General features: G+C 34.8%; 1 protein-coding gene across 1 annotated transcript; it reads left to right on the top strand.

Moving 5' to 3' along the window:
• Positions 1-52,572: 52,572 nt before the first annotated feature.
• LOC111917440 (serine carboxypeptidase-like 51) lies at positions 52,573-58,452 on the top strand. The gene is made up of 13 exons (XM_052768305.1): positions 52,573-52,845; positions 52,922-53,016; positions 53,971-54,078; positions 54,173-54,413; positions 54,786-54,829; positions 54,917-54,984; positions 55,069-55,174; positions 55,245-55,423; positions 55,515-55,584; positions 55,708-55,758; positions 55,837-55,889; positions 55,965-56,100; positions 58,110-58,452. The coding sequence occupies exons 1-13, from the start codon at positions 52,704-52,706 to the stop codon at positions 58,176-58,178; spliced, it is 1,362 nt and encodes a 453-aa protein (XP_052624265.1). The 5' UTR covers positions 52,573-52,703; the 3' UTR covers positions 58,179-58,452.
• The last annotated feature ends 13,637 nt before the right edge of the window (positions 58,453-72,089 follow it).

The raw sequence follows: 72,089 nt of genomic DNA, 5'->3' as shown, positions 1-72,089 counted from the left end.
AGAACCACTGAACCCTGACTTTACAGGAGAACTATCCCACTAATTCCTGACCAAAGGTCCTCCAAGCAATACTCCTGAACATATTGCGAAAAAGACCTGGTACAATAACGGTACACGCGGGACCCAACCCACAAGATACATCCAGCCGAAGATTCATCAAAGACTGCTCGGCATGTAGAATGGCATATGACAATCCTTGATAACTCAGACAGTAGTAGAGAACTGACCCGATATCTAACTTCTTCAAACTCAATCAAAATTCCAAAGCGATACAAATTCCCGATATCTACTTGAAGTGGCAAAAGATAACATACCCACAAACATCTGAAGGAATCCTGACCACCACCTCCTGAGTTACCTCGACCATCTTGAGGACATGGTGCAGCACTCCCTCCCAATCCCAATGATAGGAACTAACAGTAGGATCCTCCTTCCTGAAGTATTCTAGGGATCCACATGCTATGGGCTCCAGAGGAGCCCCTAACTGCCCCACGACAATTCTGGCTCGAAAGGCCGCGAGATGACTAACGAGAGCTCCCCAAATCCCTTCCTTGGATAAACGAAATACCGTCGAGGTCCATTCCAAAACTTTGCGTGTACTCTACGATGAGATGAACTCCCGAGATCGCACATCGATTGGCCCAAGTCCTACTCCTGAGCCGGAGCCAGAATTTGGATCCCATTCTTGAGTGCTCCAAATTAGTCTCCCACTCTCGGGCTCTAGAAATTGTATCATTCAGGGTCTCGCACCCTGACACACTCACTAGCTCAATCGTCCACGGCTGAATTGCAGTAGTTAAAGCAACCTTTGCCCTAAACTAGACTACACACTACTCCCAAGACATAGTCTCCAATCCCAAAAGTGTAATAGATCGCACAATCAATCCTTGTCGCCGGATACAAGAAATCCAAGGTGAACCGAACCCTAGCTCCTAAGGGGTAGGAACTAGTGCGGAAAACACTTTCCATCTCCTTAGTCCAACGCGAACTCAAATCCCCAGGCATTCCTTCCACTAACTGGCTCACCACTAGAGCTGGGACCAAACCCTGGTCCTTCCCCATGCGTGCTCATCCTCATCCTGCAAAGCAGCTATTCCCATGGTCCAAGCATAACCAAGAATTCTCCTTCCCATAAGCTTCTTAGATTCTCCAAGACTCTCACCAATTCGAGTATGGATCCCATGGCCCAATACTACCTTCCACACTTATCCATACTTTCCTCAACAATCCTCCTTTAAGTCACTTCCTCCACTGATGCACCAAATATCCGCTAAACAACAACATGATACCCACCGAAGCAACTCCTAAAGGCATCTCTCCTAATTAACGCAAGCATGCAATTCTACCAACTCATACAACATATAAATGCATCTCGCATAGCCCTAACTAGCATGCGATTCTCAGATTCATAAATCAAGTCATAACAGATAACATATATGGGTATTCTAGGAAAACATACTTAAGCTCGGCTGATTGCATGCACCACACCCTTTCTTGTTTTAGAAAACTCTTTCCATAAAAAAAAATTCTTTTGAAAACTTTATAGATCCTTAGTTTGAGTTCAGACACACCCGAAAGTATGTCCGAATCCCTCAAACCAAGGCTCTGATACCAACTTGTAACAACCCAAAAAACCAGAGAAAAAATTTCATTTTTCATTATAGTCAAACACAAATGTTATTTAATCCAACCATTCAAACACATTGCATGATTAAAACATTTATTCAGAGTTACATCCAAAAATCACATAATATGGAAAAAACGGGTGTGTGCACTGCGATCAAGCCTGACCCTTCCTTTCCAAACCAATGATACCTGAAACCATAAACAAAACTTTAAGCACGAAGCTTAGTGAGTTCGTCATAACATATCACACACAATCCATATAATCACATAAACCATATCAACCATACAAGCCATACATACTAACATATACGGATGTCGTGGACTCCCTCCAGGGTCTTACTCCATGATGTCGTGGGCTCCCTCATGGTCTTACACCTATGAGCCCAGGGCTCCCCCATGGTCTTGCTTGGAATGCCATGGGCTCAACCACATGGTCTGATAACCAAGTGACATGGGCACCCCCATGATCTTTACCTGGAATGCCAGGGACTCCCCCACATGGTCTGACATCCAAATGTCACGGGCTCCCCCACGGTCTTTCATGCAAGTATCACAAAGACAACTAGCATATCATATACCACATAATCAACTAGCATAGCACATGACACATAATCAACTAGCATACCACATAACACATAATGGGCCGGCCTTGGTGCCTTCGACCCATTAGTATGGTGAGGAGACTCACCTCGATTGCTGAAGCTCACTGCATGAAATCCCTAGCTGCGGCCCCGGACGATTTCCTAGACTAACAATTACCAAATCAACATTCAATTAGCATCAGAATTCCAAATCATAATCCTTAAACCAAATTTGGGGTAAAATAACCATTTTACCCCTAGTCCATCAAGACTCATAACTAGGGTCCAAGCCCAAACCAACCAGGCCCAAAACTATTAGATCCATAAAAGCCCATCAATGGCGCAATTTTCCAAATTGGGCCTTACCTAAAAGCCCAACAACTCCTGGTCTAATAATAATTTTTCGATGGCCCCAAAGGTCCAAGCCCATTAGGCCCCCTATAGTCCAAAACCATTGGGCCCACCAAGGCCTAATACAAAATCTTCGCCCAACAAGACATGACCAAACAAAAGTCCAAAATTCTAAGAACCCTTTGACCAAAAAGCCCAACACACAAAAACTCCATTCCAAGTCTGAAGCCCAATATGAACCAGCCCAAAAAGCCCACTGTTGGTCCGAACGCTAGGCGTTCCCCCCGTAGAATGATGGGCGTTTGTTGCCTGACCACTGATCGTGACTCTACATCGGAACGCACGACGTTCCCAAGATGAACGCGCTGCGTTCCTGACCAGGGACCAAAAATTACATTTATGTCTTAACACCTTAAGTCTAAAGTTCAAATCTTCAAAATAGCTTCGTATCAGTGTCTTGGGCCATAAAGTCATCAACTTGGCAACTTTGCATGGCCCAAAAGGGACCTACACATACATTAAAGCTTGCAATCCATAAATCAAGACCCAAAACCTTTGCATGGCTGGTCATCAACCATCAAGTTACCATTATTATGACTCAAAAAACTCTGAAATGTGTGGATCTGCAATCCTAGGCTTTTGGAGTGGCTCAAAATCCCAAAGAGCTTCCACATGATCATAAGAAGCACAAAACAAGCCCTAATCTAGATCTTAAGCAATAAGATGGAAAGATAGAAACTTTATACCTTCTGAGACTTGCAAATGAGCTGGAAAACTTGAATCCAAAAGCTCTATCTTGATCAATGAGACTCCAAGGTGATCACTCTCCTTCAAGAACACCAAAATACACTCAAAGTTGGTCTTCCAAGCTCACACACTCATAATTAGGGTTAGGATTTTGATATGAGGCTTAAGGTACAGTGGAGGCTGAAAGAATGAATAGCCTTGGGTCTTAAGTTGTTTAAATAGTGCACCCTTAGGGTTTTTGAGTGCAGATGATGAACGCCCTGCGTTCCTCCCTGGAACGCCCCGCGTTCGTCTTGGCGTCCGCATCCAAATTCATGCACTGAACCCTGAGCGTTCAAGATATGAACGCCCCATGGTCGAGCATTGCCTCCAACACCAAGCTAGCATTTAAAAGTTCTAGTCTTGAAAAACCTCTATACTTAATTACATCAAGCCCATGCATGCAATATGAACCTTATAATTCCCGAGATGTTACAAATTGGTGAAGGTGGGCTGCACCTGATCCCACATCGACTGGGAAGGAGAACTAAACATTCCTTATAGGGGTGAGGATACCTTGCCTATCACAATGCGTTTTAAAGCCGCGAGGACAACAGATCCCATAAGAACTCTGTAGTTAATTCAGGGATGGGTGTGTTGGATTAATGTCTAAGTCCATAACTATAATTGGTAAGACTTGACCCGACCCGACATGGTCCATTTGGGTTGCATACCATCATGCACTTGGATGAGAGAAATAAGACACTTATGGTTATTAATATATTATAAGTTCTAGTATATTAATAATAAGAATAATGAGATTATTTAATTAGTATTGATCAAGAATTAATCTAGGATTAATTAAGTGATCAAAAGAAGACTAATTAAATATATGGGTTGATTGTGTAAATCATCCATACTTGTATAGTGGGCTAATGCTCCATGGATAATCAAGTTGGGCTAAAACCCATAGGATGGTCCATGGATGCTCCATGGTGTATTTGTACCCATGGATCCAAGGAAATGGAAAGTCATGACAATTAGGGTTTACCCTAATTGTAACACTATATAAAGATCTTATTCTTGACAAAATTGGCAACTAGAATCACACTAGTGTGTGAAGTGAGAGGGCTAGCCGATTTTGATGAGTGTAGAATTCTCTCAAGTCATTCCAAGTGTTTTGATGATTGTGATTCCATTTGAGGTGTCACACTTGGGGCACTAGGCACTCAAGCTTCATGAAGACTTTCTACATCAAAGAGGTATGTATTCTATCTTGCTATAGTTATTGTTTTGTATGCTAGATTAGGATAATACCTTGGAAGTTCTTATTTGCATGTATAATAGGGAAAACATAGATCCAAGGTATTTAGGGTTGCATGTACACTTAGGAGTGTTAGAATGCTCAAAACCCAACAGTGGTATCAGAGCCTAGGCTTGCTTTCTCTTATACTTGTAATTAAAAGTTGGAAAAAGTCGAAAACTTGCTGTCTGACGAATGGACTCGGCGACTCCATGGGGGGGACTCGGCGAGTTCATGTGTGTCTTCAACCTACTCGGGGAGTAGGTTCATGCAACTCGGCGAGTAGGGTCGACAGAGTGCAGATTTTCGACTTTAGTTGCTGGAAATGGATTGGAAACATTACCCTAAACTGTTTTGGTACTTGAAAACTTGTTTTAGCTGGTGTAATGTTTTTGCTAATTCATTTACAACAACTAGTTATCAAAATTACAAAGTTTAATGTGATTTTGATTCTTGAAAGTGTTCATATTCATGTTCTTGTTCATATGAAGTTTAGATGATCATAGGAATTATTTGTAACCTATATGGTAGTTTAATTCTTGATCATAATGTGTTTTAATGGAGTCCATAACTTGTCCTCAAGTTATGGAAAACCAAAAGTCTCTTGGATTAAAAAAACCATTAAAAGAACACAAGAGTTAGAAAAATGAAAAGTCCTCATTTTATTACTCTATTAAACTCATAAGTTACAAGAAATGAAAAGTTTTGAATAGTTTCAAAACTTGCCCTCAAGTTTTGGAATTTGAAAAGTTTTCACTTATGAATACTTTAATTCCAAGTTAGCCCTTAGAATTTTAAAAGTTAAAATTCAACACTTATACTTTATAATATTATAAGTTAATAATATATATATGTATAAGAGTAAAGTCAGTCTTACCGCTAGTACGCCTCATTCACGAAGCCGGTCTATAAGGTGGGTATAAGGTTGTTGCCTATAAAATGGCAACTTAATGGGTGTCCACTCTCACCCACCTCTTGCTTGACTGGTGGAGGGTCGTTAGCCGAACGGGTTTGACAGGACTAGAATTCTCCCTTCATTAAAAGTATTAATGATAATACTAAGTAACTAAACTCTTAATAATACCCAATCTTAGTTACTTAGGAAAAATGTGAATAAGGTGCTAATCCATGAAATTACACTTTGCACTTTGTTTAAGTCGTTAGTGGAGCGTGTGTGGTTAACCGGCACACTAACTTGGACTTAACAAGGTAGGTAAAGGGTGACTTAATATTTATCATAGTATCGATGGAGCGTGTGTGGTTAACCGGCACATCGATTGAGGGGTAATTTATTAAGGGTACCAAGTGATTTGCATGGTTACTTCACACCTCGTTTTGTGATCCTCGGCATCCCAGTCACAAAACTTGGAGGGCACACTCGAGATTGAAACATGCCTTTGAAAAGTTCAATGAATCTCAAAGATCTAGGAGTTTCAAAACCAATTAAAACCTAATAATTCATTTCGTTTATCTTGGTGGAAATTGGTGAATCGTCATTCACCTACCTTCAAATATTTTATAGCTTGGATTACGGCATACCTCTTCTAAGTTATAAAATAGTTTGTTGGGTCCTAGCCTTAATATTTCATATTGGGTGTCATATTAAGGACTTTAAAAATCAACTTTCGTGAATATCTCCCAAAAGATGTTTGGTTTAGACATATATGATCTTCCCAAATCTCTTAAAACAAGCTTTCCTAAATGAAGATGATGTCCCATGGAAATCATACTTCTTTCACCTCCTCCAATTATTCTCCCTAACCCACAAGTTCAAGGTCACTCAAGCCCTATTGGCAAGGCAAGGTCTAGGTGTGATCACATCTTGGAGATGTAGTCACATATTGACAAGCCGGGAGAGTTGGGTGTCAAAGTCTTGAGAAAGTTGGTGGTTCAATCACTTTCTAAGTCACATAGTGAGTTCCTTTGGGACACCTATGAAACAGACTATGACAAGACCCTTAATGATCTTATCTATTTGTTAAGATCAACTTCCTTAAACATGATGGACATTGACAATAGTGACACAGGAAATCCAGAAAAGCTCTCTCTTCCCAATGGAAAGGGATCGGCCATAGTCAACTCGGTTGACCAAATGGTAAAGAGAAAAGCTAAGTCTATGATAGTCTCGTGTACCATTATCAAAGGGTCCATATGTTTATATTGCCAAAGAAAGGGGCATTGGTTGCGAAGCTGCCAAAATTTACCTAAGGATGTTAAAGTCAATAAGTTTGACTCTACTTCAGGTAAATTCCACTATCTAACTCTATTAAGTTTCTATTCTGAGATTCTTGATACATGATGTGACTGGGTCACATGGTGATGTTTTAAGAATGAAAGAAAGGTGAAGAAACTTAAAGAAAGAATATGCTGAATCTGATCACATAGATGGATTTCTATCGCGTAGTTTGAAGATCGGATTCTTGAGCTACTTCTCAGGAGTTATGAGATATTGCTTAGGAATAGATAACAACAAGTTTTCATATGGATTGTAAGGATAAGTTTTTCCGCAAAGTTTTAAAATAAAAGAAAAGTTTTTTTTGATTTTATTTATTTTAAAATATCCTTACAATGACTTTTGAGGAAAAATTGTTGCTTATATGATTCCATTAAAAGCAAGAGTGGAAATATGAAATTGATTCTTTCATTTGTGGTAATGTCTAGATTTACCAAATAAGGAAAGATTCTCATCACCCAAGTTTCAATTGGACCGGAACTTGGAATCATGCAAGTTGTATAGCATGATGAATGAGAACTTTCAAGTTTTGGAAAATTAAGACTAATTACTCGGCCACATGGATGTGTGAGTCAAGTAAAGGACTAAGGGATCGAGTACACATTCTTGTGCACTGATTAAGTCCACCACAAAAGATTGATAAGACTATTCGTCATAGTTTACTAAAGCTCAGTAAATATGATTGTACTTAAAAGCTTAAGTGTAACTCTGAGACATTGGAAAAGGTTCCAATGTATGGCAGGGCGAATAAGAAGAATCAAATTAGGCAGAAGGATAAAAGTTTCTCATATCTGAAAAGATGGGAGAGTACTTTAGTATCAGTTTTGTGATCATCTTAATGATTAAGAAACCATATCAAAATTAGTTCTCTAAGGAAATCTTAGTGCATTCTTATGACTAAGAAGAGGAACTTGAATTGTTGAAATGGTTAAATCAAGAAGATGAGTCATACTTCGTTCCAATACAAGTCTTAGAGTCATACTCCAAGATTGTCATTTGAGTGACATGTCTTAAAGAAGGTTTAAAACACTTGTCAAATGTAAGAGTAAAAGTTTTCTACTCTTGTACATTTGAAATTGGTAAGTTGTGATGTTTTGGATAAAACAAAGACCAACTTAGGCCAATTGGGTAAAGTGTTTTTTTCTTGATTAGAATCCACACTATCTCTTGGATGTTTGACAAGGGAGTCTTATATGTCAAGAGGACAGTAGGAGTCTTAAAGGTCTTGAAAGTCTCAAGAACTAATCAAGAATAAAACCTGAAGTTCTTCACTAGCACACGACTTGAGGTTTATAACCTATCGTGTTGACTTATTCTGTGCCCATTCCAGTTAAAGTTGGCTTTGCATATGAGTTCTTAGAGTTCTCAATGTGTTGCATAACAACTTGGAAGCAATGGCAGGCCCTTGAGCTGCCAAGTGGCAAGAAGTTAAGATTGAGTTCAATCCATATGGTTTTGGAGTTGTCATTATCTTTGTCTTATGATTATGGTTTTGACGAATTCATATGGGTAGGAACTCATACACCATTAAATCTAAGTGTCATAAGGTTTCTCTCCGATTCATGAAAATGATGGTGAGGAAACACTTTCACTAAGTAGATTTTATCTAGATAGCAATTGTGACATTTGCATTCTCAAAGTCGTTAGTGAAGCGCGTGTGGTTAACCGACACACTAATATGGACTTGTGAGAAGTGGCAAAAAGGTCTAACCATTATGATTACGGCATACCTCTTCATAACTGTTTAGACACACAAGTGTGCTATCTAAGGGAAGGTGTATGATTTTGATAAAGTCTTATCAAAACAATCTAGTATCAGAAATCTGAACTTTGGTAAGAAAGTCAATGGAGTATTGATTTCTAGAAGTCCAGGTGATTTCTGAGAACATGTCAAAGCTAATGGGAGCATAAGTGTTATGCTAATGATCATCATGTTAGTGGGAGCATGATAATTATGATAAGTATTGCAAGTTAGCAATGTTAATTATAGAAAACAAAAGGTTTCAATTGGGAAAAAGTTGTTTTGCTATAATTAAGGGAGAGGAAATTATACTTCATCTCAAATCTACAAGCTTAGATTGTGAGGTTTTAATCATTTAGTCAAAGATATGTATATGAATTTCATGTTGGAATGGCTCAACATAAGGAAATTCTGTATATGGGTCCATTATTTGCGTTCTAAAATTCGATTATGATTACGGCATCCCTTTTCATAATCTGAATTATGAGAACTTGGCAAATTGAAATGGAAATGTTATAGCAAAAGACTGGTTTAGTCTTTATGTGAGACATCATGAATCGTGTCCCATATGCTTCGGATATAGGATCGATTACATGTGCTATATTCATCCTTTCTAAAATTTTCCAAATGCCTTGGGCATTAAGAAGGGAAAAGGTTTAGAACTGGATATGACTAAAAGGATTAAACAATTGTCGAGGACAATCTAAGGTTTACCAAAGATTGGTTGTTCAAGGACAGTTGGAAGTATAGTGATAATTCTGGAAGGACCATATTGACATATTCTGTAAGGAGGCAACTCTTGGTCAGAAGTGATAGTCAAAATGGAATCTGGAAATGTTTCAAAGTTAGGATTTTCAATCTGTGTAAGATTAAGGAAACTTAATGCAAGAAGGATGTTTCCAAGGAACTGATCTCCTTTGGAATGCTCTGTAATGTTTGTTGTCAAGTCTTTATGACTTTGTGCATAATCATTACAAGAGTATCAATGCATATAAGTTTAGAATCTAACAGATTTCAGTAAATGGCATGAATTTGGAATTCTTGCATTTGCAGTAAGGATTTGGGAGTGTGAAAAGAGAATCATTGAAGTTATGTTCAATTGATCTAGTTCACAAAGTAAAGATCATAGACAAACATAGTATTCATACTTGGTGTATGGCATGACTAGTGTTTAGAAAGCATAGTGTACATGCTTGGAGCATGGGACAACTATTGTTTTAAATTCAAGAATAAAGTTGATAGCTGAAACAGTATACAATGAATAATGTGTAATCATATGGTGATAGGTTTTGATACCATATTGGATTCTATTATTATTGTGTTTCACTTTGCATGTTTTGACTTCCCGAATAAACTGGGTTATTCATCTGGAATGACTAAGTTATTCAAACTATCCACAGTCGGTCATATGTTGGAAGTAGATATGAATTAAGACTGTCATGATGGGTTGTAGAGGTCTAAGGTGTTGGACAAGGCTACAACAATCATGAGTGCTCATAAGTTCTGAGTATTGGATTTAACCCGCGCTCATTGGAATCACTTCATGGATTTTATCACGAGTGATCATGAGACGATAATATCTTATATTCTTCAAACCTAGAGATATGAGTTGTTACTATGAGTTGATAGTACATTGATTGCACGAAACCGCATTTGGTAACTCTGTGCTATAAAACGTGCCTTTGTGTATGATTCAACAAGTAGTAGAACAAGCCATATGAGTCGAAGTTTATCCATTCCTTTTACCTTCGGGATAAAAGCGATATCTGTGGGCCCCTCGATGATTTGATGATGACAAATGGAAGTGCTCGGCCGGGCCAGGACTAATTTGATTTGTTCAATTAGTCAGTCGTCATAAATCGGAAATCAGGAAACAACAAATGGACAGAGAGAATGATTATAATCCATGTCTCAGTCCATATGATATCTAGAATGGAGGAATATATGATCCCTTATCTAATGGACAAGTCACTGACAAAGGTCAGAGTTCATCGACAAGGTCAGAGTTCGACAGAAGCTTTTGAGAGCTACGATTGCCAGTTGGTTCCTGAAGTCATACGCAATAATAGTTTTAGACTTATCCAAGTGGGAGACTGTTGGATTAATGTCTAAGTCCATAACTATAATTGGTAAGACTTGACCCGACCCGGCATGGTCCATTTGGGTTGCATACCATCATGCACTTGGATGAGAGAAATAAGACACTTATGGTTATTAATATATTATAAGTTCTAGTATATTAATAATAAGAATAATGAGATTATTTAATTAGTATTGATCAAGAATTAATCTAGGATTAATTAAGTGATCAAAAGAAGACTAATTAAATATATGGGTTGATTGTGTAAATCATCCATACTTGTATAGTGGGCTAATGCTCCATGGATAATCAAGTTGGGCTAAAACCCATAGGATGGTCCATGGATGCTCCATGGTGTATTTGTACCCATGGATCCAAGGAAATGGAAAGTCATGACAATTAGGGTTTACCCTAATTGTAACACTATATAAAGATCTTATTCTTGACAAAATTGGCAACTAGAATCACACTAGTGTGTGAAGTGAGAGGGCTAGCCGATTTTGATGAGTGTAGAATTCTCTCAAGTCATTCCAAGTGTTTTGATGATTGTGATTCCATTTGAGGTGTCACACTTGGGGCACTAGGCACTCAAGCTTCATGAAGACTTTCTACATCAAAGAGGTATGTATTCTATCTTGCTATAGTTATTGTTTTGTATGCTAGATTAGGATAATACCTTGGAAGTTCTTATTTGCATGTATAATAGAGAAAACATAGATCCAAGGTATTTAGGGTTGCATGTACACTTAGGAGTGTTAGAATGCTCAAAACCCAACAGGGTGACCCCTAGGAAGTTTTAGTGTCGGGAGCCCAAAGTGAACAATATTGTGATACGTGCCAGAGGGGGTTGTTACATTATATTACTAGAAATAGTAATGTTCATTCCTATATCCTACACATATTAGAAATGACACAAAAATGTAATTTAATTCTTGCAAAATTTAAATATGGATGACTATTAAAAACTCATAAAGTTTAAGTGAAAATAAAACGATTTAACCTTTTCACCGTTAGATTTGAAAGTGCTTTAACTTAGGACGAGAATGAACTTTATGATAAGCTACCCGACATAAAACCACTTTTTACGTCATGGATCATTCAGTCTAACGACTTGTTCATTGGAACCCCGATATGGGAACGAAATTAGCATTTGCTCTTGGGAAATTTATGTAAATGGGTAGACAGTGGAAGATGTAGAAACTTTTCATAGTAATGGCATCGAAAAATTTTCCAACCAATATAAAATAATAGTGAAATTATTTTTTAAAGATGTTGCACCTTAAAAGAAAAAACCATTTTTCTTACATTAACGGGTTGAATCGGAGTAGAGGTCAGGGGCCCATCCGGAACCACTTAGCAAATTTTTGCAAAAGAAAACATTTAATAGTGTGTGAAATACTAATTAGTTGATTACCAAATTCCAACAACAAGAAAATAGATGAACAACTCATATTGCTCATCAATCAGTTCATTCTAGACAAACATTAGCAATTTTATGCAAAAATCTATTTAAATGTGTGTGAAATCATAATTATTTGTATACGAAATCCCAATAACAAGAAATATAGAAAGTATAACAAACAAATTCAATACCCAAGTCTCAATAATCAATTGATTGGCTGCTAATTTCTAGCAGAATTAGAAAAGAGAGAAGACAAAATAGTCGAACAGGAGCATACCTGATTTTCTTCAGTTCTGTGAACAAGAAAGAACATCAGAAGTAGCGATGCAGAGCAAAACCGGATTAACGAAATGGATCCGATCCGACCTGGAAACCGGTTTTGACCGAACCGATTACAGATTGAATCTGGTAACAGGATTGGTTTTTCGGACTGCATAGCAGATTAACCCTCAGATCTGGATCCGGATTTGCTAGAAACTACTTGAAAAACGAGAATATTTAATTTCTTATTTTTGTATCCATTAGAAAACAATAATAAATGGCTATAATGGCTTTTTTTTTTTGTCTTTTTTGACCCCCTTAACACATATAAATAGATGGTATTTGCTAGATTTCAACCCACACAATTTACATATTATCAATTCTTCTAGCAAACTAACACTCTACAAAAATGAGCTCAAGAAACTCTACCACCACCGGTGGTCAAGACTTGGATGTAACGGTGGTGAAAATTTTACCAACCGACCGGAATAAAGAAATATGGGAACATTTTGATATGGTGCTATTGTTGAACGAGAAGGAAAAGCATGATGCAAGAAATGCGAGTTGCTAATACGTGATAGAAATAGTACTTTGAAGAGCCATTCAACTAAAACTTGTCCGGTTGTAAAAAGTCAAAGCGATTTGATCAACCGAATATTAGTCCTGACGGAGCGATCTTTATTTACAACAAGGATGACATTCATGAGGCTTTTGCAAGTTCGTGATTCAAGAGGGATTGCCTTTTAACCACTCCTACAACCCACGATTGACAAGGATTTCAAGGGAAAAAATGAAACCGCAATACCGACAAATAAGTCACACTTCTCTTAGACATGATGCTATAAAGTATTGGGGTATAGCCAAGAAAGATATGTAATTGGGAGTTTTAAATATAAAAACTGGTGTTTCTTTAACTTGTAATGTTTGGTCCTCCACTGGAAGTTGGCCCAAAAGTTATCTTGTCGTCATAGAACATCGGATAAACCCCTCTACTTGGGTAATGAACAAACATGTTATTGTTTTTGAACTTTTTGTGCATCCTCACATGGGGGCGCGATTATTTACAATTTAATAAGCGTTATAGAGAGTTATATATTAAGCGACAAAATCTTCTTTATTTCACTTGACAATGCAAGTAACAATACAACTGCCACATAAAGATTAATTATGAAATATAAACCAATTTTGGATGGCTCGTTTTTTCATACTCGATGTATTTGTCACATAATTAATCAAGCGGTACAAGATGGTTTAAAAATGATAGATTCTACTATTGAAAAATTCAAAAATGTGTAAAGAAAGTTTTTGAAAAAAAAAACAACAATGGAAAAATATCGACGTTTTTCACTTTCTATCAACATAACACATGGAGAACTTTGCTAAAAGTCTATCCCTCCTCAAAGTCTCCAAAACCTCTCTCAAGTATTCGTCTTGCAACTCCTGGGTCTTGGAATAGACCAAGATATCATCAATAAATACAATCACAAACCGATCCAACATCGGTCTGCATACGTGGTTCATGAGGTCCATGAACGGGGCTGGAGCATTGGTGAGCCCGAATGGAATCACCACGAACTCCTAATGACCATAGCGACTCCGAAAGAGCGTCTTATGCACATCCTCCTCTCTAACCATCATCTAGTGGTAACCTGATAACAGATTAATCTTGGAAAACCAAGATGCACCTTGGAGCTAGTCAAACAAATCATCAATCCTTGAGAGTGGGTAACGGTTCTTCACCATTATCTTATTCAGCTTCCGGTAGTCAATGCACATCCAATCAGACCCATCCTTCTCTTTCACGAATAGGATCGATGCTCCCCATGGTGAAATGCTCAGTCGAATGAACCGCTTGTCTAGTACTCCTGCAGCTATGTAGACAACTCTTGCATCTCTGGAGGCATCAACCGCTACGGTGCTTTGGCTATTGGAGCCACACCCGAAACCAGGTCAATCTTGAACTCTACCTGACTCTCCGGAGGTAACCCAAGCAAATCTTCCGGAAACACATCCAGGTACTCCCACACCATCGAAACATCATCCATGGTTGTCGTACCCTTATCCCGGGTATCCATAACATAGGCGACATATCCAGAACAACCCTGATGAAGATAACGTATGGCCCTCGCTACTGAAAAAAAAATTTGGCCCGCACCGAGCTCTCTCTCCTTGAACCACGAACTCACCGTCACTTAGGGTTCAAATTCAAACTAAATGGTGCTCACAATCGATCGTCACCACATTGGGGCTCAACCAATCGATACCCACTATAACCTTATTCACACGCAAATGAATACGAATCAAATCAATTGGATACTACTCGCTAAACATCTGAAGAATACAACAACGATGAACCCTCCCTACCCGGGCAGATCAATCATGTGGAATTTAATGTCTAAAGGAAAATATAGCTCCCACGGAGCTCTGACAAACCTCTTGCTAAGCACAAGCGATAAAAAGGATCGGGTAGCCCCTGAATCAAACAATACCAATGCAGAAATATCGTTCACGAGGAACGATCCTAAAATAAAACACATAAATATAAGCAGACAATTTAATATAAATAAAGAGATAAGGAGAAGGTACATACCCGTCACCACATCAGGTATTGCCCTAGCCTCCTCGCCTGTCAATGGAAAATTCATGCTCCTTACCACATGCACATCTGCCTTGCACTGGTTGCCATTAGTGATCCATAGAGTCGCAAGAGCGGGTGCTGTCACCAGTCCTGTTGCAGCAAAACTCGAACAATGGGCCTTCATGTCGCCCCTCTGATTATAATGGAAGCAAATCAGGTCAGATACTGGGTTGGTGGTGGTAGTAGTAGTACAACCCCTGCTAATAAGACACGTCCGACCGTACTTGAAGTAGCTAGAACCACCCACCCTGCATGCCCCATCGTGCGTCTTGCCACACTTGCCACAGCGACTCCGGTCCCACTCGCCTCTCGATCTGGAATCAAATACCATTGTCCTCTTGCCCGAACCCTTTTAAAACCTAAGCCTGGTCTGGCTTCCTCCTTCTCTCCATCTCAAGATCAATCTTTCTCTTCCTAGCTCTCTCAATCATATCCTCTAGTGTCCTATAACTGGATCGGCTTAGAAACTGCCAAATGTCACTCCTCAGCATCTCATGGTACCTCGCCTTTTCTGCATCTCCTTATCTGCCGCATATTGCGCAACCAATAGCACCCTCTCACGGAACATCACGATAATTTCCACCACTGTCTCAGCGTAGAGATTAAGGTAGATAAACGGGCAATTTCAGAGCTACGCTAAGCGTATAGAAAGCTACTCTTAGCGTAGCCACTCGATGCCCAATCTTTTCATTAAGTTTGTAGAACAGAAGGTTAGCTACTCAAAATTTCAGATCTACACTAAATATACGTCTTAGTGGATAAGGTCTTTGACTTTATCCATTTGCTTGGTTACAAACAACACAAAACCAAACCCTAAGTCCACAAAGCTATATATTGCTCAACAACTCATGCGTGGGTGGATGAGAGTGACCAATCTCCTATTTTTATGATTTCACAACCTGAAAAATGTCTCGAAATGATAATTAAGTTGTATGGAGTAGCTCATACTCACATAGTCCAAGGTTATGGGGAAAAAAGTAAGGATGAGCATAGGCGGGTACTGTCACAATTAGCATTTTAGCTAGGAAATTATGTTTTCATGTAAATATCAACTATTGTAAGACTTGTACTCTAAGTAGATATCATACTCTTTGCTAAATTGAAATCATCCATTTGAATCAAAACTTCTGAGTGAAGTTGAAAACCTAATACAATACATCTCATATATTCAACTATGGGTCTGAAACACTAAAAATCTCGGTTCGTATTTATTATGGACTAGGATCCTTATATTGGGCCTAATGGGCCAATAAACTTTCAAATTGGGTAAGTTGGGCCAAGGAACCCTATTTGGGCTCTAATTGGACCTTCATTCATCAAGTTAAAGTATTTTGGGCCATGCTGGGCCTAAATGACTCACTTCATTTTTATGGGCCTTAATGGTCCATAGATGTTTTCTTGAACCTAAATGGGCCTAAAATGTATTATGTTCACTCTTTTGGGCCATAAACCCCTAAGAGGGCCGAATGGGCCGAAAACTTCCACCTTGGAGCTTGTAGGTTCAAGTATATTCAATTCTACCACTATATTACTCCTCACACTATCACATTCTCGGCCCAATTAAAAAAAAGAAATGAAATATGGAGACATATTAAGATCATGACACCTCATTGATATCCTTCATGCAATTAAGCTTAATACACTTCATGTAATTACCCAATCCCATACTTCCATGCAAGGTTTTCCTTCTCCTTTTCTCTTCTTCTTAACTCTCGGCCAAAGAGTCTCTCACCACTCTTATTTTCTTTCATTTCAACTCCACCAAAAAGCTCTCTAGAACATCAATAATTCACTCATCATATCTCCAAAATTTCAAATGTGTCTTGTGAAAGATCAAGAACTCTTCATCAAAGCTCATCACTTTTGGTAAGTTCTTGTTTGACTCTATGGTTAAACTTCAAATTTACACCAAAAATCTCTTCCTAACCCACATCATTTCATGATCCATGCTCTTGGGACTTCGTAGATCTCGAAAATCTTCTCAACAACACATCTAGGGCCGAGATCTTCTCATTTCCTCACCAAAAAACGAAAACTTCAAAGCAATGTGAGTTCATACCACCTATTTTCGATTTTTACTTTGTTTTGGGGGAGAATAAAAGTTGTTTTGTGTAGATCTATGTGTGTGTGCATGATTTTGTGTGTTTTTCTAGTTATATATGTGTTTATGTGTTGTCAACTTCATGAACTTAAAGATCTACTAAAAAATGATGATATTGGTATAACATAACAATTATTTCCACTTATCTTACAAGAAAAAGGTTTAAAATACATATAAGTTACTTAAAGCTAAGAAAAACTTCATAAAAGGCGCTGAAAGTGACAAAATGACAAAAGAATGGGTTATTTGTGTAACTCACGGCTAGTAAGGGGTTCAAAAGGTTTTTTTTTTCTAAACACGGCTAATTTTGACATTTAAGACCTTACAAGGACTAAAAATGTAAACATTTTCATAAATGTGCCTTATTTGGGCTTCTCACGGTTTTCGGCCCAAAAATTGTAATATTTGATCTTTTGTGAGCTTAAATGCCATTTTCAAGAAAGTTGTGCCAAAAATTCAAATTTTTGATAAAAAGGGTTAAAGATGTGAAATTATAAAAATTTGGGCCAAAAAGATGAAATTATCTATTATGGGCCGAAAATACATATTTTTATAAAAATCAAGCCATAAATGATAATTTTGACAAAAGTGAGTTAAAAATGTTATTTTTACAAAAACTAGCCTTAAATGGAAGTTTTGTCCAAAAAGGGGCCTAAAATGCTATTTTTTACCAAAAATGGGTCTTAATTGTAAAGTTTTGGCTTAATGGGCCAAGAATGTCATTTTTACAAAAGTGGGCCTTTTATGCCATTGTGGTAAATAATTGAATTAAAACAAGCAATAATATAATAAATGGGCTAATTTTGCCTTTCTCATATTATTAGGCCTTAGTGACCATTTATATGCTTGATAGGTCCTGAATACTCTTTATATGTTTATTGGGTCTCATTGACCCATTAACATGCATGATGAACCTTGGATACTCTTTGCGTGCTACTTGGGCTTGTAAATACGTTACATGTAAAATGGACCTTAGTTGTCCTTTTACATATATTTTGGGCCCAAGATATATTATCTCATTCCTTATGAGCTTAGAAATGATTTACTTGTTTAGTGGGCCTTAGTCGTTCACTTACATGTTCATTTGGGCCTGGAATGTGTTTTATATGTTTCTCTTCGCGTAAATTCGATTAAGGATCTAGTGAGACGTGTCGGTTGACACCTATTGGTGTACGATCGTAGCCTGTAGTTATAACGAGAGTCTCTTGTAGGATGAGCGGGGGTTTGTGTATAGATTTTTACGGGGATGACACCCCACTCCTGAGCTGTTCCTTACAGTTAGACTAGGCTAGTCTAGGGTGACAAAAACCTTATTCTATTTTTCGTCGGCGTTCAACAACGCCAAGACATACGAATTTGTCATTATCTAGTATGGTTATAATGACTCACTTAGATGAATTAATGTTATAAATTTATGGGAGACCATTCTATTTTCTAAATGGATTACTCGGGAACATACTCACACCGGTACTCAACCTCGGGGGTTAGTATACCAGCATTCTCTTTTACAGGCAACATAGGGTTGTCTGGGGGCATTCTCTGTACATTCTCTTTACATTTTATTCATTCTCTTTTGCATACTAGAAACAATAACACACATGCATTAATACACGACTGGACACAAACATATTGAAATGTTTTCAGAAAATACAGGATTTTTCTTGCGATACAAAGTCATACAAATCATTTTCACAAATATACTAAATTGTTTTCAGAAAATATAGGATTTTCTGGTCATTACGAAATTATACAAATCATTATCTCAAACATGCTTATGAACTCACCAACATTTTTATGTTGACCTTTTTAAATTAACTTTTATTCTCAGGAAACCGGTGAAGCAGGTTGAGCGGAACAAACTAATGGATATTTTGTTATATTTTGTTTTATCATACTTTAAGTATTTTGGCATGTAATATTCAGACACAATATTCGATTTAAACAATGTATGTTGTTATCTTATATGTGATGTTGATGATGATGTTATGTTTCAGTTATCTACTATGTGATGATACTACAAAGATGAAGTCACACCAAGCCCCCGGACGTTTCCGCTGTCTGGTTCGAGGGTGTGACAGGTACCCGCCTCATTTGGCCGGAACCAGAACCGCCAGTTCCTTGAAGGTGAGAATCGGAACCGGGACCGGTCTAGGCAGTACTTAAATTTGGAACCAGTCCCGGAACTAGTGATTTCGGTTCCAAGAGCCGATAAGCCGGTTACATTAACTTTATTAACTATTACTAATAAAACCGCAATTTAGTTCGATCCAAATCGAATCAATTTGGACCAACGACAAAGAAAATCGAACTAATATATTCTAAATTGGTCTAAATAACACACACATATTCATACTAAATACTAGTATATATACATACATATATATAATAATAATAATAATAATAATAATAATAATAATAATAATATAAACCGGTTCCGACGGGTACCCAGCGGGTAGCGGTTCCAAAAAAATGAGAACTGGAACCGAAACCGGTTAAGGCGGTTCTATAACTTTACGAACTAGAACTGGAAACTGCTTAAGGCGATTCATGTTCAAGAACCAACAGTTTCGAGGCGGTTCCGGTTCTGAAAGCGGATACCCATTTATGATGCTCATCCCTAAACAAAACTATATAAATCTCAAGAATGACTAGCTCTAACATGAAATATCATTATGATAGAAACTTTATATGTTCCTGGGGAGGATAATGATGCACACAAAACACTCTAAGATCTCCAAAACTCTCACAAGATGGCTAGGGTTTCGAGGTGGCTACTTAAGAGGTTTGATGTTGAGCATGGAGAGGGTGTTAAGGAGTTAGAGGCTTTGAATAGGGTTCACTAGCTTAGGTTTAGGGTTTTTGTCCATCACACCTATGCTCAACATAGCTTTTCTTATGCTCAGTGTAGGACAATATGTTCCCACATCCGATTTCTGACCTATGCTTAACATAAGGGACTATCATACGCTCAAAGTAGGGCAAAAATTCTTAAAATCATAAATTTAAACAAAAGAAATAATACCTGTAAGAATCAGGTGTTACAATTCTCCCCAACTTGAATCAAATTTCATCCTCGAAATCCTCAGTCACAAACTGGCTTGGGTAATGCTCACGTATCTCTGACTTGGGCTCCCAAGTCTACTTGGAACCCTTCCGGCGTTGCCACCGAACCTTGACTAAGTGCACCATGTTATGCAAGACCTTCTTCTTCCTATCCAATCGCTACCGACATCTCCACATAATTCAGCCAGTCAATAACCTGAATGTCGTATAATGGAACCACTATCGTATCATTAACTAAGCACTTCCGAAGCTGAGAAACATGGAATGTGCTATGGATATAGCTTAGCTCGTTATGCAGATCCAACCAGTTGCCCACTTTTCCTACCCTGACCACTCCTCGAAAAAGGTCCGATAAATCTAGGGCCTAATTTGCCTCACTGTCTATTATCATAAGTCTAATGTTGGCTCTGTGTTGTCTGCAACCTCTGTTTGATATGATGAATAAGCTCTTTTGTCTAAAGTACTACCTTAATCCTCCCTATGACCCTATGCCCGACCTCTCCCTAACAAACTCGAGTATGACACTTCCTCCCATATAAAAGCTCATAAGGAGTTGCAACAATGCTGGAATGATAACTCTTGTTATATGAAAACTCAGATAAAGGGAGGTAGGTGTATTTGCACCCACCAAAATCAATGACGTAAGGCCTCAACATATCCTCGTGCGCCTGGATAATCTGCTCATTCTGACCGTCTATATGAGGGTGATAAGCAGTGCTGAGGTGCAATCTCATTCCCAAATCTTCATGAAACCTCATTCAACATTTCGATTGAATATAATGGAAACCGCTACACCATGGCGAGCAACGATCTTACACACATACATGTCGACAAAGTTTTCGGCCGAAGAATTCTCCTAAATGGCAAGAAAGCGAGAACTCTTGGTCAAAAAATCAACAATAACCCCAACGACATCAAATCCCTTGGCCGTCCTCGACAACCTGGTGATAAAATCCATGGTAATCTACTTTAATTTCCACATGGGAACCTCCAAGGGATGCAACTTGCCTTGTGGTCTCTAGTGCTCTGCCTTGACCATACGACATGTCAAACAACTCTCTACGCACCAAGCTATCTCTCTTCATACAATACATGTTCGTGGCTCTAAGGTGAATTTTGAACTTGGAATTAGGCGCCCCCTTTAATAATTTCTGCTGTACCCACCAGAAACTAGGACCCAAACCCGCCCACATTGGGTCATAAGTCCCCTATAATCGAGGACAAATATGCGAATTTGGCCCCTGATCTTCTCCTTCTTCTAATTCACCCTCCTAATTCCCTTGGTCTAAGCCTCCGTGATCAAGTCCAAAAGTAGTGATACAATGGTCATCCTTAAACATAATCCTCAAACACAGGCACTAGTTCCTTACGACTCAAAGTGTAGACGACCACATTGGCCTTCCCCCGATGCTAAAGAATCTCGTAATCATAATCCTTGACCACGTCAAGCCATCTACGATGCATGATATTCAAATTTGGTTGATCCATAAGATATCTCAAGCTCTTGTGATCTGTGTAGATGGTACAACGGACCCCATATAGATAGTGTAGCTAAATATTAAAGGCAAACATCAGTGCCCCCAACTCCAAGTCGTGCGTCGGATACCAAACCTCGTGAGACTTCAGCTTCCTGGAAGTAAACGAAATGACTCTATCCTACTGCATGAGCACCACTCCTAATCCAATGATCGGAGAATCACAAAAAACGATAAAGTCCTCAACATCCTCTCGAAGGGTTAATATCGGGCTTCACATAATCCCTGTCTCAGAGTCTCGAATGTATTCTGCTGCTCAAGGCCCTAGCAGAAATCCATATCCTTCTTCGTCAACTGAGTAAGAGAAACAAAAATCTTGGAGAAATGCCAGATAAACCTTCGATAGTAACCTTCCGACCCAATAAAACTCATGATCTAAGATGGAGACTTCGGGGCCAACTACTGCATAATTGCCTCGATCTTGGCCGAATAGACCAAAATCTACTTCTGTTTGACGAGGTGTCCCAGGAACTGGACCTCTCACAACTAGAACTCACACTTGGAGAACTTGGAATATAGTCTCTCATTGTTCAACACTCTAAGTAACACTCGTAGGTGCTCCTAATGCTGCTCCATGGTCTTGGAATAGACCAGAATATCATCAATAAAAACAATGACTGGCCGATTAAGCATCAACCTACATACTTGATTCATCATGTAACACCAAGTTCTAGGTAAGAATCACTTCTAATTTTATCAATTAAGTCTTTATGGTTGAAAACAATAGTTACAAAGTGAGTATGTGTGTGTGACGACATGATAGTGCCCGTAGAAGAACGCGCATCTCATTGTGTGTCATGACGTGACAACATGTTGGTCACACCATGACAACCCTGCATGCAAAAACCCTAACTACTGGGCTTGGGCCCATATTTAAGGGAGGTAAGGGCTAGGGTTTAAACACCCTCAACCTCCATCACATGCCTTCACCCTCAAGAAATCCCTAATCCTCCATTGTTGATTGTGAGCTCCTTTTGTGAAAATAATAATTAAAGAGAGCATAACTAGTTATTATATCGTATGGTATGATTTAACGCTTCTGTTAACCGGTTTTATGAAAAACTAACTTATATTTTGTATCAAAACCCAACAGTGGTATCAAAGCCATCTTTTATATGTTAGAATGATTTTTTATGTTTGATAATCTTTAGTTTTTGGAAAACAAGAATGGATTTCTTTTGGTTAAGAAAAATCCATATTTGTCTTCTTCAGAAACATCTTGGTTAAAATTGTTTAGTTTTATAGATAACTATTTTTCATGCATTTTGGTTATATAAATGTTGCCTTTGAAAAAACAAAGAGTGTTGTTATAATATTTGATTTGTTGTTGTGTATATACAAATCATTTGGACCTTTGTTTTTTGTTTAGTTGATATTTATTTATTCATTAGATGTAATAGATAAATATGTACTTTTTCATTTGTTGATTTGTTGTAATAAATTAGTTAGACTAGTTGCATTTCTTTTTAAATATGACAAGATGAAGAAATGACCTCCTTGAAGACGACTTAACCATTTAAGACCATAATCTCAACCATAAGCTTTTACTTTTGGTTTTGGGCTTAATTATAGTCTTAATAGTTTAAGTGTTGAAACTTTCACAACATGAAGATTTGAAGTCCCTTTGCAAGCAAGAGTTCACTTGGAAAGTGAGAGTTTCAAGTCCTTTTTGAAGTGTCCCTTAAGTTCTCTAGGAAATACTTAATAATTCTTGTGATGAATCATAAAAATTATTACTAGACATGGCTTGATTTATACACATTATAATACATGCATGTGATGTTTAATTTTATGTTATTGTATGTTATGTTTTATGTATGAAAATGAGTTTTACATGTCAACAAACATTTTAACATAAGATAATATCACATGAAGTTTGAGTAAAAAATATTTAAAAGATAATATAATATGTTTATAAATGGATATTTATAAAAACATTTTTACCGGTTACCGGTTAAAAATCAATTTTTTTGTTGAAAATAGTTTTATTGTAAAACTTATAAATACCTAACTTTAAAATATTTGAAATGGTTTAAAATTTGTTTAAACATTATATAAACTCCATGTCTTTATAATAAATAAGAAGTTTTTAATAAAAAGACTAAAATCGGTTTATAGCGTTATAACGGCAAATAATAAAACTAGTTATTATTTTTTGTGTCGAAACTTAATATATGATATTGGTTTTTTAAACATAATGCAACATGTTGATATTATGTTTTATGCATGACAAATGAGATTTAAAACATAAGTATTATCACCCAAGTTTTGGTTTATGAAAATATGACTTTTATCATATGATGCATAAAATTGAGTTTATAAAATAAAATTAGTTTATTTTATAAATTCATGAAGTCATAAGTTTTTGAATGTTAAAAGGAGATTTGAAAGAATGATTTTAGAACTCATCCAAAACTCCAACTCTTTAGTATAAAATAAAGTTTTATTAACACTACTACCAGTTCTTAAAACCAATACACGACTAAACTTTAAATTACCGGATTTAGTTTATAATTGTTCACAATTAATGGCAAATAAAATTAAGTTTTATTTGGAACCTAAAGAACCTCATGACAAGTGATATGAATTTTACAAAAGGGTATATGAATTGTTGGATGCATGTAATATTTATGAGACCATGTTTTTATAAACTATAATTGTAAAACACACACACACACACAAACATATATATATATATATATATATATATATATATATATATATATATATATATATATATATATATATATATATAACCTTTTCTAAAAATGCATGTCATTATCGTCCTTTTGAAGAAAACTCGTTACCATTTGTATGGTCTTAGTGGCATATGGTCACCTGGTCATTAGGATTGTCTTATGATATTTGAGGTAGTTTTGTAGTTTCTGGTTTCTAAAGGGTCACGTTGTCACTAGTTAGTTACAATACTACAAGTTGTTTCAAGTCAGATGACTTTATCTAAATCTTGCGTGATAATGGTCACTTAAGCATGAGAGGTCTGATGCATAAATGAGATAAACATGCCAAGTTAAACAATAGTTGTTTAGGATCCCATAATCCGGGAGTTACATATCGTATGTAATTGGTAATCACTACCTACCAAGTTTGATTAAGTTTATGGGCAAGGGTCACCTGAGGTTCTACCTTAAGGATAAATAGAAATTATATATACTGAATTATCCCATACCTCTGCAAGCCATTTAGTTTGATCATGATACTTTGATGAAAGTATTATTGTGATGATGTTGACGTGTCTCACATCTTACTAGAGTATTTAACCTTGACTTGCAGAAAGTCTTGGATAATTATGAAACATATCAGATGTCTCATCAGGTAAAGTAGATATTCAATCAAAACACTAGAAAGTACTTCAAGTCTGTTCAAACATTGAATAAAGGAAGTCTAATAGATTGTGTACTCAAATAAACTTATAGTTCAGTTAAGGGATATATAGCATAAACCAAGAAATAAAGAAAGGACCAAATGATTAGTGTTGTTTTCTATATTGGAAGAAACTAGACACTAAAATAGGAATTACTCCTTTAATCTTATCGAGTTGAATCAAGACTTTAGATATCTATATGATAAAACTATTGTTTTCTATCATTCACTTGAGTATGTTATACCTCAAGTGAAATTAATAATTGATATTATGTGTTGATGATTAGAAGAAACAATCAACTAATTACAAACGAATGGCAATTCATGTTGAAGATATAACAAGTGTTGTTTTAGTCTTTATTTAAACAATAGATGTTTTGTACATGTTCTTATAGGGACATGTAATAGTTTTCATTTATAAATAAATCTAGATTTACTTATAGTTTAATGGATGTTCACATTCATGTTCTCAAATGATGTATTCTATTTTAAAGAATATTTTCTCATTATGTTAATTATAAAGTAAATCTATAAGCTTTCATTAAATTGATGGCTGTAATCACAGCACCTAATTAAACAAATGATATTTGATTCAAACTTATCTATATCATAATCATCATGACTATATAAATATGAAACATATAAACCAACTTCAAAAGGATGGAATTTTGAAGGCAAATGAGCTTGATTTATTTGATTTATAGGAATCTTATTTGTATGGGAAGATGATTTGCAAGTGTATTTATCTATTAGTAGTTAAAGAACCAAGGGCTATTCAAACAATTATGCATAATTGATGCATGTAATCTTTTCAATCCATGAATAGATTTGGTGATAGATGTTTAATCAACTTCACTAACAACTTTTATTCGTTATTGTTGAAACTTTTGATTTTCTCAATTTGTTTCGTAGTGAAGATCGAAGTACAAATTACTGAGATCATCATCAAACTTTCATTGTGAAAAAGAAAATGAGGTTTGGAAACCAAGTTTTCTTGGAACATCTTAGGAGTTGTGGAATCGATTCACAACTCATTCTGATAAAAACACTCACTCTTCATTACTATGGTTCTTGTGGCGTAGGATCACCTGGTCACTTGGATCTACCTTTTGATGTTCGAGGTAGCCTTTGAATTCTCTAGTGGGATAGGGTCACATAGCCACTGTTTGAATGTCAATGGTACATGTTTTTGAAGAGAATAAAACAGAGACCTTGCAGTCATTTATATGATGTTTTTAAAAGAACTATTTACTTTATAAAACTTTTGGAATGCTCACTGCAACAAATATATATTGAATATATATTTTCCAACCAAACAAGTAGATTAAATACTTTCATTAGATTAAGGATGTAATTGTTTGCCCTTATCTAAAAGGTATCGAGTTATGAAGGTTATGTTAGACAATGAGCTTAGACACTCTAGCATTTACTAATTGCATTTATGTAGACTAATCCTAAATGATTGTTTAGGGTGAAGTTTTCACTAATCCCACTAATTTTCATTACCTAAGACAAGTGCTTAGAAAGTTTGTTTTCTAAATGGGAGCAATTTGGAACTTTAAGAGCTAAATTTCCATAAGATAGATGCATCATAGTTTGGAACTAGCAAGTTTTCAACTGTAGTTGAATCTGCTCAATAGTTGATCAGAAACTAATAAAATACATAGAGATGCATCCCTGTATGATTATCAAGTATAGGCTTGATTAATCTTCCTCGATACAGTTTGACTATAAAGAGTAAGTAAGTTATCAAATCTAACATCTCAAAGTAAGAATCTTCTCTCTTATAAGATAATTACATGGTGGGATTGAATAATAAATCAATAAGACTCTTATGTTTTCTACAATGCTAGTGGAGCGCAATAACATTCATAGCCTTATATGTAGCCGACATACTAATTCTTGGAATAAAGATCTATATAGATAGATCATGGAAACTTAAAGCATTAAGTGAGATTGCACTGATTGTCAAGGATCTTAATGAGGTTAATATATAAGACTCTAAGAGAGTTTATCTTGTTAAATACCTCATGACATGATTTTGAGCAAAAGCCTAGAGAAAATGTTTTGAACTAGATAATATGATTGTATTCCATATGTTGCTGCAATTGGATTAATCATATATTTCATGATTGTGCATAAAGGCTAGATAAATAATATGGTTAGATCATACCGAATGATACCAGTAGTATAATCCAAGAACTAGTCACTGTGTGACTTATAGAAACATTCTAAAGTACTTGTGAGAACTAGAGAAATATTCCTAATTTGCGGGGTATCTAAGAGAAAGTTATTTTTAAAGATGTTACACACGTGCTAAACTTCCGAATAGATTGATATGATATTTAATCACAATCGGGCATGTACTCATTATGAATGAAGAGAAAGTTACATGGATAGTGTTTCCATATTGATTTTAATTACAATTATACATCAGATTTAGAGTACATTGTTGTTTCAGGAACCGCATACTAAGATGCTTAATGTATAGTTCATTATGACTATGAATATTCCCATTACACAAGTATTGTTATCTAAGTCATATTTAAGAATCTAATACATTATCAATAGTTTTCTTTATATATGAGTTATATATAAAACTGAAAGTGTTTGTATTCGCAAAGTTTATACAAATCAAGTTTGGTCAAATCTACTTAACAAAGATCCTTCATTAGCTAAAGCGTGAAAGTCAAGCTGGTGCTATAGAGCCTTGTTGATATAAGGAGATGTACTTGATTGAAATTTAGTATTTGGATATTGGAACAATATAAACAACATATATTGTAATGAATTGGTATATTGGGTATGAGTCTTTCATTGAATAATTTTTGTGTTCTATGTTAGCATGTTTAAATCCTTGAATAACTAGGTTATTCTAAATGTCCATACTCGTTCATATTTGTGGCAGCATCTATGAGGTAAGACTAATATGAGTGGATTGGTTGATTTTCATGGAGATGAAAATTGCAAGAGCTACTACCAACTTCATAGGTACTTGATTAGGATAATAAGTATTGGACATGAACCACATCAAAATCACTTTATGGATCGTTTTCAAAAGTGATATTTTGATCAAGGTTGTATCTTTGTATTCTTAGAGATGACATACATATTTGGGACTTGAAGCGTAGGAATTTTTGTGCTTTGACATGGTTTAATGTTGTTCCATAAAAGGCAGTCATAAGGACTATCATTGGCTATGAAATGAACTACATTGATTGGCATATGTAGTCAAGATGCGATTTGTCCCTCTTATTTGTTGAGAGTTAGACTTCTAAGGCCTCACTTAAAGTTGAAAACTAAACGAGATTGATCACGATCCATATCTCATGTTCAACATGATGTATGATAAAAAGGAATAACCGATAGCACACCTTTAGTGACAATTATAGCTTAGAGCTCATGGAATTGGGTATTGATGAGATGGTACCCTTCATGTGCTATTAGGGGCAGTAGCCCGTTGCTTGACGTCAATTATTGTCTATGTCAGTCTGTAATGAATCTTGTGCAAGTGGAAGATTTTTGAATCTATATGCCCAATAATTATTATTTAGAGAAATTGCTAATAATATATGAGCCTATAGGGTCACACCGTTATCAAGTTGAAACATTGTGTACATTTATTATTAATACGATTATTAATAAATAATATCAATTTTTTTTATTTAGGGAATAATTACTGTTTTATGAAAATAATAATTATAAGAGAATATAACTAGTTATTATTTCATGTCGTATGAATTAATAAGTCATGCACAAGCTTTTGGACTAGCTGAATTCTTTTGTAACGCCCGCGGATTCGGGATGGTCAATTTAGAGATAATAAGCATAAAAAATGACTTTTTGAAAGATGATATTTAGGATAAATAATCTTAACAAATGTTATATTATATGTCACAAGGATTCCGTACATATAAACAACGTTGAAATCCGACTTATAACGAATAAGTTATGACCCGTTGAAGTTTTGCGATTAAACCAACACGACTCTGCATAACGTAAAACATGAATTTTTGATAAATTACTTTTTAGCCTTAGTAATCTAAATTAAAGTAACAATATTCATTAAACTGAGAGCGTGCATAGAGAGAACATCCAAATCTGACTTCATAAGAGGAAGTTATGATTTTTCAATGTTTCAGTGTAGTAGTATACAGCTAAGAAATCAAATTTTAGGTCGGTCAATTTTTATTAAAAATGATCTAAATGAGAATTGAATATCTCATTAATAGGAGTTCAACGATAAAAATACAGTTGAAAACGAAGTCTGTATGCAGAAGTTATGAATTTTACACGGTCGTTAAAACTATAATCTTCTCAGACTGTTAAATTTAAAATCGGTCGAGAATATACCAATGGGGTCAGAACGAAAGTTGTATATCTTGTCAATACCTACACATGGATATAAAGACCAACAAAAAACAGAGCTCGTATGCGAAAGTCATTAATTTTTTAAAATTGGTTATTTTACCTACGTCCTACGCCACGTGTCACCCATTTCATCACACCTTTCCACTCCATTCTCTCCCAAACCCCCAAGGTCCTTACACCTTTTATCTACCACTTCCTAGGTGTTAGTAGCAATGTTCTGGAGTGTCAAAAAGCTTCGAGAAGTAGAGCTTTCGGCTTTGATGTTCTGCCCTGACAAAGCCTGGTTCCTCACTAAACCCCCTTGTAAGTGAGTTATGCTTACCATAGTTTAAGTATAACTTATGTTTAAGTTTATTATCATTATTATGAACCTATAAACAAGAACTATCAGTGAGTTCAAGTCGTTATACTGATTGATCTACTTACGTGGATGATGTCTAGGCTGTGATTTAGTGAGGTGTTTAAAGTGAGATTCTCAAAAAGTATACTTCGTATGGCAAGTGGACCCTACCTCCGATATGATCCTACCTGGTTATTCGTTACTTGATAGATCTTGAAGTAGACTTTGAGTTAATGATGAATCTAGACTAATAACTAGTCACAATAAATAACAGACTAAGACTTAGTGATAATAATACTAGGTTTCGTCAAAAGAAAAGACAATTGTCAGAATTGAAGCGCTGCCCGAATTACGAGTCGTCACTTTAACAAGTGACTGCATAGTTATTTTCATCTTACACAAAGATATGAAGTATCTAATATTAATAATGCTACATGTGCTTATTATATGTGCTCTTAATATATATGCTACATGAACGCTGCATACATGTTTTACTTGATTTAAACTTTATATGTATTTTTATACCTATAAATATATTGGGTAATGTAACAACCAGTTATTTTAAGTCAATAAAAGTCAAAAAAGTCAAACTAGAGTAAAATAAAGTCAACTATGTCCAACATAAGTCAAAATATTCAAAATTTAAGAAATTAATTCAATAAACAATGAATTTATTCCCCACTATAGGAGTTTTCGGTTTTTGGAATCAAAAACCACTTGGACCAAAATCGAAGTCTTGGCCGAAATCCTTACCCACCGAACACACTCCTCGACCAAGAACCCATGGGACCGAGAACTACTTTGACCGAAGACCTCTAGACCGAGAACCCTTGGTTCTCGGTTGAAAAATAAAATCGAAATCATGGTTCTCGGTTCAAAGGATAAGTCGAGAACCCAACTTTTAAACGGTGCCACACTAATCCAGTGGATAAATTACACAATTCAAGGTATATGTCACATCCTATATTATCCTCTCTCTCTCTCTCTCTCTCTCTATATATATATATATATATATATATATATATATATATATATATATATATATATATATATATATATATATATATATATATATATATATATATATATATAGCCGAAAACCCTCCCTAATCCCCTCATTTTTATGTTTCAAATCCACCCCAAATTCTCTGAAAGTTCTTAAAGATCTTCAAATCTTCAAGTTTCCCTCAAGAACCGTTCACATCCTCATTATTTCCTAGAACATCATCAAAAACTTCCCATGAAGAACAAACCTCAAAATTAATTCTTATGAATTAATTTGGTAAGCCTACTTATATCACTTAATGTTTCTATAACACTTTATTAATACTTTATCTAATTTATACACGATATTATGTGTTAAAAAAAAATTAGGAACAAACTATATTCACGTGGTCTAACGCGAAGAACATCGCCACTCGCACCATTATCCAGCTAAGAACACACTTGAGGTGAGTTCATATGCCTAAGTTTTCATGATTTTTATATGTTTTAAGGGGGGAAATACAAGTAAAACACAAGATAAACTGTGTTAATATACAAACCGTTATATTTATATTTTTATAAAATATAAATTTACATACAGATATACATTTGATTTCAATAAAACAATAACCATTTTGTAAGAGGTTGAGTAAAAGGGTATAACTATATAAATGAAAATATATAATTATTTATTTTCATTTTGTTATCCTGGAAAATTTGATAATAGTATACAAAGGGTTCACTATTTCAAAGAAAACATTTATATAAACTATAATAGGTATAGTCTATGGAACATATACACTATTTTATCCGGTTGGGGACACAAAAAATTAATTATTTAAAAGAATAATTATTTTTCACACTATAAAAATACTACGATGAGATTATACATACAAACATTACAAGAAAAAGGGATTTCACTACACTATACATAAACCATTAATATAGCGTTATGAGACACTATCTTCAAGTACTTACCTAAGTACCAACAAAAGTCTTGTTTTTATAAGCAAAATCTCCTATAGGGAGAGCGTGACAATTGTGTATAGATCTATATGGGACTGACAATCCCGCAACTAAACATTTAGCTACAGTTAGACCGGCAGGTCTGGGGTGACAAACGTCGTGTCATTTCGACACCTGCAGAACGCCGTAACAGGACAACAGTCGTTAAGTATGGTTATAACAATTCACAATTTAGTATTAACAATACGTTTGGTTTACGTACATATCTTTAAATAGTTTTATTCATATAAAACTATGATACCCTATTTTCCTGTAAAATACAAGGTACTACGTATACATGATAGTACAACTTACATATTGGGACATCATATATTCGAATTGTTTTATAAGGATTGAAGACTGCATTAAACTATTTCCCAAATACAATGATATTCATACATTTTCAATCTTAAGATATTAAGACTACATTGTATTCTAAAGAAAATATTGGATTTTCTAGAAGAACACACTACCATTTTCAAGAAACAAAGACTTCAGTACATACTAAAGAAAATATTGGATTTCTGGAACATAACACTATCATGTTCAAGGAACAAAAATATATATTCTCATACAAAATACTTATGAACTCACCAACTTAATTGTTGACACTCTTTTCAAAACCACTTGTATTCTCAGGAAATCAGTAGACAGGTACCCACTCAGGTTTTGATGAATACGGAGCTTAGTATTTGTTACGTCTTATATTTTGTTGTATGCTTTTGGAGTCAAACAATGATTCAAATATAATGTAAATATTAAATTATCAATACAATGGTTGTGTTTGCTTTGATCTCTATTATACAATTGTTGTCATACTGTACATGACGTCATCCACCCTCGGACGTTTCTGCCGTTTCATCGGTCTGGTGGTGTGTCAAATTGGTATCAGAGCATTCTTTATAGTACACTAAGTATATCAAATCACATATGATATACAACTATAAATACAGTGGGACTAGAAACACTATGACTAAAAGTATACTTTTAAAATACAAGTATTTTTTAAAAGTATACGTACATACATACATACTAGCAACAGTACCATAGTAAGAACCACATAAACATATTTAGATAAGTTGGGCACTACGGTTAAACCTAGACATTTATGTAATCATATCTGGAATAAATATAACATGATCAATTATATTTTTTTTTGATACGGCCAACATGTGTTTGGGAATAGTCGTGGTGAACAACGAGTTTAAAACTTACCAACACTACATACCAAGAAACACTAGAATAGGACCTAAAGTTAAAATACTATAAAAGTATTTTATGACACTATAGAACTATACAACTAGACCCTTCGTCTGTCTTTTACTGCTATTATTGTGCAGTCAACATAAATGTATAGTTAAGAAACTATGTTTTGATAATGATCGGTTCATAGCCATTATTAAAGACTTATCATTACTGCACTCTTAAATCTTGTGGCAGAAAGATGCCACCATGCAAATCTATCAAGTGTGTTAACAAGACACCACGAACTCCGCCATCACCACCTCCTCAATAGATGGAAACTGCTATTTTTCAAGTTGCTGTAACAGCCGTGGTGGCAGCCGCCATAGCACAAATTAGTACAAATGTTGCCAGTGGTTCAGGAGGCGACACCAATAACGCTAGCTAGGGAGACAGTCAAGGACATCCAAGGGAATGTTCCTACAAAGACTTCACAAATTGTAAACCTAAGTCTTTTGATGGCACCAGAGGTGTCATTGCTCTAACACGCTGGTTCGAAAAGACATAATCAGTATTCGAAATCTATGCATGTCCCGAGGAAAGCAAAGTCAAAAATGCAGCTTCCACTTTCTCTGACAGGGCCCTTACCTGGTGGAATGGCTATGTCAAGTCGCTGACTCTCCCAATAGCCAACGCCATGAGCTAGCAAGACTTAAAGGTCCTGATGCTAGCAGAATACTACCTGAGGGACGAGGTACAAAAGCTAGAGCATGAGCTCTGGAACTTGACGATGAAGGACTCTGATATTGTAGCTTACAATGCCAGATTTAGCGATCTAAAAGTGCTATGTCCCGGGATGGTTACCCTGAAAAGTAAGAAAGTGGAATGGTACATCTGGGGACTATCTCCCCAGATCCAAGGAAACATGATAGCTGCAAACCCACTTACTTTTGACAATGATAGTGCCTGGCACAAACACTAGTAGATCGTGTTCGCCAAGGCTTTATGATAGCTACTCCCGTGAAAACTAAAGGAAGTGACAACAAAAAGAAATTCTAGAACAAGAAAAAGGGCCAGTCGACACAGGAATCCGCAAAGAAACAACAAACGGTGGAAGTCCATGCTACTATTGTTCCTGCCGCTCTAGCTCCAGACAAACTATATGCAGGCACTCTTCCAAAATGTAATAAATGTAACTTTCATCACACCGGAGCCTACCGAGAAATGTATTGTAAAAAGTGCAATAGGAAGGGGAACACTGCCCATTTCTATAGGACTCCGGCACAACTAACTGCTCAAACCATAAATGCCAGAGTGAGCCAGGCTTGCTATGGATGCGGCGAAACTGGGCATTTCAAAAGGGATTGCCCGAAAGCGAGGAATATCGGAGCCACATGAAGAGTTTTAGTGACAGGGCAGGAGGAGGCAATGAATGATCCTACCATGGTGACCGGTACGTTCCTCCTCTATAATTCTTATGCATGCATACTTTTCGATAGTGGTGCGGAGAAAAGTTTCATGAGCCACAAATTTAAACACTTACTGAAACAAAATCCCCAATCACTAAAAGACACCTTCACCGTAGAAATGGAACATGAAAGGTAGAGAACACTAATGATATATACATAGGATGTACCATCACTCTAAAAAACTACTATTTTCAAATCGACCTGTTGTCGGTCATAACAAAAAGTTTTGATGTCATCATTGGCATGGATTGGTTAAGTCCTCACCATGTTGATATCCTGTGTTACGAAAAAGCCATTCATCTTAATATTCCAAATAGCGAAGCCCTCATCATTTATGACGACAAACCAGGCACAAACCTTCAGATTATCTCTTATATTAAAGCCCAAAAGTATCTACGCAAGGAATATCATGCCTTCCTAGCTCATGTGGTGGATGAGAAACAAAAAGTGAAAGACATCAAAGATGTTCCTGACGTTTTTAACTTCCCTGACATATTTTCCAAAGACCTCCAAGGAGTACCTCCCGCACGCCAAGTCGAGTTCCGAATCGACATGATCCCCGTAGCCAAATCCCCATACCGTTTAGCACCAACCGAAATGTAGGAACTATACAATCAATTGAACAAATTGCTAATCAAAGGATTCATCAGACCGAGCTTCTCGCCTTGGGCAGCACCGGTCCTATTCGTGAAGAAGAAGGATGGATCGTTTCGCCTGTGCATCGATTATCCGGAGTTAAATAAACTCACCATCAAAAACTGATACCCTTTACCTCAAATTGACGACCTTTTCGACCAATTACAAAGATGTCACACCCCGAACCAGACAGCGGAAACGTTCGGGGGCTTGTGCGTGACATTCAACATTGCAGTATCATCATAGAGTATATAATTGAAACATAAAATTATCATCACACATGTAATATAACAACATTACATGACAAAATAGTTAAGGTATGATGAAACCAAAATATAACAAAATTTCCATGAATTCGTTCTGCCCAACCAGCTTAACGGTTTCCTTAGAGTAAAAGTTAATTTGAAAAGGTCAACATAAAGATGTTGGTGAGTGTTGGATTAGGTGTCTAAGTTCATAACTATTCCTGGAATGTACTTGACCCGGTTGGCATGGTCCATTTGGGTTGCATGGCATTGCAACACTTGGATATACTAAATGAGAGAAAGGACACTTAAGGTTTATTAATATATTAGAAGTTCTAATATGTTAATAATATTATTTAATTAGTAATGATCAAAAAAATAATTTGGAATTAATTAAGTGATCAAAAAGATACTAATTAAATATATAGGGTTGATTGTGTAAATCATCTATTCTTGTATAGTGGGCTAGTGATCCATGGTTTATATGAGTTGGGCTAAAACCCATAAGGTGCTCCAAGGATAGTCCATGGAGGTTATAAACCCGTGGATAATGGAATATGAAAATCCATGCAAATTAGGGTTTACATGTGTAACCCTACTTGTGGCACACTATATGGTTTCTAGTCCTCTGTGGGCGTGATGAATTGAGGGTACGAGGGTACAGTGACGCTAGTTTTCAGACGGATCGGGATAGTTAACAATCGCAATCGGGCTGGGTCTTTACCATTAACGGAGGAGCAGTAACTTGGAAATGTTCCAAGCAGGAGACCGTAGCTGATTCAACATGCGAATCAGAGTACATTGTGGCAAGTGAAGCGTCAAAAGAGGCTATATGGTTGAATAATTTCAAGGGAGACCTTGAAGTTGTGCCATCCATAAAGGAGCCGATGGAAATTTTTTGTGATAATGAAGGAGCGGTTGCCTTAACCAAGGAACCGAGACATCAGGGGAGATCACGACATATCAACAAAAAATACCACTTTATCAGACATCGGGTAGAAGAGGGACTCATCATTGTAAAGAGGGTATCATCAGAAGAAAACCCAGCAGATCCCCAAACGAAGGGACTGAGTAGGGTCAAGCACTTGCAGCACGCTAGGAACATTGGGCTGAAGGACGATATAAGTTTAGATTAGATAGATTAGAAACGTGTAATAGATAATTTGTACTTGACATTTGATGAATAAATAAAGTTGTATTATTTATGAGTAAAGTTACTATCTTGTGTTGGTTATTTATCTATTTATTTTGATTTTTGCATGTTTTGACTTCCTGAGTGATAAGATTATTCGAACAGTCCACAGTCGTTCGTATTTTGGAAGTAGATGTGAATGAAGACTGTCATGAATTGTTTGTAGATTATCTAAAAGGTTTTGGGCATAGAAAAAGTTGCTACAAAGTTCATGAGTGCTTATGAATATGATTTGAGCATTGGTATAAACCCGTGCTTGCTGGTATCACTATTTTTTGATGAGTGATCGCAAGATGATAATATCATACAATCTTTGAACCTAGAGATATGGTTATTGTTTGCTAGTTGATCGTACATTGATAATGTGAAAACGCATTAGTAACTTGATGTTATAAAACACATTATTGTGTGTGGCTTAGCTAGTGAATGATAAAAGCATATAAATCGAAGTTTTTCTGTTCCTTTTATCCTAAGAGGATAAGAGCGATATCTGGCGACTCGATGATTTGGTATGAATTATGTGTCGGGCCCGTTCAGAATGAAGTTGATATGTTCAACTAAATTCTATGTCAAACAAATCAGAGATCGAGAAACAAATGTTGGACAACAAGTATTGACAACATGATATCTAGAACAAAGGATTGTACGATCCCTTATCTAAAGGACTATTTTTGATCAGAGTTGGCAGAAGCATATAAGAGCTACGATTGCTAATTGGATCCCGAAGTCATATATAAGATATAGTTACTAGACTTATCCAAGTGGGAGACTGTTCGATTTGTGTCTAAGTCTGTAACTATATTTGGTATGTACTTGACCTTGTTGTGCATGGTCCTTTTGGGTTGCCTTCACCAAAGCAACTAGACAAGGTAATTTGAGGTAAGAGAGAGGATATTAAGGTTTATTAATATATTATAAGAATAATATATTGAAGGAGGAATCATGTTTATTTAATTAGTATTGGTCATCAATTAATCAAGAATTAATTTGGTGACTAAAAGAGATTAATTAAATAAAGGGGCGTAAACTGTCAAATGTATGATAGTTGAGTTTTGGGCTAAGGGAACCCAACTGATTAAGGGGGAACGAAATTGTGATGAAGGCTCATCATATTTTCATCCAAGTGCCTTATTCTAGAAGGTTCCTTGGGCTGCTTGGTGGCTAATTTATCCATTAGGGTTTAGACTGAAACCATAGCAGCTGACACAACAAATATGACCCGAAGGCTCCAATTTTCGACCACTTGCTTCCAAGAGAAACCCTAGGGCCGAAAATTAGCATCCTCCCTCCTCTCTCAAAGTTGCCTTCTTGCTTGAGGTGTTTGTGATCCATTAGAGGAGTTACAATTGTGACTCTAAGCTCAAGAGAAGAAGAGAAGAAGATCTAAGCCACTATTTGAAGAGGTAAACATCTAGATCTTATGTATTAAGTTAATTTTCGAATTATGTATGCTAGATTAGGGTTTGCAAGTCTTGGATTCAATGCATGTACAATAGAGAAACCTAGATCCAAGCATTAGGGTTTGTATGGGCACATAGGATTGTTCTTATGCATAAAACCCATCAGTTCTACCCAACATATTTTTTAGATATAAAACACATATACAGTTTAAATCATTTAAAACATGTATAACATCGTTCATCCAGCATAGATAGCAAGTATACCGGTAATATGCACACATAGCACATAATTTATATAAGATACTTCATATCTATGTGTAAGATGAAAGTAACTATGCACTCTCCTGATAATGTGGTCACTCGGCACTCGGACAACACTTCGTTACTCTTAAAGCAATTTTCCCTTGTCAAAACCTAGTATCAATACCACTAGAGTTTAGTCTAAGGTTCGACGAGACTAGTGAATAGTCTAGCTATTATTACTATTATATAAGCGTTAAAGAATACTCTTCACCCACTATGTAAAGACAGGGGCCAAACATGGAACACGGGAGGGAAGGATCATTTTGGCATAAAGCACTTCTGAAATCCAGCAACCCAAGCGGCCCTCCAAACCAGATTCCCTGTACCGCGAGTGGTTAAAAAGATATTATAACGACACTTATATAACTCATAATAATAGCCCAAATATTTATAATAAGGTCCTAATAACATTACTATATTTAAATTAAAACTATATTTAAAATAGCGTAGGCGTATCTTACCTACGAGGGGGTTTGGCTAGAAGTCGGGCTCTGAAGGGGCAGAACTTCCGAGCCGAAAGCTCTTCTTCTCGAAGCCGTCGAGCGCTCCGGGGCTTTCTTCTAGTGCTAGGGGAGTTTTGGGAGGTTTAGAGAGAGAGTAGAGAGAAGGGTGGAGGTGTGAAGAAATGAGGGTGGATGGCGTTGTATTTATAGGGTGAAATATGGCTGAACTTGGTGCCACATGTCACCATCTGGTGGCAAGCCTTGGGGAGAAAGCAATGGCCAAGATTGTGCCACATCACCAATTTTCGCACATCACACTTCCGAATTCTAAAATCTGTAGCTTTCTCATAACAGCTTCGTTTATGATGTACTTTATATCCATGCGTAGGTAATGACAAGATCTACAACTTTCGTTTTGACTCCGTCGGCTAATTCTCGACCGTTTTAAATTTAACAGTGTGAGAAGATTATACTGTTAAATGACAGCGTAAAATTCATAACTTCTACATACTGGCTCCGTTTTCATCTGTCTTTTTATCGTTGAGCTCCTATTAATGAGATCTTCAATTCTCATTTAGGTCGTGTTGGCCAAAAACCGCTCGATCTAAAATTCGAATTCCGGGTTGTGCACTGTTATGCCAAATCTTAGAAAAAATCATAACTTCGTTATACGAAGTCATATTTGGGCGTTCTTTTTATGCATGCTCTCGGTTTAACGTACACTACAACTTTCATTTTGATCTCTAAGGCTAAAAAGTAGTTTATCAAAAAATCACTTTTCACGATTCCCGGTTCCGTGTCGGTTTTGCTATAAAACTTCGACAGGTCATAACTTTTTCGTTATAACTCGGATTTTGACGTTCTTTATATATCCGAAATCCTTGTTTCGACCACTACTACTTTATGTATAGATATCGGGTTTGTTTCTATACTTTAATTTTGACGCTTATTTTTATCCTTTATTTATTATACTTATATAATTAAGTATAAAGCACAAAAATTCACATAATTCACATAATACTCAAATAATTATTCTTTATTATTTCAAAAGGAATTACATTGGTTGAACTGGACTATTACATCATCTACTAATGCTTAGCCCAAAAACACGGGCGTTACACTGCCATACAACTTCCGAGGTTGAGTACCAGTATGAGTATCTTCCTGAGTAATCCAAAAAAGAAAAGAAAAGAATGGTCTCCCGTAAATTTAGAACATTAATTCCTCTAAGTGAGCCATTACAACCATATTTGATATTAACAATTTCGCCTGTCTTGACGTCTACAAGACGTCATATTGTTTAAGGTATGGTTTGTCACCCTAGACTGGACTAGTCTAACTATAGCGAACAGCTCAGGTGTGGGGCGTCACCTCGTATAGATCTATACACAAATCCCCGCTCTCCATCCAAGAGACTCTGGTCATAACTACAGGCTACGATCGTACACTCAATAGGAGTAATTGACACGTCTCACTAGATCCTTAATCGAATTTATACGAAGAAAAACATATAAAACTCATTCCGGGCCCAATAAACCATGTAAGTTAACCACTAAGGCATCGCTAAACATGTAAGTCATATCAAGGCCCAATAGGAATGAGATTATATAACATGGGCCCAAAATACATGTAAAAGGACAACTAAGGCCCATTTCACATGTACGGTATTTACAGGCCCAGATAACACGCAAATAGTATCCAAGGTCCTTCGCGCATGTTAATGGGTTAATGAGGCCCAATAAACATATAAATAGTATTCGGGACCTATCACACATATCAATGGGTCACTAAGGCCCAATAAACATATAAATAGTATTCAAGACCTATCGAACATATTAATGGGCCACTAAGGCCCATATTAATGGACTCACTTTGTTTTGATGTTTTTGGTTCTTTGTGATAAATTAAGTAGATCTCGGCCCTGGGAAGCTTCTTGAGGAGGATTTTCGGACTTAGATGGTTCACAATGGATGAGTTCTTGATGAATTCTTGTTGAAACACCCACCAAAGTCAAGAAATTTTTGAGGATAAAATGGAAGTTCTTGAGAAGGATTATGAGAGTGTTTGAAAGGAAGAATGAAGGTGGTGGGGTGGTGGTCTTGATCGAGAGTGATAAGAAGGGAGGGGAAGGTTTGATTTTTTGTTATTGCATGATGGTCAAGAATTTCTAGCCTAGATTACCACTAAACAATAATTAGGTGGCACGCTTACAATTAACTTGATTTCTCCATTTTTTTTACCAATAGGTATATATACATGTGTGTGGGCCGAGAATGGGCTAGAAAAAAAATGAGATAAGTTTGGGCGTTAGTTCGAAATTATGAGGCCCAAGTAATATTTTCTGGCCCATTGGGCCCTTATGAGGGTTCACGACCCAATGGTGCTCAATAAAAGGGTTTACGACCCATTAGGGTAAATAAAATAAGTTATGACCCAACATGGCCCATTAGAGATTATATGAACTATTCTAGGCCCACATGGACCAAAAGGTTTTAGTTTCATGAATGTGGGTTCAATTAGAGCTCAATTAGGGCTTTTAGGCCCAAAATGGTCAAGTTGAAAGTTTATTGGTCCATTTGGCCCAATAAGAGGATCCTAGTCCATAGTAACTTGAGCTGGAATTTCTAGGGTTTTCAATCCATATGAGATGTTTTGTATTAGGTTTTGAACTTAAATCAAGATTTTGGGTTCAAATGGATGGTTTTGATTAAGCATAGAGTATGATTATCACTTAGAGTACATGCCTTGCAATAGTTGAATGTTTACAATGAGAATAGAATTTCCTAGCTAAAATGCTAGTTGTGAAAAAAGACCAAGTTATTTCTCGAAGATCGACCTAAGATCCGGATACCATGAGTTGCGAGTCCGGGAGGAAGATATTCCTAAGACTGCCTTCAGAACTCGCAACGGTCACTATGAATTCGTAGTAATGCCCTTCGGATTAACAAATGCACCCGTGGTGTTCATGGACCTGGTGAACCGTGTGTGTCGACCTTACCTAGACAAATTAGTAATAGCTTTCATCGAAGACATTCTAGTCTGCTCCCAAAGTAAGGAAGAACACAGCCAACACTTACGAAAAGTCTTAGAAACATTAAGGGCGGAGAAGTTGTATAAGAAGTTCTCGAAATGCGAATTATGGATTCGAAAGGTGGAATTCTTAGGCCACGTGGTTAGAAAGGAAGGGATTCATGTGGACCCCTCCAAAATCAAGGGAATCGATAACTGGGCGACTCCAAGAACGCCAACCGAAATTCATCAATTCTTTGGTCTCACCGACTACTAGTTCATTCAAAACTTCTCAAGAATTGCGAAGCCATTCACCACCTTAACCCAGAAGGGTGTAACCTTCAACTGGGAAGAGAAGCAAGAGACTGCTTTCCAGACACTAAAGCGAGCCCTATGCACCGCCCCGATGTTGTCCCTCCTAGAACAGACAGAAGATTTTTTAGTCTACTGCAATGCATCCAAGCAAGGGCTAGGCTGCATACTTATGCAACGAGGAAAGGTCATATCTTATGCCTCGAGACAACTCAAGAATCATGAAATGAATTATACCACGCACGACCTGGAACTGGGAGCAATAGTATTTTCTTTAAAGATCTAGAGGCACTACCTATATGGTACAAAGTGCACAATCTCCACGGATCATAAAAGCCTCCAACACATATTCGATCAAAAATAATTTAACATAAGGCAACGACGATGGGTAGAACTACTAAATGATTACCAATGTGAATTTCGCTATCATCCAGGCAAAGCCAATGTAGTAGTAGATTCCCTTATTCGAAAGGAATACTCGGGCCACCAAGTAAAATCATTAACCATGAGAATCCATTCACACCTGTCCACGTAGATCAAAAAGGCTCGGCTGGAAGCCTTTAAACCCGAGAATATGGTAGGTGAAGCCTTAAGAGTAATGGGTAAAAACCTTGAAGTCAAGGATGATGGAACACGCTATCTCATGAATCGAATTTGGATACCGAGATTTGGCGGATTCAAATACATTGTCATGAACGAAGCACACAAAGCTAGGTACTCTGTCCATCTCGGTTTGGACAAAATGTATCTAGACCTCAAGAAACTTTATTGGTGGCCAAACATGAAAGCAGAAATTGCTACTATGTAGGCAAGTGCCTGACTTGTACCAAGGTCAAGGTATAATACAGAAGCCTTCTGGTTTATTACAAAAACGAGATATACCCAAGTGAAAGTGGGAGCGGATAACTATGGATTTCATAACGAAGTTGCCCAAGACAACGGGTGGTCATGACACCATTTGGGTAATCGTTGACAGATTAACCAAATTTGCAAATTTCCTGCCAATAAAAGAAACCGAAAAGATGGAGAAGTTAACCAGGATGTACATTAAAGAGATAATACGATTGCATGGTGTCCCAATATCCATTATTTTCGATAGAGATAGTAGATTTACCTTGCGGTTTTGGCAATCACTACAAATATCCTTGGGAGCTAAACTCGACATGAGTACAACATACCATCCCCAGACTGATGGACAAAGCGAGAGAACCATTCAGATGCTGGAATACATTTTGAGGGATTGTGTGACAGATTTTGGTAAAGCTTGGAATACCCATTTACCACTTGTCGAATTCTCGTACAATAACAGCTATCACACTAGCATCAATGTTGCTCCATTTGAAGCCCTCTATGGCCGCAAGTGCAGATCCCCTCTGTGCTGGGCTAAAGTGGTTGATACGCAAATAGCAAACAAACAAGTTCCCGACAACACTCTCATCGGTCTCGAGATCATACTAGAAACTACAAAGAAGATCGTCCAAATTCAGGAACAACCAAAACCATCCAGGACCGACAAAAGAGTTATGTAGACAAACGACGAAAACTCTTGGAGTTTCAGGTTGGTGACTGCGTCCAGTTAAAGGTCTCACCTTGGAAAGGAATGATACATTTTGGGAAACGTGGAAAACTAAATCCAAGGTATATCAGGCAATTCGATATTCTTGCTAGAATCGACCCAATGGCTTACAAACTCAAACTACCGTAGGAACTTAGCAACATACATCCCACTTTTCACGTATCCAAATTAAATAAGTTTCTGTCTGATGAAACTCTTGTAATCCCACTCGACGAAATCGAGCTAAATGAGAGCCTACACTTCGTAGAGGAACCTGTGGAAATCTTGGACAGGGAAATCAAGAAAATGAAAAAAGTCGGATACCAATAGTGAATGTTTGATGGAATACCAAGCAGGGACCTGATTTCACTTGGGAACACAGGAATATCAGATGAAACAAAAGTACCCACATCTTTTCCCTAGTTCATGAGTACCACTTTAGAAATAATTCCATGACGAAATTCCCTCTAACGGAGGGATAATGTAACAACCAGTTTTTTCAGGTCAATAAAAGTCAAACAAGTCAAACCAGAGTCAAAGCATGTCAACTATGTCAAACATAAGTCAAAATATTCAAAAGTTAAGAAATTAATTCAATAAACAATGAATTTATACCCCACTATAGGAGTTTTCGGTTTATGGAATCAAAAACCACTTGGATCGAAATCCAAGTCTTGGCCGAAATCCTTCCGCACCGAATACATTCCTCGGCCGAGAACCCATGGGACCGAGAACTACTTTGACCGAAGACCTTTAGACCGAGAGCCCTTGGTTCTCGGTTGAAACTTAATACCAAAATCATGGTTCTCGGTTGAAAGGATAAGCGAAGAACCCAATTTTTAAACAGTGGCACACTAATCTAGATGATAAATTACACAATTCAAGGTATATGTCACATCCTATATTATCCCATATCTATGTATAGCAAAAAATCCTCACTAATCCCCTCATTTTTATGTTCCAAATCCACCTCAAATTCTCTCAAAGTTCTTAAAGATCTTCAAATCTTCAAGTTTCCCTCAAGAACAGTTCACTTCTTCATAATTTCCTAGAACATCATCAATAACTTCCCTGGAAGAAAAAACATCAAAATTAATTCTTAGGAATTAATTTGGTAAGCCTACTTATACCACTTAATGTTTATATAACAGTTTATTAATAGTTTATCTAATTTATACATGGTATTATGTGTTAAAACAAATTAGGATACGACTATATTCACGTGGTCTAACGCGAAGAACATCGCCACTCGCACCATTATCCAGCCAAGAACACACCCAAGGTGAGTTCATACCCCTAAGTTTTCTGGATTTTTATATGTTTTAAGGGGGGAAATACAAGTAAAACACAAGATAAATTGTGTTAATATACAAATCGTTATATTTATATTTTATATAAATTTACATACGGATATACGTTTGATTTCAATAAAAAACTTTAACCATTTTGTAAGAGGTTGAGCAAAATGGTATAATTATATAAATGAAAATATATAATTATTTCATTTCATTTTATTATCATGGAAAATTTGATAATAGTATACAAATGGTTAACTATTTCATCGAAAACATTTATATAAACTATATTAGGTATAATTTATGGAACATATACAATATTTACCCGGTTGGGGACATAGAAAATAATTATTTAAAGGAATAATTATTTTTCACACTATACAATTACTACGATGAGATAATACATACAAACATTATAAGAAAAATGGATTTCACTACACTATACGTAAACCATTAATATAGCTTTGTGAGACACTATCTTCAAGTACTTACCTAAGTACCAACAAAAGTCCTGTTTTTATAAACAGAATCACCTGGAGGGAGGGTGTGACAATTGTGTGTAGATCTATATGGGACTGACAATCCCGCACCTAAACTGTTAACTACAGTTAGACCGGTAGGTCTGGGCTGACAAAGGTCATATCATTTTGACAACTGAGGAACATCGTAACAAGCCAATATTCGTTAAGTATGGTTATAGCAATTCACAATTTGGTATTAACAATACGTTTGGTTACGTACATATCTTTAAATAGTTTTATTCATATAAATCAATGATACACTATTTTCCAGTACAATAAAGGATACCATGTATATAGCACAATACAACTTACATATTCGGACAACATATATTCTAATAGTTTTATAAGGATATAAGATTATATTAAACTATATCCCAAATACAACGGTATTCATACATTTTTGATCTTAAGATATTAAGACTACATTTTATACTAAAGAAAATATTGGATTTTATGGAAGTACATACTACCATTTTCAAGAAACAAAGACTTCAGTACATACTAAAGAAAATATTGGATTTTCTGGAACAAAACACCATAATGGACAAGGAACAAAAACATAAATTTCTCATACAAGATTTTCTGGAACAAAACACTATAATGGACAAGGAACAAAAACATAAATTTCTCATACAAAATACTTATGAACTCACCAACTTAATTGTTGACACTCTTTTCAAAATCACTTGTATTCTCAGGAAATTAGTAGACAGGTACCCACTTAGGTTTTGATGAAGACGGAGCTTAGTATTTATTACGTCTTATATTTTGTTGTATGCTTTTGGAGTCAAACGATGATTCAAATATAATGTAAATATTAAATTATCAATACAATGGTTGTGTTTGCTTTGATCTATATTATACAATTGTTGTGATACTGTACATGACATCATCCGCACTCAGACATTTCTGCCATTTCATCCGTCCGGGGGTGTGACATGTAAAGATGGATAGATGAAAGATGATATGGATGAGGAGAGATGAAAGATGATATAGATAGGTTAAATATGATGAGAATCCTTGACTTTAAATTCGATCCAATCATCTAGCAGATGTACTCTAAAAATCCTGTCAGCTGCGCCTAATGGAAAATATTGGCAGCGATGTACTATAAAAATCTTGGCAGCTGTGCCTAAAGGATAACATTAGCAGTTGTCCCTAATAGATAACAATGGAAGATGTGCCTCGTAGATAACATCGACAGCTATGGACTTAGTGCCTATTAGATAAACCTTACAGTGATGGACTTCGTGCTTATTCCATAGGACAATCCTTAGGAATAAATAAATGAAGAATAGATGATTCTTAGGGTCGAACCTTAAGGATAAAGAAGATAACGGGGATGAGAAATTGGGTTAATTGTTTGATGATTAAACATAATAATTATATTATTGTGGGTTGAAAACCCTATGTGCTCACCAGGTTTCCCAACCTGACCTACTCAGTTTGTTGTATCACAGGCAGCGATGTTAAAGATATAGTCTGCTAAGGGATTCAAGGAGTTTAAGCCACTAATTTAATTACTATAAGGCTTGTAATATTTTTTTATGCTTATGTTTTTGTATTGATGATGACATCCCAATGTTTTAATATAAATAAGATACATTTCTTTAGAAATGTTTTGACAATATCATTATCATGTTTTCTGGGAACAAATTCCGCAATGTTACCCTAAAAAAGGATACTATGATTTTTAAATAAGCATAAACAAAATCTGTCTTTTTCTGCCCGTGAAAATTAGGATGCACATCTTTTATCTTTTACCTAAAGACAAAGTTTATATTTTATAAACTTAGAGTTTATAAAATTTAAAGAACCTTTATTTCCTTTAGAGGTATGGCCGAAAATGGTGTCAGAGGTATGGAGGTTGCTTTTGAACTTCCATGCTTTGTCTCCCATGCTCCTTATACAAGCCATTACTTTAGAGTATTTTAATGGTTAAGTCTTACTTTGCATCGAGTATTTAAAGAAGTTTCTTGCATGAGTTTTGAGCTAGTTTTTTTGGTTTATTTTCTTCCTATTTTTCTTTCTAAAACCGTAAGTATGGATAAGCTTCATCTTTTTGAAGTGTGGTGCTTTACTTTGGTGTTTAGAAGCTTTCTTGATTTGCCTCCTTTAGTGCTTATTTGAGTTAACCAGTTAAAGGCTTAAGACACTCAATAATACAAGAAGGAACTAACATTCCTAGTGCCTTACTCTTGATGGAGGATACACATAGAGAAATTATATTCTTTGATACTTGTTATCTTCATCAACACCACAAAACCAAGTGGGTTCAAATGTTATCATTCTAAACACTCTTTGGTTGTGTTTTCTTATTTCATTCTAACCTCTACAAATGGATCCTTGATGGTTTGGTTTTGTTATAAACTAAAAATAAACTTGTCATTTTAACGCTTCTGTTGACAGGTTTTATGAAAAACTAACTCATATTTTGTATCAAAACCCATCATAGTGGACGAAGGTAGTCGGTTTAGTAGAAGAGCAGGAGTGGTGGTTGGCAGAGGCTATTAGATTTTGTGGTTAGGTTTTCAATGGAAAAAATTTGGGTGGGAGACCAATTTTATGTTCTCTCCGTGGTTAAGGAGGCGAGATTCCACATATCGGTGCGGAGATTGGGTAGTGGAGTTCTTAAGGAGAGTCTTATGTTTGACCAATTCAATAGGTCTTTATAATGGGGACATGTTATTAGACCGATTCGGTTGGATATGAGGAATATTTTGTGAAACTTTGACTCATTCAAAATCTTATCATCTTATTTGACTTTTTCATAAATGTTGATCATATAAGATTCAATATTTTTTAATTCATAAAATGATTGTAAATATCGCAATAAAGTTTGTATGACTTAAAATTCAGCATTTGACTAAATATCTTTTAAAAGGTATATATATATATATATATATATATATATATATATATATATATATATATATATATATATATAGAGAGAGAGAGAGAGAGAGAGAGAGAGCTAGGTTATAATGTGGATGGATAACTATTGTGCGGACGCGTGGACAATAGTATTCTATGAGAATTACTAAGAGAATAGATTGTTTAATAATGTGATTACATTCAACCTGACACAACTATCATCATATTCATACATTCTCAATAATTCTTATTCATTTTTGTTTTCACACATCGTTTTTCACTCATTTTCATTTTTATAGAATAGGACTTAATAAACATTTTGACAACGTTATGACAGAATGATAATAATAATAATAATAATAATAATAATAATAATAATAATAATAATAATAATAATAATAATAATAATAATAATAATAATAATAAGTATATAATAACCTTATAGACGATTTAATTAGTGAGAATATGTGATAATGACAATAGTTATGTAAGGTTAAACGTATTCATATTATCAAACAACATATTTTCTTTTCTCATTCTCACATAATAACATTGTCCACACGTCTGCACAATAGATATCAATCCACATTTCAAATGAGAACCTAAAAAGGTTAAAGAATCATTTTTTTAAATGTTTGTTATTAAGTCTATTTTGGACAAATCCAACATTTATGTTGTATTAAACAAAATTTTTCATTCCCAGTTTAAAACTACTTGCCGCTTGATAGTGGACCCGTCGCACTATCGTCGGACGGACCAACACCAAATTCAATGACATTTTTTGGTCGAATTCACAGCTTAATAGAACAAACGTTATAGTTCCCATTTCTTGGGAAATACTTTTAGCACATACCATTTTATTTTTCCAACCAAATATAAAAAGTTTAATAACAGAAAATAGAATTATACCTTGAAATTTTTAATTTTCTTTGTTTTAAATTATAGATTTCTTTAAAAAATGTATTGTTTGTAAAACGTATTCATAGTTTATAATACCATATGTACAGTTTAATAGACATGTTAAACCAATAATATGCAGTTTAATATTTTTATGCATATATTCATTCATAGTTTAAAACAAAATTTATATAATTTATATAACTTAATATAGTCAATTTTTAGTTTAATATATAAAATTTGCAATATAATACAATCAATTATATAGTAAGTCACACATTCAAATAAGTCAAATCCAAACTCTACCACCATCACTAACTACCACACACTCCACCACCAACTATATGTGCCACTTTCGCAACCATCATTCTTTCTAAATTGGATATGTATACAAAATCATAGATTTATAGCTTAAATATTTTATTCTCGGTTTACTAAGCCAAGTAGTCTACTAATTAAGAGTTTAATTCAAAATAATTATAAAAACTAATATATTCTTATATATTTATACAACACAAAAAATAAATATATTCACAAAAAATTAATACAAACATTCATAGATAAATTAGTCATATTTTAACACAAAATTCATGAAAAAATCACAATTTAATACATTTAATTCAAAACATAATACATTCAATTCACGGTTTACTTTTAAAACAAAAAATTGATAGGTTAATATAATAAATTCATAGTTTAATGCACAATATTTATATGTTGACAACCATATTCTTAAATTGAATCTTACATTTATACATTCATATCTATATGATAGTGCTTCTTTTGAAATTTATTTACAAAATATTCATAATTTAAATTTTACATACTTTATTCAAAATAATATAAAAACGTAATAAATATGCATTTACAGCTTAAAGCTTATGTTTTTCAATCAAGTAATCAGATATATTTAAAAAAATGCATTAACAATTAAAAACTTATAAAAACTCATGCATTCACAATTTAAAGTTTATGTATTTTATTAAAACAATGAAATATGTATAAAAACCATGTATTCACAACTTAAACTTATAATAACACATGTATTCAGAGCTTTAAACTTAAAAAAATAATAATATGTTCACAATTAAACATATATTTTCTTACTAATAACCATTAAAACTAACATTAACATAACTAAACAATAAATGAGACATTAAAATATTAGAACTCATAATTTTAAAACCCTAAATTAATATTATTAAGAATATACTAGCAAAATAAAAATAGTACATCCATCCCAAATTAGTTGTCCACATTTGACTTTTCAAGTCTTTGTTTTTCAAATTTGTCCTTAAATATATATATATATATATATATATATATATATATATATATATATATATATATATATATATATATATATATATATATATATATATATATATATTCTTTTTTATACATAATACTTGATGCAAAATATATGAATGTATTGTATTTTAAATGTCTTTCATTGTTATAAGTTTTATCAAATAATATATAACACAAATAAAAATATTTAATGTGAAAGTTGAAGAAAAAAGACTTCAAAAATGAAAAGTGAGTAATTAATTTGGGACTCAGAGAGTACAAAAATGAAAAAAAAAATCATGTATTCATAATATTCACAGTTTAAAATTTATGTTTTTCATTAAAATGGTTAGATACGTATAAAAAAATCACGCATTCACAAATTAAAACTTATAAAAAAACCATGCATTTAAAGCTTAAAACTTATGTCCTTCATTGAAAGAATCATATTTGTAAAAAAAATCATGCATTCATATCTTAAAACTTATAAAACATCATGTATTTATAGTTTAATACTTATAAAAATCATGCATTCACATCAGTTAACAAATAAAAACTTATGTATTCACAGCTTAAAACTTATATTTTTTTATTAATAAAAGTTAAAATTAACATTAACATAACTGAACAATAACTAAAATATTAAAACATAAAATCACAACTTAAAAGACCTAAATTATTATTATTATTATTATTATTATTATTATTATTATTATTATTATTATTATTATTATTATTTTAAGAATACACTAACGTAATAGCACACATTCTAAATTAAATTCATAATATAAAAAGTATAAAGCATAAGATATGAATACGAATTTTAGGTAAATATTAAAACAATTAAAAAATAAACTTCGATTCACAACTTAGTAACAACGGGTTTAGAACTTAATATTTTTGCAAATATTATAACAAATAAAAAAAGCTTGGATTCGTAACTTAATAGCAGTGAATTCACAAATAAACAATGATGAATTCACAACTTAATATCAGTTAAACAAATAATAACAATAGTAAACAACAAAAGAGAAATTAAAACAGTAAATTCACAGTTTAACATAAGAAAAAATAATAAAATAAAAATCATCTTACCTGATGTAGATATGGTGGTGTTTTAGTGAAAATCATAAAGAAAGACATGGATGTGAGTTGATGGTGCGTTACCGGAGCGACAAGACAACAGTGGTGGTGGTGGTTGACGACGATCTCAGATCTGATCTGTCAATTTCGTCGGAGCTTATAAATCTGTAGGCATAAATCATATATCTAGAGGTGAAAATCACAGATATGTCGTCGAAGATCATAGATCTATCGCCGGAAAACTTAGATTTGAACGGAACGACTTCAGATCTTATGAAAACGAAGGATTTTGGAGGTTAACGACATGCAACACTGGCTGGTAGAGGAGGTAATGAACCATATTTCACCATATCTGAAGATCTGGTGGTGTTTCATGGAGATCAAGAAAAAAATCTGGACCAAACCACTGTAGATCTAATAAAAACAAAAGTTTTTGGAGGTCGAAGACAAGCTTTGACGGTTAGTGGAGAAGGACCTGGACAAAATCTGTTTAGATCCGATGGTGTTTCCTGGAGATTCATATAAAAAAGATTAAGACGAGACGAAGATGTATAACCGAAGCAAGGTCGTAAGAGTGGTAGTGTTGCGGTGGTAGAGGTTGTTTCCGCCGGAGGTAGGTGGCGGCACCGGTGGTCGGTGTTTGGTGGCGACAGAAAGCCGCCAGAGATATGAGGGAGAATGAAGAGATGTTTGGCGAGAGAGTGGGAGAATGAAGTTTTGTAATCCTAATTTTTTAATTTGATGTTTTTATGATTCAAGTGTAAGAATTTGTTTGTAAAAATGAGATTAAAGTTCTTTTTATTTACAACAATGTCATTATCATTTAATAATAGATGGACAAAATGTCTTTTACAAGATTTATACATATCTAATTGAGAAATAATAAATATAATCTTAATTATAAACTAAAATTAAAGGTTCTTAAGGTTTTTAATATTTTTTTTGTTCTTATTTGATATATATATATATATATATATATATATATATATATATATATATATATATATATATATATATAATTAGAGACATTTATTATGTTCATGTTGGAATATTCAAATCAAATACTTTCTAACAAGGAAGATGACAAAAAGTTTTAAACCTTAATGGTTTATGTGGATTGAAACAACTCATTTCTTGTACTCATCAATCATCATCCAACTTTGTTCTATATCTTTTGTTTTTTCACCATAAATTAAACAAAGAGGAGAAGGTTCTTATGTTATATTTTCATGTTATTTACATCAAAATTCTCTTCAATTACATTTCATTTTGAACATGAAGATGGTCTCCATGAAATATCTTTGTGTTCTTGTTCTATGTATTTTTGGTTTCCTATCTTTGGTTACTTCCATTGGGAATAGTTCCGGAGGGACCGCCGATGGTTCGGAAACATGGGGATATGTTGATGTCCGACCTGGTACGTATTTAGATTTACATGGATTCATTACTAGCAAAAGTTCATGTTTTAATTTGATATGTTGCTTTTGTTATAGGTGCACATATGTTTTGGTGGTTGTATAAGAGTCCTAATAAACCCAAACATTCAACCAAACCATGGCCTACAATTCTGTGGCTCCAAGGAGGCCCTGTAAGTACTATTCATACATTACCTTGATAAACATGACCCACATTCACACAAACTAGTTCAAATGACTTGCAACAATGCCGCATATGCTCTTTCAAATTATGAACGACCACTTGCAATAGCAAGTGTATTCTTGGGTCCAGATTTAAATAAAAGAAGGCGTTAACATTTATTCTTTACTTATTTTATATATTTAGTAGTTAATTTATTATATTAATCTAATACTATATTAATCTCTAAATTAGATCTTATGAACATTTGTTTAACTAACTTCTACATTACAAATAAATCAAAAGGATTTGGAATAGTAATTATGATCACATGTCTTTGCGAATTTCTTTTTGTGACATCCCTAGCTGTTATTTTTCTGTATCGTGGTTTTGCTATAGCTAGCATTTAATTAAAAAATAAAAAATAGTTGATATTTCCGGAAAAAAACATTTAATAAAAAATGTCAGTATTACGCTAATATAAGAGTGATGACAGAGTATTGATGCCACGTGATTTTAGATTAACTGTAGAAGCTGATATGTCATAACTAATATCTCCACAGCAAAACACTGTTTAAATGGATAATATCGCCAAAAAAATCTAGTAGTTGGTTTCACTATGGTCAACTAATTTAACTTCCACCACACTTTTTCTAAATTTAATGGATAGATGACTTAATCTCTAAGATATATGTAGCTCTTTTACTCGATGAAAAAACGACTTAATAAGTAAGGTAACGATGTTTTCACTGAATAACTATTAGTTTTTACTTTTTACAAATTACTTCTTTTCATTTTTTCACTTTCATTTCCCATGTGTGTTGTCAATCCTTTTTCCAAATATTTTTTAAACATCTATTCAGACGAAATTTAATGGAAAAAAAAAGGAAACACTGCCTTGTCATGCGCTATTAAGGACCAAATTAATACTTTGATAGCAACAAGTTCTAGTTGTTAATGGTACCAGGGTGGTTCGGGTGTTGGTTTTGGAAATTTTGGAGAACTCGGACCCTTAGATGTTGATTTGAAGCCAAGAAAATCAACATGGCTTCAGAAAGCAGATCTCTTGTTTGTGGTATGTTTCAAGTATCCTATTTAACACCATGATCACGTTGTGCCTAAAAACCGAAAAGCTTATAAGATTAAGTCATGTCCTTTCTGATTCTCAGGATAGCCCAGTTGGGACTGGGTATAGTTATGTGGATAACGATAACTTGTTTGTCACAACTGATGTTGAAGCAGCAATAGATGTAACAACATTGTTGAAAGCGATCTACAATGGAAACCAGACCACTATAATGTCTCCACTTTATATTTTCGCAGAATCTTATGGAGGTAAATTCGCAGTGACCCTTGCACTTGCTGCTCTACAAGCTATAGAAACGGGGGAACTTAAGCTTCAACTTGGAGGTACTTCATTTTTGCAAAATATATGATTCGGGAGGTTTTCCTTTTGAACTATATATATCGTATTTGCTCACTACAAGAAAATTCTTATATATTCCATAACTAGATAGCAGAATATATAGTTATCTATATCCTTCGAGTTTTTTGCTATAAACTATTCATATTCTTTGTAAAAGTAACATGTGGGGAATTATAAATGCTTAAAACATCATATGGAGAAATGTTTTTGGTCAAAAAATCGTTTGTTATAGCATTTCAGTCTTTCATTTTTTGTTTTTATTTTATGAAACAGTGATTTGGTTGAAACAAAAAATCGTGTATAATGACTTGAAATGTTAACTGAAAGAAACTTGTGGTTGTTGTTTGATGATATAGGTGTTGCGTTGGGCGATAGTTGGATTTCTCCCGAAGATTTCGTGGTAAGTGCCCTCATTTGGTTACAAATATAATGTGTGTTTTTTTTTTTAACTATCTGCAATAACAATTTAACAAACCATTTTTTGTAGTTTTCATGGGGTCCGTTACTTAAAGACGTGTCAAGGATTGATGATGTTGGTTTGAATAAATCGAATAGGTTCGACCAAAACTTACTTATGTTGGAAACAAGAACCTTTAAAAGTGTCGCGAAAAGTATCTGATATATAAGTTGTTCGTGCAGCTTAGCTCTAAAGATTCAGCAGCAGATAGCAGACGATCAGTTTGCAAAGGCAACAGACACATGGGGGGATCTCGAGGATGTTATCCTTGATAGCAGCAATGGTGTGGTACGACAGATATTGTTTAATTATTTTTCTCGACACGTGAAATTTAGCGACAAAAATGTTGGTATTTTAGGACTTCTACAACTTCATGTTGGATGGGGAAAATGATCCAACTTCGCTGACAACAAAATCATCAAGACGATTTGGAAAGAAGCCTTATGCCATGGTCTCCGAAGCCAATGGAAATGATCTGGATTCCGTCATGAATGGTCCAATTAGACAGAAGCTCAAAATCATTCCCACTAACGTGAAGTAAAACTTAAAAATTAAAACTACTATAAATAGTTTTTGTATGATTTGATTATTTATATTTATCATTGTAATGATAATCTATGGCTTGTAGATGGGGAGGACAAAGTGATGGTGTGTTTCTAGCCATGGAAGGAGACTTCATGAGACCAAGAATCGCGGAGGTAAAGTTTCGAACTATTCGACTAATTTTATGACACACTTTGTGTCGCATATATGGTGTTGAAATATTTAATTACCACATCAGAAAATACCAAAAGATTCAGCCTCGGTTTCACTTTTAACAGGTTGATGAGCTTTTGTCAAAGGGTGTAAATGTTACTGTATACAACGGACAGGTGAGAAAATACTGCCAAGTTATTGGAATTATAGTGTTGAGATGCAAAAACTCATATTTTTAGTAACATATGTGACAGATTGATCTAATATGTGCAACTAAGGGGACAGAAGCATGGATCAATAAACTCAAGTAATTAATTATACACCACTTTTCGTAACTACTCGACTAATGGTTGCTAAAATGCTGGTTTGTGTTATGGGTCAGGTGGGATGGTTTATCGACATACTTGAATCTTGCTCGGACTCCATTATACTGTGGTGAAGATAAGAGCACCACAAAAGGATTCTTTAAGTCATATGAGAACTTTGCCTTCTACTGGATTCTTGGAGCTGGCCATTTTGTAAGTCTTTTTCTTCGGCTTTTCTTAACTTTTAATGTTTAATCGTCTAGACCAATGAATGACCGATGGTTTGATCATCTACACCACTAGTAGTCTGGATTCTAATCCGATTTGTTTCCAAAAGTAAGCATTATTGTAAAACATTATTAATATACAAACATTGTAATTCGTAAATTGTGATTAGTAAAGTCTAAACAAAAAATTGCAAGAATAAAAATAATACCGAAAATCGAATATTACATTATTTACATGTAAACGTTATACCTGACAAAAGGTGCATCATTTAAATTTATTATTATAACTTTACAAACAGATCGAATACATACATAACTAGAAAAAACAAACAAAATGTATATAATAAATAAATATACAAAAAAACACATCATGCATATCTTTTATAGATGAAAAAAATAACAGAAATGGATAAAACCTTACCATTGGAGAAAAAATCATACTATATTATATACGAAAACATTTTTTCTTTCACCATATTCATTTGAAACTCATATGTTTATTTCATTTTATCACATTCATTTGAAACTCCCATGACTTTTCAATTTTTTTTTCTAATAATAATTATCAATTGGTTAATAAGGTTAAATAAATCTTAAACCTAAAGTGTAATTACATATAAACTAAATTTCAATATTAAAATAATATATTTACTTCTACTTATTAAGTGATTTTTTTAACTTTAACATATTATACTTAATTTATTAGTTTTAATATATTATTGGGTGTAAACCATTATCATTTTAAATATACAATTTTGGAACAATTTGTATAAAATACTTTAATTATTAATTTATATATAACATTACAGGGTCAACTTAAATATAAATTTTAGTTTAACTTAATCAACTCAAAGAATATTTTGTAAATAGTTAAAAGTGATTAATTGTTGTCTTTTTTTAATAATGATTATAAGTTGATTAATAAAGTTAAATAAATATCAAACCTAAAGTGTAAATATAAATATACTAAATTTCAATTTTAAAATAATATCTTTACTTATATTTATAAAGTTATTTCTTTAACTTTTAACATATTATACATAGTTTATTAGATTTAATATATTGTTATATGTAACCATTATCAGTTTAAAGCTACAACTTTTGAACAGTTTGGACAAAATACTTAAATTGTTATTTTAAATATAACATTACAATGTCAACTTAAATATAAATTTCAGTTCTACTTAAAAAACCAAAAACTATTTTGTAAATAGTTAAAAATGATAAATTTTGGTGATAAATGCAAAAACTAAATTACAATCTCAAATCGAATAAAATATTATTTCCTAAAGATATTTTTATAATTGTTAAAAGTTTTCAAATAAGTAGCTTAAAATAACTAACAATAACAATTGTTAAAAATAACTCTATATAAATGATTATATTGTTACCTTTAAAATTAAAAAACAATGTTTGATGTTTTAAATAATAATAATAATAATAATAATAATAATAATAATAATTAAAACATTAAGCAAAATAAATTTTAAAAAATTAATTAAGAATAACAACAACTATAAATAACATTAAACAATATATTATATTTAAATTTATTAATGTATAAGTCGCGGGTAGAAGTATTCAAACGATTGAGATTATGCAGTTATAATAAATGTATATATTATTATATAATTCCAAACAATCAATACAATATATCAATTTAGTATACGAATTATTATATAAAATTTAACAACAACATTATTGCTATATTAAAAAAACAAATATTTATAAAGACTTAAACTATATAATTATTTCTGTACAACTTGCGGACATTCGACTAGTTTATGTTATATAAACGCTTGAGTAAAACCTTACTGTTCCTACCCTTCAAAAGAAGTCCTTTAATTTCACGTGAGACTAGAAACTTGTCACAAGTTGTATTATTTTCGACAATATTATGTGACTAATATATATATATATATATATATATATATATATATATATATATATATATATATATATATATATATATATATATATATATATGGAATCCAGGTTCCGGTTGATCAGCCATGTGTGTCTCTAGAGATGGTGGGTAGTGTCGTGAATACGCCTAGCGTCTAACCATCAGTCATCTATGTACTGTGGGCAGATTACAGTTTTGGATTCAGGAAGTAATTTAAAGTGCGTCGTATTTGTTTCTATTGTTACAAAAGAAAAAAAAAACGAATAAGGTTGTTCGTGAATGTGTAGTAACAGTAGTGTCTCAACTGATTTACTTTAGTACTTGTATTGCTCATCTAATCTTTTTGGACACAAACATAGACCGTTGATTGTAATAAAAGAGCTTGGAAACCATAAAATGCTTTAGCCGTTTGAGATATTAATAGTTAAATAATCAGTTTGTTAAATACTGAAATAAGATGATCAAAACGAACATCTTGTAATAAAAAAGAAAGGTCTTTGTGAAATGAAAATAAAAATCCAAAGCTGGTTAAAAGAAGTATTATATATATATATATATATATATATATATATATATATATATATATATATATATATATATATATATATATATATATATATATATATATATATATATATATATATATATATATATAGGGAATGGTTATATGGAAAATAAACAATTAGGCAACACATGTTGGAACCAATGAAAGTGTGACAACACATCACTTTGGAATAACTACATAAATAACTTTTATAGTACATTGCTTATGAAAAAAGAAATGAACACGTGTCATTTGATCATTGGTTCCAGCATATGTTTCCCTAATTGTTCATTTTCCATTAAACCTCCTTCTATATATATATATATATATATATATATATATATATATATATATATATATATATATATATATATATATATATATATATATATATATATATATATATATATATATATATATATATATATATATATATATAGGAAGAGCTCTGGACCAATCATTATGTAAGGATATATTAGTAATTTTATATTTACATTAAATTGTAACATATAAATATTAATTAATGATTTCTTAAAATCTAGGGATAATGATTTAATTACCTAAAATAATTAATGGTTCCTATGGGGATATATATATATATATATATATATATATATATATATATATATATATATATATATATATATATATATATATATATAAATTTTTTTTATTATTTTTTCCAAAAATAGTTTATGATCGTTTATTTTTCTTTAAAAAACTAATACAACTTCATCCAATTTTAATACTTATGTTCACAATAAAAAATGAATATACACTTTTATTCACAAATAAACGCAAACAGCATGAATCAAATCATTTTATTCATCAATTGAAATTAATACACTTTTGATCGCAATAAAAAATGAATATACACTTTTATTCACAAATGAAATGCAAACAACATGAATCAAATCCTTTTTATTCATCAATTGAAATTAAAAAATAAAAATTATGTTAAAATTTATCGTTTCTTCACAAATGAATTAATGTAGTCACAAATAAATATACTCTTATTCACAAATGAATATAGCTAAACAGAACATAATTTACATCTAAAAACTCATATAACATAATATATGTTTCATTATAAATTAATTTCTTCACAAATAAATACATGTAATCAGAAATGAATCTACTCTTATTCACAAATAAATATAGCTAAATAGAATATACATCAAAAAAATGCTACAACATGATATATATTTTCTTTCTCATGTAGCTCAAATCCTTCAATTTCCATTTTCTCAAACAATTCTGAAGGAACCCATAAAACACATGTTAAAATACTCATATATCATTAAGTTCCAGACACCATATATGTCTCGTGCATTTCATCAAACAGCTTACGTGCATTATATTTTCCTTTGAATCGGATTATAGCTTTGTGTAGTTATCTTTTCCATTGATTATAATAGCCAGTAGGAGATGAATTAGAACCAAGAAATAAAGAGTTGGTGTGTAAATGAAGAACATGGGTCTGCCTCTTCACCTAAATAAACGATTGGTGTGTAAAGACTTTGTTTTAATTAAATCTAAAGATATTTACAAATGACAAAAGAAGACTTTGAAGAACAAACCCATACATCAATGACACAGTGTGCCTTGTACGATTCATCTTGTTTCGCATATAAATTCAATTGGTTTCCCAACATCTTTGAGATGTCTCCGTACCTAAGTGATGGGTGAAGAATTTGATGAATCGGAGGTAATTTTTTTGGAAGTTGCTATACAAAGCAAACAAGATAATCACTACAATGTTGACATACGTCAAGGTAGTGTCTTAAAGAGAAAACGAAAGAAAAAGAGGAAATCTTCAATTCCAATTAACATTCCAGAAAATAAATTAAACTTACATGAATATTAAGAATCGAATAGATCTCTATCTTTTTTTGAATCCTCTTGCAAGCGATGGCTTTTAGACTTAGGGGAGGCTCGATTATTGCTGCAACACTAGATGATGATGGTGAGCAATGGTGCGACACAACAGCGGTGAGGATGAATGCGTACCCTAGGTATACAAAGAGAAAGATGAAGAAAGTATGGTAAAATAAAAAGGAAAAAGGTGAGAAAGAGTGAAAAATATAGGAATTAAATAAAGTTTCAATTCCTGTTCTACCCTTTCCACCATTTAAAAGTTACACTTTAATCCCTTCAGTTTTAGAATTTATATATATAACTTGCTTGATAAAAGCCTTAGATCTATGTATTTAGATGGTCTAGATCGCGTTCTCAACCTTTTAGGTGTTCTCATTTGATCATACTCCTATATATATATATATATATATATATATATATATATATATATATATATATATATATATATATATATATATGGGTGAGATCAGTTGACAACTCATAGTTTCATGAAAACCCGAGCACTAAAAGTGGAGCGTTAGATCAAAACTAATTCATTAAATGCATGATCGTAATCTTACTAATCTTATTTAATGTTTAATTTTTTATGTTACTGAAAATACTAATAGAAACGTCTTAAAAGTTACATAATAAATCAAATTTTGCGATTTTTAAAAAAATTGTATTTTTCAAAAAAAAAAATTTTAAAATTGCCGATTTTTAAGTTTTTTTTATAGAAAACATGAATTTTTGAAGAAAAACAAACTTAAAAAATTATATTTTTTTAAAAACTGCAATTTTTTGAAAACTATTTAAAAATCAATAAAAAATTTTAAAAAAACTGGAATATTTAAAAAATACTACAATTTTTTAACAAAAAGAATCAACATTTATATATATATATATATATATATATATATATATATATATATACACTATAATATTTGTAAGGAAATCATAAGGAAACTTATTTTATTTACTAATCTTTAAACACAATAGAATAAGTATTTTATTCAATACAAAATTAAATATAAAAAATAAAAAATGCAACAAAATTTCAAAGCTTTTCATGTCTTCGTGTTAATATTTTCATATTTTCTTCATTTTATTGTTTTTTACCACTTCAATATTCACTACAATTTCTTCCAAATCTACAAGAAAATTAAAAAAAAAAAAAAAGATTGATGCAAAAATACTCACAAAAATACATATGTGATTAAATGTGAATCATGTGTAATTCATATGTGAATTATATGTGAATCACATGTAATTCATGTAATTCATATGTGAATTACATGTGAATCATATATAATTTACATGTGAATCACATGTAATTCATATGTAATTCATATGTGAATTACATGTGATTCCTATGTGAATTAAATGTGATTTACATGTAATTCATATGTGAATTACATGTGATTCCTATGTGAATTAAATGTGATTTACATGTGAATCACATGTAATTCATATGTGATTCATTTGTGATCGTTCAATAAAATTAATGTCACACCCCAAAACCACGAACGGCAGAAACGTTCAGGGGTGGAGGACGTCATGTACAGTATCACAACAATGTAATATAATAAACAAGCAACAACATCATCCATTGCATTATAAGTAGAGTTTTAATACATGTGTGTTCTTTCATTGTAGTAAGACACCAAAAATATACAATCAAAATAAAAGACGAGACTTGTCTGCTCCGTCTTCTCAAAACCTGGCCATCGTACCTGTCTACTGTTGACCTGAGAATACAAGTTATTTTGAAAGAGAGTATCAACTTTAAAGCTGGTGAATTCATAAGTAATTAAGTGTCATTGTCATGCTTATGAAAATCTATTATGAAGGCCATGTAAACCTTTAAATGAAAATGTTGATGTAAGTATGAAAAACCCTAGAAAATCCCTTATTTTCTATAAGTATGCAATGTAGTCTTCTACCAAGACCCGAATGTTTTGTTATGACAATGTAGTCTTCTACCAAGACCCGAATGTTTTGTAAGTAATATGATAGCTTTTCCTTTCTACTGACTAGTACTAGAGTACTTAGTCTAACTCCTCGTTTATGTGAAAGTATCACAAAATAAAGTAAACAGGAAAAATATAAACATGTAAGTGTTATTATCTTGGGTTACCAGGACAAGCACGACATCGCCGAAGCGAAAGATAGACCCTATGAACATCCGAAGAGTGTCCCCTCATCCTCTGTAGCGGCAGCAGGGTGGAGGGAGGGTTAGTCCCGATATCGATCTCCTAATACAGATCGTTAACCTAATGATCCTCCGAAGATTCACATCTCATCCACTGTTGCAACAGTTGGACAGAGGGATGGTTAGTCCCGTCACTGACTACTAAATAAGTAACAACCTTAGACATCCGTAGACATACATCGACCACTGGTGCTAATCAGTGGGGTTCGGAATGGTAAGTCCCGCCGAGATATCCCATTGAACCAGGATAGGAAAGATAATTTACACAGTAAGTACTAATAAATCATCCTCGTAGTTCTAAGTACAAGTATCCAGGTAAGTAAATACAGGATAAAGCACATATGTAGAAGTGTTCCTGTATGGTATTCATGTAAGTGTGTTCATGTAACAGGTAAGTATATGTAAACATATTCATGTATCATGTAATCCTAAGTACGTGTACTCATGTATCATGTAAGGTATTGGTATAGACTCATGAATGAACTTACTCTTGTGTGATTCCTTGTAGTAGTAATAATGTTTGATATCTTCTAACTATCCCTATGATAGTTAACTGAAAGGTAATTGGTTGTTTACGTAGGTTTATGCACTCTTGCTACCCAAGAGTATTGGAAACTAAATGAAGGGTGAAAACTATAATCTCTAACATATAAATGAACATATGTGCATAAGTATAGTTTGATTCAAGAAGGTAAAATAATGGTTTTGCAAGATATCTAGGAGTTTTGAACAATAATTAAGAATGACTTGATGTCATTTTAATAAACATTTCAAAACTAATACTTTTGTTATCAAGGTATTTTAAGATACAAAACCACTTCATGTGTCACCTTTTGAAATATGTGAAATCTACTAAGTGAAAACACAGTTATAAAATACATAACATTGATTTAATAACATACTGTTTTCTACTTGTATCCCCCCCCCCCATTAAAACGTTTAAAATCATTTAAAACATTGATTAAGGGGTATGAACTCACCTGTAGTTGGTAGTTTAGATGAACAGGACGGTGTAGGATTGTTAGGTGTCAAGTGAGCACTTGTACACACACTACGATCCTAATGAACATATAATCATACATATATGCACTCAATTAGTCTCAAATTACTAATTGATAATGTTAAGACATCCTAGACATAATAAACACTTTATATAAGTGTTTTAAGCCCTAAGGATTGCATCTAAGATAATGTGGGACAAGGCACTTGTGTTTAGGGTTCCAAAGTACCCCATATATGAGTTTACTCTCCATATACCATCACACATGGAGTTTACGGTTGTAAACTCTTGAGTTTACGGCCATAAACTCCCAACCATGGGGGTATTGTGTGTTTTGAAGTTCCAAATGATTCCTAGAATTATTCCAACTTGGTGGTTAAATTCTTGGAAGGGTTTAAGGCATAGAAACACTCCATTTAGGAGTTTACGGCCCTAAGGCCATTTCCCTTAGAGTTTGCGGCCATAAACTCTTATGTATGGGTGTGTTTGATGCTTTCAAGTCTCTTGCACATGTGGTATAGGTTCTAGACTTTTATTCCAAGCATATGAAGGCCTTAGGCACACTTTGGTGCCTTTGTTTGATGTTAACGGCCCAAGAACCTTATTAGGGCCGTGAACTCATTTGAAGGGGTGTTTTTGATGTGTTTTAATCCTTCATTTAAGTGGGAACAATTTCCATGTAAATGTCTAGGGCTTTAGGTGCCTTGAAAGCACCCTTTGATCCATTTTATTGGAGTTCACGGTCCAAGATCCTCTTGGGCCGTGAACTCCCAAGTGTTTGTGTTTCTTGGTTGTTTTCTTGTCCCTAATACACATACAAATGAGTCCAAGGCAGTAGCATACCACAAGGGTCGGTCTAGGCTTTGTTTCGGGAGTTTACCGCCCAAGAACACCTTGGGGAGTAAACTCCTAAATCTAGTGATTTAGCCTTCTAAATCATGTTATAAACACATATTAAGCTTTCTAACACTACTAGAAAGAGGTACTCACGATCTGGGATAAAAACCCGAAGATCCGTGAGAGAGAAAATGGTTTTTCTCTAATTGGAAATGCGAATAATGAATGAATTTGGTTCATAATTCTATTTATAGTCCTGAGATATTTTTGGCAGAAAATATTTTTATTCCTGAAATGATCTCTAATATAATAGATTGTTGGAATAACAGTGTTGCACAAAACCCTAGTGCACCCACTCTCCTGATACTTCCTGAAGTGTAAACCCTGAATTACTCAAACTTACACGAAAAAGTCTGAAAATTAACTGTGACTGCTATAACTTCTATTGAAGTGATATAGTTTGTACAAAATGGAAATTTTGGGTTGTCACATCATCCCCCCGTTAGAAGGAATTTCGTCCCGAAATTAGAATTTAAGCAATTAAGAAGTTACAAATAACTAAGCGAAAAGGTGAGGGTATTTCAGTTTCATCTGATCCTCACGTTCCCAAGTGAATTCCGGTCCACGCTTTGCGTTCCAGCGCACCTTCACTATCAGGATACAGCTCTGCTTTGTTTGCTTGACCTCTCGGTCCATGATCTCTATTGGTTCCTCCACGAAGTTGAGGCTCTCGTTGATCTCGATCTCGTCGAGTGGAATAACAAGAGTCTCGTCGGAAAGACACTTTTTCAAGTTCGAGACGTGGAAGGTAGGATGTACGTTACTGAGTTCGTGCGGTAGATTGAGTTTGTAGGCTACAGGGCCGATTCTCGCGAGAATCTCGAAAGGCCCTATGTATCTTGGATTGAGCTTCCCACGCTTCCCAAAGCGTATCAAGCCCTTACAGGGTGAGACCTTCAGTAGGACTCGGTCGCCCACCTGGAACTCCAATGGTTTCCTACGCTTGTCAGCGTAGCTTTTCTGTCGGTCTCCAGAGGCTTTCAATTGTTCACGAATTTGAACGATCTTCTCAGTCGTTTCCCGAATGATCTCCGGACCCGTGAGAGTGCTTTCGGGAACTCGTCCCTTAGCTAACTGGGTATCACCCACTTCAGCCCAGCACAGAGGGGATCTGCACTTTCGGCCATAGAGGGCCTCGAATGGAGCTGCCTTTATGCTCGTATGATAACTGTTGTTGTAGGAAAATTCAACAAGGGGTAAATAGGTATCCCAAGCTTTTCCAAAGTCAATCACACAGGCACGCAACATATCTTCTAAGGTTTGGATAGTCCTCTCACTTTGCCCGTCGGTCTGTGGATGGTAGGTTGTACTCATGTACAGCCTAGTTCCTAGGGAACTTTGTAATGACTGCCAGAACCTCGAAGTGAATCTACTATCTCGGTCCGAGATGATAGATAAAGGAACACAGTGCAGCCTTACAATCTCCCTAATGTAAGTTCGTGTGAGTTTCTGCATCTTGTCTGTTTCTTTGATTGGTAAGAAGTGTGCAGACTTGGTCAGTCTATCGACGATGACCCATATGGAATCAAGTCCACCCGTCGTCTTGGGCAACTTGGTTATGAAGTCCATAGTGATCCGCTCCCACTTCCATTCTGGTATCTCCGGTTGTTGTAGAAGACCGGAGGGTTTCTGGTATTCGACCTTGACCTTTGCGCAAGTAAGGCATTTACTCACGAAGGTAGCAATGTCTACTTTCATGTTAGGCTACCAGTATAACTTTTTAAGATCCATATACATCTTATCTGAACCCGGGTGGATGGAATAACGAGTGTTGTGAGCTTCCGTCATGACCAAGTCTCTGAAGCCACTGTGTTTCGGTGTCCAGATCCGATCCATGAGGTATAAGGCTCCGCCACCCTTGACTTCCAAGTTCTTATTCATCCCTCTAAGGGATTCACCAGCCATGTTTTCAGGTTTCAAAGCGTGGAGCTGAGCTTCCTTTATTTGCGTGGACAAGTGTGAATGGATGGTCAGAGTCAAAGATTTGACCCTATGACCAGAATATTCTTTCCGACTTAGGGCGTCGGCTACTACATTGGCTTTACCCGGATGATAACGAATTTCGCACTTGTAATCACTGAGTAGCTCAACCCACCGTCGTTGTCTCATGTTGAGCTCTTTCTGGTCGAAAATGTGTTGTAGACATTTATGGTCTGTAAAGATCGTGCTTTTTGTACCATACAGGTAATGTCGCCAGATCTTCATAGCAAACACAACTGCTCCTAGTTCAAGATCGTGAGTTGTGTAGTTAACCTCATGTGTCTTCAGCTGTCTCGAGGCATAGGCTATGACATTTCCTCGCTGCATCAGAACACATCCGAGCCCTTGGTTTGATGCGTCGCAATAGACCACGAAGTCTTCTATCCCTTCGGGGAGGGACAGTATTGGTGCGGTGCACAAGGCTCGTTTGAGCGTTTGGAACGCTCTTTCTTGTTTCTCTTCCCAGTCAAAGGCCACGCCCTTCTGGGTCAGTGTCGTAAGAGGTTTTGCTATGCGGGAGAAGTTCTGAATGAACCTGCGATAGTAGCCAGCTAGACCTAGAAATTGACGAATTTCAGTAGGTGTCTTTGGTACTGACCAGTTCTCGATGGCCTTAATTTTGGAAGGGTCCACGTGTATACCTTCTTCGCTAACAACATGGCCCAAAAATTCGACTCGTCGAATCCAAAATTCACACTTGGAGAACTTCGCGTAGAGCTTCTCCGATCGCAATGTTTCTAAGATTTTACGGAGATGTTGGCTATGTTCCTCCTTACTTCGAGAGTAGATGAGTATGTCATCAATGAAGACGATGACGAATTGATCCAAGTAAGGATGACACACCCTATTCATCAGATCCATGAATACTGCGGGCGCGTTAGTTAATCCGAACGACATCACTATAAACTCGTAGTGCCCATAACGAGTTCGGAAGGCTGTCTTGGGAACATCCTCCTCTAACACTCGTGGTTGGTGATATCCGGACCGTAGATCTATCTTCAAGAAGTAATTGGCTCCTTGAAGTTGATCAAACAAATCATCAATACGGGGTAAAGGATAACGATTTTTAATGGTAAGTTTGTTGAGTTCTCTATAGTCGATGCACATGCGAAACGATCCATCTTTCTTCTTGACAAACAAGACCGGTGCTCCCCATGGTGAGAAGCTTGGTAGAATGAATCCCTTCTTGAGAAGTTCGTTAAGTTGGCTGGAAAGTTCCTGCATTTCAGCTGGTGCCAGACGATAAGGAGATTTGGCTACCGGGGTAGCTCCTGGCACTAAGTCGATTCTGAACTCAACTTAGCGTTGCGGTGTTAAACTGGGAAGTTCTTCTTGGAATATGTCGGGGAAGTCGCGTACTTCAGGGATGCTCTAAATGTTTTTCGTTTCTTGACTTGTATCAACGACGTGTGCGAGAAATGCATGGTACTCCTTTCGCAAACACTTCTGAGCTTGAATGCACGAAATGATGCGAAGGCTTGTACTAGGTTTGTCGCCGTAGATAATTAAGGTTTCGTTGTTAGGAAGGTTAAGACGAACTGCTTTTTCAAAGCACAAGATGTCGGCGCGAAGAAGACTCAACCAATCCATACCGATGATAACGTCGAAACATTTAATTGGGACTGGCATGAGATCTATCTTGAAAGTATGGCCATCTAAAGTTAAGGTACAACCTACGTATATGCAGTTAGTACTCTCTGTATTCCCGTTAGCCATTTCTACCGTGAATGAACTATCTAATGCACATGGTTTTTGTTTAAGCAGGTGTGCAAATTTGTGACTTACAAAACTTTTCTCTGCTCCACTATCGAAAAGTATGCAAGCATATGAGTTACCGAGGAGAAACGTACCAGTAAATATCGTGGGATCAGCTACTGCTTCCTCGTGGCCTAGGGCCATAACTCTTCCTACTCCGCCAGCCGTCCCTGCTTTAGGGCAGTTCCTCTTGTAGTGGCCCACTTTGCCACAACCATAGCAAGCTTGGCCCATACCGGCGTTAGGAACCTGGGCGGCTTGAGCTGTTGGAGCCTGGCAGAAACGGGCTGTGTGCCCATTCCTGTTGCAGTTAGAGCACTTCATCTCCTTGGAAGCTCCGTGGTGGTGGAAGTTGCACTTGGTGCACTTCGAGAGAGTTCCAGCATATGTTTTTGCTGGTAAGGGGTTCGCAGGGACAATGGGAGTAACTGTGGCAGCATTGATCGCCAGAAGTTGTTGTTTCTTGGAGGATCCTTGCGAAGCCCCTCTTTTCCTCTTATTCCACCCCTTCCTGTTGTGGTCGGGGTTGGAATTTTGTGGTACGGGTGTAGGGATTGTTGGGTTCTGAGGTTTTCGGTGATCGATGAGAGATTGTGCCAGTTCCTTGGCGCTATCGAAGGTAATAGGCCTGGAAGCTATCACACTTGACTGGATCTGGGGCGACAGTCCCCAGATATATCTCTCTATCTTTTTGCTCTCAAGAGCAACCATATCAGGACATAAGTTTGCCAGATCACAGAACCTATTTGTGTAGGTCGTGATGTCGGATCCAACCATTTGAAGACCCCAGAATTCCTGCTCAAGTTTCTGTACTTCACCTCGAGGACAGTATTCTTTCATCAGCATGTCCTTCAATTTTTCCCAGCTGATGGAATACGCCACCACCAAAGTCAGATAGTTAACATGGCTGTTCCACCATGTTAGTGCTCTGTCAGAGAAGGTACAAGCTGCAAACTTGACCTTGTTGCCCACCTAGCAAGCACAGATTTCAAAGACGGACTCCATCTTTTCAATCCATTGTCTCAACACCATAACAACCCCAGTTCCATTGAAGTTTCGGGGTTTGGCGTTCGTGAAGTCCTTGTAGGTGCATTCCCGAGGGTGTCCATGCTTTTCGCCGTGGTTCGAGGGTGGTGCACCTGTTCCTGATCCACTAGGGGCAGGAGCGTTGATTGCTGACACAGCAGTTGCAACTGCTGCTGTGAAAGCTGCCTGGAACATGTTGGCATCGAAAGGATTAGGTGGTTGAAGAGGTTCAGGTGGTGGTGGATTTGGGCTCCTCGCGGGCAGAGCTTCGGCTCGGGAATAACGCTCTTCGGGATCTTCGGGGCTTTGGATCTCGCTTCGGGGCTCGGGAATATTACCGGGGCTTCGGGGTTCAAACGGCATGCAAAATGAGGAAAAGACTAGAGAGAGAGGGAAGAAATTGTAAAAAGAAAAGAGCTGCCTTCGGATCCCCTTAATAGGAGCTGAACCCTCACACGTACGCGAGGCGTACGAGGCTACGCAGGGCGTACGCCTCGGATCGTCATGGCTTACGTATCGGCAGTACTCGAGAGCGAATGTCGTCATGCCTCGGTGTACATGGGGCGTACGCTAGTACGCGGGGCGTACTTTGGATGAGTCCGATGACTCGTCTTCGGATAATATCGGAGGTTTTAATTAAAAATAAATATTAAATTTTTAATAAACTTCAAAAATTCATATCTCCTTCATACAAACTCTGTTTTCGACGTTCTTTATATCCACGCGAAGGTGGGACTACGCTCTACAACTTTCGTTTAGACTCCGTCGGCTAATTTTGACTTTTATTTTTATTAATTATTTATAGGAGGTCAGGACAAAAAATTTCAATATAAATTCATAACTTCTTCGTCCGACGTCCGTTCTCGCCTAACTTTTCATCGTTTCACTACTAACAACGAGATCTTCGATTCTCATTTAGATTGTTTCAGCTAAAAACCGCTCGATCTCAAATTGAGTATTCGGGCTGCATACTGCCCAGTCGAAACTTCAGAAAAACATAACTTCCTCATACGAAGTCAGATTTGGGTGTTCTATATATATTCGGAAACCTCGTTTCGGCCACTACAACTTTATGCAAAGATATCGGGCATATCTAATACTTTAATTTTGACGCTTATTTTATTCTTAATTCATTAAATTATAATAATTAAGAAAATAAACACGTAAATCACATAATTCACATAATTCACAAATAATACATTTTTATGATTTCAAATTGGGGTTACAAAGGTTAACCTAGACTATTACATTGCTAAAAATGGCAAGCCCAGAAACACGAGCGTTACATTCATAGACTTTGATGAACTATTTCCCCCACATATCAGCTTCATATAAAGCAAAATAACTTCAACATCAACTGTTCTTCTCTTTTCATCCTTGTAATCTGCAATTTATCAAACTAAATATACAAAACTTTAGATTTTGATCATCACAAAAGAAAAAAATTGCACCAGCTATCTCCCTTTTCAAATCATTCGTGTAATCCTTTCTACAAATAGGTACCATACAGCTCCACTTCTTCATTCTGCTACGTTTATTTACATGTTTGACCTTGGTTGCAATTGGAAAACTATAAATAGCATCTATTGCATAAAAGAAAAACAGGAAACCATAAGTGAATAAATTAGGGTCTTTACCTACATATGTTATGTGTAAGTAAATATCTACACATATTTTGCATATGTATGGGTAATTAAACATATAATTTTTCATATCGGAAGACACTTAATATGTGTAGAGAATCACCAATATTAACGTTTAATTTGGGGGGAAACGTTTCCCTCCAACATTTGTGATTTACGGAATGTGAAATTACCCACACATTAAAAATTATCCTTATGTGTAGGTAATATGCCTACACACACATACACACACATATATATATATATATATATATATATATATATATATATATATATATATATATATATATATATATATATATATATATATATATATATATATATATAGAATCAAGATCAAATAAGAAGGAAATTTTTTGTAGGAAGGTAAGAAGTTTTTTTTCTACATACTTTTTTCGCGAACAAACAAAATGAATCATTTGATGATTCATTTGTAAAATGATTCACAAGAAAAAGTTTTCAAAAAAACATCTCGATGATTCATTTATACAATGATTTTGTTGTTATTCACTAAAATTGTCACAAAAGTGAATTTTTTCTTAATTTACATAAAAATGAATCATAAAGATGTTTTTTTGGGAATTTTTTCTTGTGAATCATCTTACAAATAAATCATCTAGTGATTAATTTTTTTTGTTCGTCAAAAAAATATGTAGAAAAAAAAAACTTCTTACCTTTCTACCAAAAAAAATTTCTTACCGGATCTATATCCTATATAAATAGATTAAATCGATGTGTAGGTGATTCATTTGATATTACTAACACATAATTTTATTCCACACATATGCAGATAAATAAATTAACTAATAATAATATATAATATTTAAATAAATGACATGGCAAAGTAAATATCAACACATAACATCAATATATTTATGTGTAGGTAAATTTATTAGATAATTGTTATTATTTTTATTTCATAAGTGACATGGTAAATCAAATAGCTACACATATTTTATGTGTAGATAAATATATTAGACAATTGTTATTATTATTTCATAACTGACGTGGCAAATCAAATACATACACATATTTTATGTGTAAGTAAATATATTAGACAATTGTTATTATTATTATTTCATAAATAATTAGCAAATAAAATACATTCACATATTTTATGTGTACATAAATATATTAGGCAAATCAAATACCTAC

This window comes from Lactuca sativa, chromosome 2 (genome assembly GCF_002870075.4).
Source record: "Lactuca sativa cultivar Salinas chromosome 2, Lsat_Salinas_v11, whole genome shotgun sequence".
NCBI classification, from domain to species: Eukaryota; Viridiplantae; Streptophyta; class Magnoliopsida; order Asterales; family Asteraceae; genus Lactuca; species Lactuca sativa.
This window is presented reverse-complemented; position numbering and strand designations above follow the sequence as displayed.

Excerpts from the sequence above, each read along its gene's own strand:
- LOC111917440 (XM_052768305.1), top strand. The coding sequence starts at position 52,704 with ATGAAGATGGTCTCCATGAAATATCTTTGTGTTCTTGTTCTATGTATT. Across the intron at positions 54,830-54,916 it reads TTTCTCCCGAAGATTTCGTG|TTTTCATGGGGTCCGTTACT; the intron begins GTAAGTGCCCTC and ends CATTTTTTGTAG. Across the intron at positions 55,890-55,964 it reads GCATGGATCAATAAACTCAA|GTGGGATGGTTTATCGACAT; the intron begins GTAATTAATTAT and ends GTTATGGGTCAG.